General features: G+C 39.5%; 1 protein-coding gene across 2 annotated transcripts; it reads left to right on the plus strand.

Moving 5' to 3' along the window:
* The first annotated feature begins 2,588 nt into the window (after nt 1–2,588).
* On the plus strand, nt 2,589–44,551 carry DKK2 (dickkopf WNT signaling pathway inhibitor 2). Of its 2 annotated transcripts, XM_036381480.1 has the most exons (5): nt 2,589–2,797; nt 36,093–36,102; nt 38,529–38,679; nt 39,320–39,469; nt 39,996–44,551. In XM_036381480.1, the coding sequence occupies exons 1-5, from the start codon at nt 2,589–2,591 to the stop codon at nt 40,244–40,246; spliced, it is 771 nt and encodes a 256-aa protein (XP_036237373.1). In that variant the 3' UTR covers nt 40,247–44,551. The 2 variants fall into 2 exon arrangements, with proteins under 2 accessions (XP_036237373.1, XP_036237372.1); XM_036381479.1 differs by lacking the exon at nt 36,093–36,102 and having other exon boundaries at nt 2,589–2,846.
* The last annotated feature ends 27,538 nt before the right edge of the window (nt 44,552–72,089 follow it).

The raw sequence follows: 72,089 nt of genomic DNA on the forward strand, positions 1-72,089 counted from the left end.
GACTGGCTTACATCTCTTTCCTGTGAAGTAGCAAATTCCTTTCTGATTTTTCAGAAACATTTCCTTAAAAATGTCTCCAAGCATTACCAAGGATTAAGTCAGAAAGGTAATTTTAGTTTATTTGAAGCTGCACAAAGATAGAAAAAAAGGAAATGCTACAAAGAAGACAAAGTTGAGGGCTTTTTTTTTCATTCTTTGCTCTTTGCCAAGCTGAGTACAAAAAAAAAATCAATTTTAATTTTGAACCTAAGTTTTTGAAATCAAGTCAAATAAAATTTCTTTCAGTTTCAAATCCAGTAAACACAAACTCATCTGAAGCCCGAGTCAGAGCAAGTGCCATACTCTGTAGAAGAGTTTAAAACTCAGTCTTGACACTGACATGTCATTTCAGTTGTTCCTTAAAAACAAAAAAATTAGTAATTCCCTAAAGAGATCCTTAGATAAAGAAGATAAAATATCCAAAAACTGCCCCAGGAGATGGATTTAAATTATCTCAAACAATTCTAAGGTTCTGAGCTCTGGATAAAGACGGAAATTACTCCATTCTTCACAAGGTGCTCTGTTTAATATAATACAGCCCATGAGGTTAGGACACATTGCTACCAGTCACATGACGCTCGCTAGACAACATTTGACAGACCTTATCCAAGGTGGTGTGGTTCCTGGGACGTTCCTGCAGAGAGCTCCCAAGTTCCCAGGAGGGCTTCTGCTCACTGCGAGGGAGCAGCAGCACTGGAGGCTACAGACGGTGCCTGGGTCCTTTCTGGTTTTTCTTGACTTGGCAACTGCTGTTTGCACAGCAGTTAATTTACAATAAATGAAATTTCGAAGTGCACATTTCTTGTTCCCCCCCTTCTGCTATGTAAAGGGCTAGAGTAAGAGGAAATGATTGGTTAGAGGAGGGACCCTCCAGAAGAGGGGAAAAGCATGAAAATTCTCTCCACTGTTCCCAGACAAGGTAATGTTCATACAAGAACATGTGGGACAGCAAGAACGCTGTTCCTCTCACCATCTTTTGTTCCCTCTACCCCCTTTCACAAGCCCAGGGGAAGGACAAGGGCTTGGCTGCTCCATGGCAGTAACTGAGTGCCTCGCAGTGATGTTCTTGATGTTCTCTGCTTTGTTCTAGAGCTTTTGCAGGGAAAAGTTAAGAGTTGTACTGTTCTGCTAATTTTATACTCTGTGTCCCTGTATACCTTCTGTTTCTGAAACTCGCTGTTTTGGTGCTGCAGCGGGGTGATGTCTTGGATGGTGCGAGTGTACTTTGTAGCACTGGGGATTTTACAATTGGATGTGTGCTCAGGCCAAGGAAATGGAGAAGGTGGATACGAAGAAAGTGTCTTGGGTTGATGTTGGCACTGTGGTGTGAGAAGGGGCAGGTGGGGAAGAGCGCAGCACAGCCTTCTCGGCTGGACGTGCCCTGAGCTTGGACATCGCTGGCTGGGGCAGCAGGTTCGGCAGGGTTCGATTGCCGCTCCCGCCCTCCCAGCTCTGCGGGTGTGACGAGCTCTGCGCGTCCGAGCGTTTCGGGCTTTGCCGGGGCACCTGGACACTTGTCCCGGTGCGGCAGCCCGGTGTCGGGGAGGGGGCACGGGGGGCTGAGCCCCGAGCGGCGCCGGGGCAGGGCAGGAGCCGGGGCCGGGAGCGGGGCGCGCCCGGCCCGGGCTGACCCCGCGGCAGAGAGGGGGAACCCGCCGGGCTGGGGGAAAGGGGTCGGGAGGCGCTGAGCGGCGTGTCCCCCCCGGGGATGGGATTGCGGGCTGCGGAGGGGCCAGCGAGAGACTCCGAGACCACCGAGTGCGAGGGGCAGCGGCGCAGGAAGCCCGGCGGGGGCTCTGCCTCCCCTGCCGGGTCCCGGCGGGCCGGTGCCGGGGCTGCCCCGCCGCCGGATGCCCAGAGCCCCTCGCCCCGCACCGACCGGGCTGCAGGAGGAGGAGGAGAGGAGGAGGAGGAGGAAGAGTAGGAGGAGACCGGGCGCTTTCACTCCTGCTGACTGCTGAGGCAAAAGGCAGAAAAAGGAGGAGGGGAATAAAAAGTAAAGAGGGGGGAGAGAGAGTGAAAGAAAACTAAGCCCAGCTTTTGCCGGTGCTGCTTGGATTGGATCTGGTTTGAGTTTCCTCTCTGCTGGCTTGAGCAGCAAGAGAAGGAGGAGTGGGGGGAAGTCGCTCACTCTTCCTCTGAAGCTGTAGCAAACGTGCTGGTTGGTGCCTGTGCTGCCGGGGAGCTGCCCGGGTGCAGTTCCTTCGCAGCATATTGCTCTCACTGCCTGGACTTCTCGAGGACCTGGAGGAAAAAGACATCACAGACCTGCCAGTTGCTCACTGCCTATAGACTTGTCACATTTTTTTTTGTTTTTTGGGGTTTTTTTTGTTTTTTTCCTAGGGGAATCTTTTTTAAAAGTATTTTTCTCCCGTGTCTCAGAACAGCAGTTCCTTGAGTGGCTTTGAAGTCCATTGCTTCCTTATCAACTTCGGGAGATATTTAGAAAAACTTTTACCCCCTCTCTTCTGTTCTCATAGCCAAAAAAAAAACAAAAACCAAACAACAAAAAAGGACAAAAAAAGATAATCCTTTTTGGGGGAGGGGAGATGATCGTGCTGATGTGGAATAAGTGCTCCTGCTGTCTCCTCTTACTAGCCGCGGTCCTGATCGTGGAGAGCTCCCAGCTAGACAGCTCCAGCTCCAAGGTGAACTCCATCAAGTCCACCCTGATGGGGGAGGCTCCAACTCAGGCAACCAACAGATCTGCAGGCATCCACCAGGGACTGATGCTTTCTAGCAGTAAGAAGGGCAAAATGCTAGAGCAGATGGGAAAACCTCCCAAGCACTATCACCGGCAAGGAGAGGTAGGACATGGCTTCATTGCTTGAGTGTCTGTCCGTGTGCTGTATGTAAATAATTGCTGGTCTTCCCCTTCATATTATTTTCAGAGCTTTAATATCCTAAATTAATTAATTTACTTCATTGGGCTTGCCTGGGACAATATAATGTCATAATAGATGTTAAGAACTGTGCAAGTGGGAGGTTTAAACCATTGATTTTTCTCTGTAGGGTTAATGACTAGTGGAAGAAAGAGCAATCTAAAAAACTATCATCTTTTCTTTTTTCGACTCCTTCAAAAGGCTGCCAGAAGCAAAGGAAGAAGTTTCTTGGTAACTGTCAAGACAGTAAATGAGTTGAATTTGAATAGGTGAGGAAAATTTGAACGTGAAATAAAAAATTCACAGCAGTGTAACAAACTTGGTTTTAGAAATCACACCTGGCAAGTTGATCTCTGGTATCTTTATCCTTGGTAAGAATAAAAAAGCATGCTATCCCTGTGGTATACTTTAAGGTACAGTCCTTTGTTTAATAAGACAGAAGACTAATTCTATGCTCCTTGTCCAGAATATGCTCCAATGATTGTGGAACTTTTGTTTGGTTATGAGAGTTGGAATGTAAAGAAGGTAGAAAAGGTTATAGAAAAAGAAAAAGAAGGTTAAGGGGAAAAAAACCCAACACTCTAACTTGCTGTGCAGTCTTCTTTCCTCCTTACCCTGTCTGGAAACTTGCAAGTCTGGTAGAAAATAATCTTCATTCAACTGTCTTTGCACTAAACTATAAAGCAGCATTTTAAATCATCAGTCCTGTTCTTCCCTCTCAAGTCTTAACTTGGATGGTACGAATGTTTGTGTTGTGATGTTGAAAGAGGTAGACTTCTTCAGAAAATGTAGATTTTATTGGGTATTATTAGTATCTCTAAATACAGCTGCTTTTCATAAGCAACATTGTAGCAGCAAGAGAGTGTGCCAACATTCAGCACTAAAAAGGCAAAATACTCAATGCCTGAAGGGTCTGTACTTGCTTAAACTTTCCTTTATTGCAGCAGAGAAGCTGAAAATTCAAGTAATCCACTGAATTTGCTAAAGTGTTTCACATCAGCTTCCTAATAATTGAATGTTATAATTTGGTTTTGTGTGCAAGCATAGTAACAGTAGTGGTAGTTTTGGTTTTTTTGTCTGAGAAATTTCCAAGCTTTCTTTCCCTAGCCACTCAAATGTTTTATAATTTGCGCAGAATTTGGTTGCCTCTCCTTACCTCTAAGCAAAGTTTAGCAAGAGATGCTGTGATGAAGTTTCATATTACTAAAGTACTGTGCTCTTCTCTAGTTCACATTTTACTAATTACAATTACATTGCTATGTTGAATCACCTTCAGGAGATAGAGGTGCCCAATGCATCTTCTTATACATTCTCCTTGGATTTTCTTTTGTTTTCAACGTATTCACAAAATGTCCAAATACAGGTCCTATTTTCCACCTGAGTGTTAGCAGTCTCATGAGTTTTGTGAGTCTCTGCTGCCCAGCTTTTGCCTATGGAGAAGTCTTGCCACCTTCCCCCATGTACAGCATCCTCAGCACTTCACTGTGTATTCAGCGCAATGTTGAGAATATTTGATTATAATTCACCCAGTTCCTGAAAAACAATTTGTGCTACCCCAGGTTGTATTTGCAAGATTTGCCCCTAACTTGCCAGCCTGGACTGGGATTTCTGGGTGCTTCTAGTTACTGGCATGAACTCACAAGGCACACTTCAAGGGAGAGACAGCTCTGTAAGTATCTGTAGTGGTAGAGGAGATGTCATGCCTATTAAGATTTCATGTTTGTAGCATAAGCAAAGACCCCCAGAGAACTGGTGGCTGTGACTCCCAGGGAGTGAAGGCTGACCTCCCATCAAGGGCTGTCAGCACTGAATTTACCCTGAGATTCTGTCCCCAGATCCGGCATGGCCTCACACAGATGCATGTGAAAATGACACAGATTTGCTCCCTATAATTCTAGATGCTACTTTTGGCCATCTGCCTGAAGCAACACAGTTAATGCAGAATTGCAATGGAAAGAAGAAAAAAAGGGAAAAGACAAGGAAAAGAAAATGAAAGAGAGGAAAGAAAAAAAGGAAAATAAAAAAGTAAAGAAAAGAAAAAATAAAAAAGAGAAGAAAAGAGAAAAAGAGTATCTTTTCTGAAAAAGGTTTTCTCTTTGGTGATACTTCCAGCTGTAGGGCTGGTAAGCCGCTGCATTTTTAACAGCGGGGTCACGCATATCAACCAATTAAGACATGATATTTTCATAATCTTTTTTGAAGTACTCTCATATTAGGTTAGTATTTAATTTGTTTAGATTATGGGACTTTGCACTGAAGTTTACCATGCCACTTGCAAAAGAGCAGGCCTATGCATTTCTTTCTGAAACAATCTGTTGAATTAGTGGAATTTGTAATGTCTCAAAAGTAAGAGTATCTTGTATATCTTGGCAACATTAGATGGTGAGTTGAGAGTCTTGTTTACATCTTGGAAATAGTTTTAATAAGGACCAAGGATATGCATGTTAAAGATAAATTAATAGAATTTTGCTGTTGTAAAATCTCTGAGCTGTGCTTTCAGGTCTGGATTTACATGTGGTGGAAATCACCAAAACTGATGAAAGGACCATCAACCTACAACCTATTTACTTTTCAATTATGTTAATTCTCAGGACTTAGGAGCAACTTGGGAGTGTTTAATCAGTGATAAATCAACCGATACAATAGCTGATGGCTTATCTGGAGTGTTGATGTTTTTCAGCTGGTAGTTACAGTGCTTCTGCCCAGAAAGGGAAGATCCAGTGCTCTTTTGTCAGGCAAAGTTCCAGTTTAAATTAATGAAAATACTCACATGAGCAAAGCAAGTTGATCCAGCTTGCAGAGAGACTGGCGGGGCAAATGTGGATTTTAGTAAGACTTAACGTTTTTATGTCTTTCTGAGGAATATTATTTATTTTCTGGTCTTATTCCCTTTACTGCCTTGGATCAGCAGGGAATGAGAAGCACTGATGTGCTAAATCAGTGAGATTTCATTCTCTTCACTGTTCTTTACTGTCACTGCTGCTTTTCCTTTTCTACAAGCTGTTAATGTTTCCCCAATTTCACAGAGAATCAGAAAGCGTCCACAGCATTTGCACAAGGGAAATTTTTGCTCAAAGCCAGTATTGTACAGTGCATGCTAATCTAGGTTACTTTGGGGGGGTTGGGATTATATCCTGTCAGCTATTTATTTCCTTTCAAAACTTGATTTAGAGAAATGCTTCTAGGGATATCCAACACCTCAGTTCCATGACCTGTCTGTGAAAGTGTTCTGGACATATCCCCTCCCTAGGAAAATATGATACAGTGAACAGAGTCATAATTGACAGTGAAGATAGATTAATTTTTCTGTGTGTTAGCTATAGCTTCCACTGTGTTTGGGCAAGGTCTCCCACGTGAGTGATCTAGCTCAGCTATAGAGATGCAACCTGAAAAGAAAAATAGAACATACTGTACGATGCTTGAAAGGCATAGCCATTCCACAGATTCCTGGTTGATGACTTCGTAGCCTCTTTAATTTGCTTCACCATCTTTTAGACTTCTTGCCTCTGGGTTTTAGTCCCCTCTCTCCTCTGAGACGCGTGCCCTCTGTCACTGCTGGGGTTTTCGTGCCTTCACACTCAATTGCCTTTAATGATCTGGCAGGTTGTGACCTACCAAGCATTATTTCAAGCTATTGTCTCTCCTTAATCTATGGGTGCTATTATCTTCTTCCCTGCCCACCTCCTGGCCACAAGCTGTCGCTTCAGTTCATTCCCCAGCTAGATGTGTCTCTCATTCCCTTTGTCCCTTTGCTGCTGCATATCTGTTTGGGTTTGTGCTTCCCCTTGAGACTTTCCCTTCCCCACGGACATGATGGGAGCAGTAGCAATGAAGGGAAGAACTGGGACATCCAGTGGGGGGAACTGACACATCTGTGGGGCTGAGGGATAATGAGGTCTGGAACAGGGAGAGAGGAGTGAAAAGCTGGGACAAGTTTTAGTGTTGCCGAGGCACTACAGACAGCTATCAGATAAGCCTTAGTATTCCAAATGCACTCGGTTTAATGCTAAGATGTGTTTTTTTTTAAATTCTATTGCAGCTTGAGCTAAGATGTTTGAGACCACAGAAGCCAAACCAAAGAGGCATTTATTCAAATTACTAATTTGATACTGATCTCATACCTATTAACGCATGGACATACATGTGTTTCTTGGACAGGACATAGCTACCCACAAGGACTTGCTAGAAAATGTTTGGATGATGCTTTGTAGCGAGTAAAACAGCATGAGATGTAGTAATTGAATGCAGTGCCCTGACAATGTTACAATAAAATGTACCAAAGACACCAAAAATGTAACCACAATATCTTAAATAGCTAGCAACCAAGACAGTAAAAATTATTTCTTCATGGGATTAAAAATAAATTAATTAAAATAGCTAGAAATTACATCCAGCAATAGCTGCCTTTAATTTTTTTTATTTAATTGAAAAAATTGAGAATTGCTAAATCTGCAGAGGCCACCAGAGGATTAATTCTTTGCTCTTGCAGTTTGGTGTTAGAAATCTGGGTGATATACTGGTTTACTGGCAGCAGTCTTGCTAAATAACCTACTGGCTTCCCTCTTAACTGCAAAAAATGGGGTGCAGAGTATTATGTCCTTCCTGGGTCATGCTTGGTGTCTCCTTCAAATTGCTATTATTAACTGATGTAATAATATAGAGCAAAAGCTCCTATAAAGTAGCTTTACTACCAGTATTTCCTATTAGCTTTGCAACAATGCCTAGAAAATTTCTAGGACTCTGATGTGCGGCTGGGTGTGCAAGTACTTAGGAAGAGTCAGTTTCTGTATGGAAAGTCTGTCAGTGCTTAATGACAACACAGATGATGATGAAGCATGATTACATTTTCCCCTCAGAAAAGTGAGTATGATTAACTCATTATGTTTGATTAACTGATGCTTTGCAGATGCAAATATAGCGCAAGTTTAATTTTGATCTTAATTATCTCAACACCGGATGTATCTTGCAAGCACTTTGTATCTCATGGCTTGTCGGTAGAGCCTTTGGTCCTTTTACACTTGTTCGTACAAATGCCTCACCCTGGAAATGTTGTTCAGGAGGAATTTAGCTCTGCAAAGGAGGAGCCCCATGAAGCTTCTGCTTCTGTTTGGTTTTCCAGCATGGCTTTCCTCTCCAGGTTTTGTATATCTGCTTATTTTTTTAAGTATATCCAAACAAGTTTTAGATATATGTAAAAATGTTAATTTGGAGAACACTTTAAAAACACAGAGCTTCCCCTCCTGCATGTGCTTGCCAAGGTCCCTACCAAGTTCATGCTACCACCTGCATGCACACACAAGCTGTGTCTGGCAGGAATTAGGGTGTGGTGGGACACACCTAGAGCCAGCAGCCCCTGCTTGGCCCATCGTTGCCATGGGGCTTGTCACCATGTCCTGTCGAGCTTTGTGTTGGTTTTGGCACCGCAGTCATGAAATGTTTAAGATGGATTTAAGGAGCTGGAGTTTGTGTGACACCATAGACATGGTGGAGAAAGCTAGAAGCCATCATTCTGCTCTTCCTGCACTGGTAAAATTCCAAGTGTATTAAGAATTTTATATTTATTTTTTTCTTTTAGTGAACTGAAGAGAATCCTTTTGAAATCTTTGTGTTTTACTGCTGTGTTCTAGGTGGTGTTTCTGGTACTTTTAGGTTGAAACCTATAGGAAGCTTCTATGAGCTTCATATCCATGGATATGAAAAGCCAATACAAAAGTCAAGAAGATCAGAAGATTTGCTTTGCTCCTCTTTTAAAATGATTTTTGCCTGCAAAAGATTTTATTTTCATTAGAGACCATGAACTTCGTCTCATCTTTTTTTCACCAAGTGTAGGATGTGCATTGGCAGTGTGTGTCCCCAAACCATCACTTTTCTTCAGTGTAACTTTTCCCCTTTTTGGTTGAAGGTCAAATTTATTCTAATGGAAATTGTAATGAACATTAAGCAATTTTCAAATTGTAATGAAATATGGAAATAGATTATTTATGGTATTTCCAAGCTAATTGCAGAATCCTTTGCTCCAGAATGGGCTCCAGAATGTAGTGCTAGAGAGCGAGCGAGATGGCTTAAAAGGATACATATGTTCATACTAAAGGACAGCATAATACTAAATCACAGCAATCTTCAAATAAAATAATGAGTTTTGTTCATCTTGGTTACAGGTTTTTGGGGATAGGCCTTAAGCACATCTATGATTTATACATTTTTGTTCACACAAACAGAACCTGAGTTATGAAAATAAATGGAATACAAACATGCAGTGGGAACATGGAGTTCACTCATTCAGCAGCTATTTTGTTCTTACTAACGGAAAGAGCAGAGCAATGCTACAAAAAAGGAAAAAAAACTTAAAAGTTGTTGGGTTTCCCCCCCTCAAAGCACATAAGCACACGGTTCAGCCCCTTGGGACTTTCTTAAAGCTAAGCTTTGATATGATTGAATTTTCATATGCATAGTAATGAATCTTTGAGACATGCATGTTGCACATGTGTAGTGCAAATGGCACTGGTTTAGCATTTTTAGCAGTAAGCAAAGGCAGACTGCTCTGCACATGCTTGGGAATGAGGTGTTGCTTCACTCTGCAAGCCCTCTGCCTCATTCTCTGTGCATCATGTAAGTGTGAACCAGGCTGTGCATGCTTTTAAAAGCATATTTATCGGTCCAGTGAATGAGAGGACAGGGTTCAGTTCTACGTGTTTTGGCAGCTTGCCTTGAGTGAAGCAGTGACTTGCTGTCAGCATGATCTCCTCTCTGCAATCCGAAATGACTACAGTGGAGATCTCTTAAAGGAACTGCGAACACAATGCGTTGATGTTGCAGCAGGAAACTTTTATTCTTGGAATCTCATTCTTAACTGGAACAGCATCAGGGAAAGTAGTGCATCTGGCGGGGGAACATCTCCTTTACTTTTCCTTTTGCACAGAGCAAGGTAGCTTCCCAAACTGTGTTAGTTTTTGGGATTTTTTTTTGCTTTATGTCCCTACAGAAAATGGTGCACCTCTTCTTGGCAGTCTGAAAAGATACTAAACAGGACATTCTGCTGTGGCCTGACCAGTCAGGATCAGTACATACTGCAGTGTACTTGCCATTCTTCTTTGTTTCTTTTCTTCTGGCTTGAAAATGAGAGCAGAAAGTCCTCCCACCCAGGTTGTTGTGGACTCAGGATGCTGTTTTCTACCTCAAAAACTAAAATTTTGTGTTTCTTTCTATCTTCTGGGGTTTTAGGTTGCTCACACAGAGACTGAGCTGTGAGTCTTTTACTCTCCCTCTGTTAGGAGTACTGGGTGCGTACTTCCTTTCTTTCTTTTTCAAACATCATCTCCCTCTCATTCTTCAGGAGGGAGGGAAGACAGGACATAGCAAATGGTCATGTTTTACCAGACCTGCCATTCTTAAATTTCAGTTTTCATCCACTGAGGTAGCAATAATGACACCATCTGGCTCACATAACCAACCACTCTGTGTGAACTGAACGCTATGGGGCTGCCCAGTGAGACTGAAAGTTGTTCTTTCAGACCTGTTCCGTTGCTGTTACTCCCAACAAAGCTAAATTTCCATTTGTATATTATTCATAACCAATTCCTGTGGTAGGGTGAGAGAGTGTGGGTGTAGGTCAGAATTCAGGAATGGAAATTTTGGGAACCAAGGAAGAACCATGAAAATAGGAGGTTGCCATCTTCTCTCCACACTTTCTCCATATGGAGGATATGTTGATGTTGCTTCATGTCATCTTACAGGTAAAGAGAAAAACTGCCTAGGCTTGGAAGTCTACTTTATAGTTTGGTGGTTAGTACTAAACTGCTTAGCTGCATACAATGTTTTTGTAATTGTTTAAATAAATACTGAGTTCTTAAAATGCTCTTTAGGAATGCTTGTAAACTTCTGTGCTTGGATTTGTCCCCATTGCTATCTTCCAGACATCCCACTTCTCGCCAGGAAAATGGCTTTTTAACAAGAAGAATACTCTGGAGATTACTTCTGAGAGGGTCCTGGCCACAGCAGCTGCAACAAATTGCCACTGAACTTCAGTCCCAATTGATTTTTATTGCTAAAAGGATAAGTGACCAAGTGAATTCTTGCATTATAGCTTCATGACAGTTTATTAAGTATCAAACTGTAGTGTGTGATCTTGTCTAATCAGAAGATTAAGGTTTTCTCTGCGGAGAAAAATTTCCCTCAGACTTTGTGCTGATGCTTAAGCTGCAGGAGGGTGTGAAAGTCCTTCCAGTCCCAAACTGTTCTGTGGTTAGGCTGGCTTAGGGTTTTCCTCTGCTGGGGCTGGTCGGTGATGTCGGTACGAGCAGAGCTATAACAGCATGAGGCAGCTGAGAAGTCAAAGCACCGCAATCCATTGCATGTTGGTCCACCTCCTGCTGAGGAAACAAGTCCATGGGGGGCGTTTCCTGAGCAAGAGGGTTTTGAGTGGCAGCACAGCTTCAGCATAGCTCAGATTATGCTAACTGTGAAGCATTTTTTGGCATGATTTTCCAAATAAGCAATACAGAGCCCAGGAAGGTAAATAAAGGATGAAGCAAAATCTTGAGATGGTACAGGAGGCATGCTTGTGCCCTTGAGCAGGATTTGCCACCTAGAAAGGAGTGCAGGTGTGCTTGCCCTCCTCGCTGCCTCTCTGCTCTAACTTTGAGGATCCCTCCTTCCTCAGACACGCCTGGCCTCGCTGTCACTGCTGCAGCTTTGGGGCTTGGGTTTGGTTTTGTCCAATGCATTTAAAAGGACGATGCCTTTTCTTAAGCACTATCCTCTCAAGTTATCAGTGAAGAATAGATAAGAGAATCTTTATTTCAGGCATACATGTGCACTCCAGGTGCGAAGGGAACTCTTAAACTGTTTATGAGCGCACAAAGCCCCACGAACAAAGAGGGCAGAAAAGAACGTTGTCATTTTAAGGAAAAATATGTTTTAAGGCCCTGTTAAGAAATAAAGCTAAAACAGAGCTGCAAATGGGCTGCAGATTGTCTGTGTAAGAGAGATTAGCACCCTGAAAATCTCTGATAGGCTTGTGCCACAGATAGTCCCAGTTAGCCAAGATGCCATTTGAGTGGTTATCCACTGTCAGGCTCTTGTCTTGGAGAGTTACCCACAAAAGCCTCTTCCAATAGGCATACACAGATAAGCAGCATGTCACTGCCTTGACTCTGTTTTAAAGGTTTTAGATGACTAGAAGTCAATGGAGACATTGTATGAAAGGTGTGATAGTGGAGTGTGAGTTCCAGATCTGGGTGCCCTTGTCACTTTTAAGTTTGGTGGGGTTGAAGTCTATATTTCTGTTAAAGGGTCAGAAGGGTCAAGGATGGTTAAAATGAGAGAAAAAGCATTGCTTTAACAGCCAGGTGAGGATATCTTAATTTGTTTCTAACAGCTTTGAGGTACATTGAGGGTAGCATCCATAGTGATGGTGACAATTCACTACTCAAACAAAAGTGATGTAACTTGCTCCCCTCCTGCATTGTTTTTCAGCAGATGGCACCCAAAAATTTGGCCATAGACACAAGTTCATGCTGCCAGAAATGCTACACTTCAGTTCTTTGCTCTGCAAAATATGCTGCTTTATTGCCCTTCTTATCCAAGAAGTGCCACACACTTCTGCGCAGAAAGCCATCTCAAAGGTTTGGCCCTGTTTACTGACAGGATGAGTCTGAAATGTATTTATGTACCTAACTCCCTGAATGTTTTCAGTGGGCATTAGGTTCTTCCTGCATTTAGGGAGTGTAGTCATGGTCTTTTCCATGCACAAGAGGAATTCAGAGGAAGTCGTCTGTCTGAGACTTGGTGCAAGGCATGCTCAGGGACAAGGACCTTTCTTCTCCTTCATCACCTATCATCTATGTTTGGTCATCAGAATAATTTGTTATTATTACAGAAAGTTTAATCAGAATAATTTATGCTGTTCCCTCAATGATGAAATAATTATCTAAAAAATCAGTTATAGGTCATATCTACTGTAGCAGACACGGTTACACCGGCCCTTCTCTCTGGGTTACAATCTTCATCCAGAGTAACTTTCTTCTTAAACCAGCATATCTTTTTCAATTTTTTTTTTTCCTGTAAAACTGGACATGGATGCAGAGATGTTGCAAGGAGAGCTGTAGTGCTTGTCTTTAATGAGCCTCTTCCTGACCCACCCTGTGTAAAGCAGTTGACACATCATGTGTTGTGCAGCTGGGACGGCTACCCTGGCACATATCTCTGATATGTGAACGTTTTGACTTTGGCCTTTTGGAAGCCCTGGTCCCATGCTGTTCTCCAGAGTCGTGTTTAAGTCATTTCCCAGATACTGTGGATATAGGGCCGGTAGGAGCAAAAGCTGCAGTGGAATTCACGAGTACAGATTTAGCTGATTCTGTGAAAACAGATTGCACAACATAGACTGACAGTTTCTGGATTTGATTTTCTCTCTTTCCTTGGTTTGACCTCCAGTGCTCCTTCTGTCAGCTGGTCAGTATTTGGTTCTGTAGTTGTAGAGTTTGTGCGATGTGTGTGTATGTGTGAATGTTTTTTTTTTGTTTGTTTCAGTTTTTTTGTGGGGTTGTTGTTTTAATTTTGCAATGTAGCCCTTTCAATTTGAATTTTACCCCTTGATCAAAAGGCAGGCCAGTTTCTGTGAGGCAGCAGCTGGAGGGCTTGAAGGGTGCTGAGGTTGCACAGGGGTGAAATTCAGGCAGGGTGATCCACGCTGCTGAGCAGTCTGAGCAGACAAGAGCAGCCATGGACAAAGTTCATATCCTGTCAGTGGAAAAATGCACATCTCTGTCCCTGTGGTACAGGGAGCTCAGCTGCTCCTGATGCTTTTGACTCTACTGGAAGTGTTGGTTTTTGTTTCCTTTGACCATTTGTTAGTAAAATGGCCACTGCTTTTACTTTTGATCCCCTTCTGCCCTAAATGAGCCTATTGTCAGGAAATCAATTTAAAGAGTAGCTACTAGAGAACATTTTGTGAACATTTGATCAAAATCAAATTGCTCCGTCTTTGGTCTTCAAATACTTATGCCAATGGAGCTATAGCTCAAGTACAAAAACTTTAAAGAACCAGAATTGCCAAGGTATAACCCATTTTATAACTGATTAGAATAACTGATAATTGATCAAAAATAAGCAGGATTAAACAGCCATATTTCACTATACAGGGAGGTTATGAGCAAAGCTTCACATAAACATTTCAGGACTGATGCTGTTCAACTTACTGGCAAATTTTCTGGAAAATGGGAACAGAAATTTTGACAAAAATTTATTCACAACAGTAAAAGCTTAAGTAAACCACAGAGTTGCAGTAAATGCCAGTATACTACCATCCGAGAGACAAATCCCATGGGTAAAATTCTAATAGTGTAAAGCAATATAATATGGCACCATGTGATGGGAATTTGGCACATAAGTGATAACCTGTAATTTAGAGTAAATTTAGCTATCTTTAAAGGTGAAGGCACACCAGAGAGACAAAAATTAAATACTAAGAACATATTAAAAAAATAATCCAAGTGGAATATCAGGAAGTGAAAAAAAAACAGAGGACATTTTTAAACTGGTTCTAATCTCATGGTGCTGAGTAACTGTTAAAAGATATAAAGTAATCAGGATTAAATGGAGAAGGGATGATCCTAACACCAGAACTGCTTAAACACAGGAGAAAGTAAATAGAATGCAAAGACCCAGTTTGGAAAAGGGATGCCCACAGGTGAACAGAATAGAGAGAAATAAAGTACTGAAGAGTCAGAAGAAGGTGAGTGGGGAACAAGTGCTCAGTGTTTGCTGTAGAAGAAGAGCCAAGAGCAGACAGTGTGAAATTATCAGACAGCCAGGAACTACTTTTTCATGGTGTGGATCTCATTGCCACATGAAGCTGTGAGAGCCATGTGTGGGAACTGCTTACATGGAGAGGAGACAGGCACAGAGATGAGAGATGGCACTGGTAGGTACTAAACTTCCAGCCTTGGATGTGCATAAGGGCCTGATGGCTGAAACTGAGAGAATGCAACTGGGAGAGATCCTTCTGTATTTGCCTATAATCTTATTCCTCTGAGTATTTGCATCTAGCTGGATGCTGGCCTGGCCACTTTTCTCTGATAGGTTATAGCAACTTTTATGTACTTATGCAGTTAATAATTTTCATCAACATAAAATATTTTTTTTTTTTAATCAGTATCATAAGTATCCCAGCTTGTTGCCTTAATTTATCAGGAAATTTAAGCATATCTGGTTCAAAGTAAGCATTTGTGTTTTGTGTTCTTCTGTTAGGATGTGCATATACAAATATGATGCAAAAACATAACTTCTGAGCTGAACCCAGTCCTTGGGTCTATGACAGTGGGCACTGATTTTCTTATCCTCTCCAATACCCATGGACATCAGTGTTAACACTCCCACGACTGCCAGTGTGGCTTTGTTATCCATATTTTTAGTCAAAATGTTAAATAGTCCAAAGAGATTGCTGCAGCAAATGGAAAACATGACTGCAATGAAAAGGAAATGGAAAGAAGAAGAAAGAGGCAAAGAGGCTTAGAACAGATTTACAAAGTATGTAGGATACACAAGTCAGGGGAGTCTTTTCAAAGATTTTTGCTAAAATTTAATCAGCTACAGAAGTAAATGCTTTCCAAAAAGGGTAAGATTTTCAAGTCATTCATTACTCAGAACAAAGATTTTTGGGATTTGGGGGGGTTGGGGGTGGGGTGTGTGTCTTTTTGCTTTTCTAATTTCCTCAAGAATTTTGCTAACGAATAAATTCTTCCCTTGCAAATTATCATTATACAGAGGGCTGAGTATCTTTAAATTTTTGAAAAGTCCAATGTTTCCAAAGTTGTTACAGTTTTGATGGAAACTACTCTGATGCCGGGGAAGTACAGGGTTGGTTGGCTCTGTCTACAAATAGATTAAAAAAACTGTGGACAAAGACCAACTCAGAATTACAGTCAAACTCCAATAATCACCTGTTTTATCTTTGAAGTAAATTTGACCAGAGATTTTAGGAGCCTAAGTAGAATTCACAGTGTTTTAAGTCCTGGTATGTGTATGTTTGTGTGCATGTCTTTCCCTGCTTTCACCAGATCCTTCTCTGCATCAGGCAAAAGTTGGAGTTCACAAAATATTGTGTTCCCTCTATTGTTTTCCCCTTGCAGCAGTCTGTGTTCACCATCTCTGACTTAATGAGTATTGATAGTATTAAAAAAATAAGTTTTAAACCCTCATTTGATCTTCTCTTCCACCTGCAAACTCCAAAAGAGTTAAAAGCCATGGTTAACACACATGTTTAAATACTTTGGCATTCAAACTTGAGTTCCAACCATGCAGGTTCAGTAAGAAACTTGGCAGGACTGCTGCCTCTCCACTGTGCTTGACAGCAAGGTGTGACATCTTGTCACCAGTTGATTGATGTGAAGATACTTGGTGCATTAAGGCTAATGCATACATGAATTTTGGTAGATGAGACCAAGTCCAGTCTGCTCCTTTCTCTAAAGAACACGTGGAAAGGAACTTGCTATCCTGAATTTGTCTGCTTGTTAAAATCTCTGACACCTTTTTTGCTGGTAAAAAAAAATCCCAGCTAATGGTGTGTTATTTGTTCATTCTGCTGGTTCTGTGCATATGGTGTATTAGCTATCTGAGCAGAGTATTTTCAATGGCTCTGTGAAATATATTTACAAAGGCCACAAATGCTTTGTTGGTTGGACTTGATACTATTAAGTCCATAATATAATACCTGGTTGGCTCAGTCATCAGTTATGCTAAATTTCTATGGCATTGATTCAAAAAAATCTGTCAGTGTATGCTATCTGAATTTCCCCATCAGAAAAATGCTCCTCTTTGAAACAACTATATGATATTTCAAGGAACTAAAAGCACTTGGAAGATGATAACATAGATAACCAATCCAAACATTTACACAATAGGGAGTATTTTTAGAGAAGAGAAACACAGAAGAAATTAAATGTCATAAAGTTTAATAGGAAGTGCACAGGTTGAATATGGCCCTGCTTAAGTCAATATGCTTTTAAACAGTAGTTTTTCTAAACATGCCTTGGAATATTTTTATTTTTAAAAATCCATACCTAACAAAAAAAAAATCTTGGAATAAAAGATTTTTTGTTTAGTTGTTCAATGTAAAAAAAAAAAAAGGAGCCATTTTCACAATTGGTACAGATTCTAAGCAGAAAAAGATCATAATTTATTGCTGAAAGGAAGAATATTTGTTTTGAGAACCTGCATTTGCTCTTGAATCAGCAGGTTATGCTGCATTCATTTCATATCCTTCTCAGCTTTCATACTCTCTCATCCATCTCTTTCTGATATTATATTAAACTCTTGAGTGTATAGAAACTTAGGTTCCCAGGACTCTGAGTTAGACTGGAACTCAATTCATCTGACAGACTTTGGAAACTGGGACTGTAATTCCCAGTTCATTTAGATTCTTAATGATCATTCAATCTTCTGTCTGTGTTTCTACTTGCTCACTCACTTTTTACACGGTAGGAGTCGTTCAGTCTTCAGATCAGAAGCATATGGTACCCCTCCAGCAGACAAACATTTTCCACCAACATTTTTAAGAGAATGAAAATCTAAATAAATAACCCCCAAGGCTGAAAGCAGCCTATTCACCAAACAGCAATTCCACAGGAAAAATAAATGTTCAGCAAAGTGATCTTTCATTTGAAAATTGGATCCAGACTCTACAAACCGAGAAGGGTGAGCGACTGTGTCATATGTGGTGCAATGCAGTTTGTCTGCAAAGTGTGCTGCCACAAGGTACTGATGTTCTGCTTATGGAGAAAAGCAAATTGGGCAAAAGTTAAACAGTTTGTTTGTCAGCAAACTGTTGAAATCATGATACCATGGATATTATCCCTTATGAATTATAAATGGTTAATGCGTACGGACCATCCACCAGCTAGTTCAGAATGATGCAATTCAGAACAGATTCATCTTTCAACACTTTGTTTTGAAAAGTGTAGATTTTTGTTCTTTGAAGAAAGATGGTAAAATCTGAAAGGCAAACAAAAATTAGTCTTTTGGATGGTCAGACACATAGTTCCATGTTTATCTTTTGCTCTAATGTTGTAGTTTCTTGGTAAATTAATCACTGTTGCCTTGGCTTTTTTGCAAGGAATTCGCTTCTTCCACGGAGCTAACTTCAGTAGTAGTAGTATCTTATTGAGGATGGAGGGAGGAAAAGTAGTGTAAGAACTTAAGGGCCAGTTATCCTGTCAAAATGCAGTGTTATAACTCGGCTGCCTTTTCAAGTACCCATGTGAATTTGAAATCAAACGGATCTTTTCTGAAAAGAAAAATCACTGTAAGTATTATAACTTAGAAAATACCATTTTTCTTCAGTTGCACTGATTTTTTTTCCACCTGTGCAAGTCATCTGAATTGAAAGGAAATTTCAACAATATATAAGAGCTAAATCCCATATCTTTGGGCTTCAGGCTAAGGTGAATTTGTGCTTAAATTGATTTAGCAAGTGATCAGTCAGAAAAAGATTTTAAGAAGGTAACTAAAGCATTTCTACCTTTAAAATACTTACAAAGTTTTAGCCAAGGACATAATTTTAGGGATGGTATAGTAAAGACAATATCTATTATTTTCCCTCTGTAATAGCATATGCTAATATGATATTTTTATATTATATATGACTTACATATCTGTACATATGTGCCTATATACTAAGACCATTTATCATATGTGGATTAAGCAGGAAGTTTAAAATTTACTTTCTGGGGGGTTTTGCTGATACTGTGTTGTTATTAGAACTGCTTTGGCAATCTCTAGTAAAAAGAAAAGGGAAAACACCATAAAAGAAGTTCAAGAAGTATTGGTAGAAACACAAAACCTTCTGTTCTTGTAAGTGGAAAAAAACCCTTAAAGAAATTTGGTCTTTTGAAAACTAAATTATTCATGATTTTAAAATTAATTTTTCAGTCTTACTAAATGCTCAAAGCATAGCAAATTTCCTTTTCTAAATAGTTTTGAAGGTAAGGTTGGAGTCTGGAAATAAAGTAAAAGTATTATAAAACAGGTTGTTTTAAAAAATGGCATAATGTGCTTTCATGTGTATTGTTTTCCAAAGTTTAAGTTTAGTCAGTTCACAAACGGGATGAAAATTATTCTAGCTCTTGGAGATTAAATCTTTCCTGAGATCAGGCTGTGCACTTTTTCTGGATCACTCATTAACAATAGTCATAATTTTGTGATTGCTTTTTGTTCAAGAACCTTGCTGTTCATGCACATGCTAGAGAATATTACTGTCTGGAGTCAGGTTAATAGGTGTGATAAACGAGGGGAAATATTTACTGTGTTAAGGAAATTCAGAAAACAACTGATTTTAGATAGATCTGATGGCACAATTTAACATTATTCCTTACTTCAGCAACCTGATTTCAGATGGAAAGACTAATTAGGACATTTGTAGTACAAAGCTAGTGTTTCTTTGGCTGAAGAACCTTTGTTGAAGCATAAAATAATTTCTACTTGAAGGGAGGGACTGCTTTGACTAGGGTCTCCCTCCAAAAGTAACCACAGTAATAGTAAGTGTAAGATTGGTCTCATATAGATGTGCAGAAATGTGAATTGTTAACTACAATCTGATTCCTTGGTACTACTTGTCATATTCCTGTGGAAATTAGTGGGAGATTACAAATTTCTACCAACAGCAAATCTGGCTCTGCAAATAATTTTATATTCTTTTAATTCCTGTCATTTTAAACCACAATGGCACAAAAAAAGCCTGCATTAATTCTTTCCTCTTATAAGTGTGCATCTTGGCATATCTGACATCTAGCAGTAGTTAGGACTGCCAGCCAGCCTCCCATGTCTGTTTTTACAAAGTTGTATGCCAGTAGAAACTGCCCTACAAATATGTGTTTTCTTTGTACTACCCCTCAGCTTCAGAGCCACATTTTAAAACATGGTTATAATACTTTTTTGCTTGTATAGATAGATCTGTTAGCTGGTGTTTCTGTGTTGTGTTTATCATGAAAACTCATTGGAAAACTCGGTTATATAAAATTATTTCTAAACCACTTCCTACTTGGTAAGGTAAGGATGAGATTGATAAAACAAAGAAGTGTTCATTTGATGTGTGGTTTTGTGACTCACTGGGTAAAACTATTTATGCTGTGTGACTCCAGTAGGTTTTAAAACAACATCAAGGAGATATTTATTGGCAGTGCTGGTTTTGTGGCACTGAGAAAAGAATAAGTGTAAAGGAACAGCTGTTTGAAGTTCTTCTAGGAGAATTTAAATCCCATATTTTCCAACAATGTGAATGAGTCTGCATTTGAATGCTAAACCAGAAAGGTTTATGGTGCATATGGTACCTATTTGAATTTTTTAAATGTCTAATTTCTGCCGTGGAAATGGAGGCCAGCTTGAGTTATTTATTGTGGGATGCAGAAGGAAATCACGACCCTTTGCAGGGACACGTTAGAATCCCTGCACCATTCGGCCAGTTTTCTCCTGTCACACCTACTTAAATTTTCAAAAAGAAGCTTTAATGTATTGAGTGTGCTCTGGATCTTACTAGTTCCGAGCACTTATGACAGCTTTCAGAGATTGCTGGTGGCTCCCAGTAGATTGTAATTCTAGAAACAGGAGCCTGATGCTAAGCATCACCACCTGTTCCCCATTATTTTCCTTCAGAAGAAAACAATGCAAGTATAAGATTACATACTAATGGAACTCATTTTCACTAAATAGGTACATTTGGTCACATGTTATTTGGTGGCCCATAAAAGAAAAAGAGGAAAATAGTATGCTGTTTTCAAAAGGGAGAGGCAAATAAAACTTAAATTCAGAGTTTCCTAACTGGGATAGCTAAACCAAATTCTTCCATGGCAGGTATACCAATATGCACTATGTAAGTACATACAGATTGCTTGTTGGAATAGCTGTGTTTTCAATTTGATTTGTTGTCCTATCCTAAAAGGCTTTGGACTTCATTAATCTCTTTGTAAATTCCCTTTAGAGCTAGATTTGAACCTTTTTGGCATTTGCCCTGAATTCCTATTTCTGCTTTGCTTAAAACAATGCAGATCTCATCTCTAACCAAGGTTTCTCTACTGCCCCTCAGTAGAAAAAATTATAAGCAGATATAGCACGGTTATAATGACACTTGCAAGTTAAGTAGTTCTCTGTTATATTCTGTTATTATTTGCCATACACCAGCATGGTCCCATGTTGTATCTCTGCTATAAAGTCATGTGACATATATCTAGGTAATGAAGGAATGTTTAAAATGAACTCATCACTGCTTTTCTTATTAGGTGAGAAAAGGGTTTAGTATGGTGTATGCACATGTAGGTAGTACATTTTTCAAGCATGGGAGCATGTGTATGTCTCCCTCCCTGGAATCCTGAACACATCAGCTTTCGTGTAGAAGTTGTGATAGCCTGGCCTGCTCAGAGTACTCACCAGTCCTGCTTTTGGGTGCAGACCAGCCTCTAAAGTTGTATCTATATATCTGCTTCTTGGCAATTCTTGTTGCTGTTTTCCCTTTTCCTAATATCTTATTCCCAAGACCACTCTAAAAAAAACAGCTTTTTTTTTTTTTTTTTAAGAAGGTTTTCCCTGCTTGTGTTGCTTGGTGATTCTTCTCTGAAAATCCATGTCAGACTGTTGGTAGCCTTTCTTCTTAGTCTTGTTTTTATTCTCCTTTCTAGCCTTAGTCTTGCTTCTTGCAAACTCTTCAGTAAGAAGTGGTGGGTTTTTTGAGATAGCATACTTTTTGAGGTGTGCTATTTCCTGATTTTTACAAGCAAGGTTCAGCAGTTCATTGGATGGCAGCAAATTAAGGGTGACTTTACCCACTTCTTGCACCTTTGTGGAGATGAGGTATTATTAGCTGTGTTTCTTTGCTGTGTTCGTGCTCGGGGGACAAACCCTTCAGTCATTATTCCCATCAAAATTATTGGGGTCATGTCTGTGGGATGCTTTGTAGGTACTTAAATCAATTTTCTGGAGTAGGTTTGGTGGCTGTATGAGGCAGCCGAAATGGAAGTACTGTCTCAGCCATAATTACCAATAGAAAAGACTTAGGATCAGGCCTTTTATCTGGTTTATTCTCTCAGATGTGTTTGCTCTGTAGTATTGGACTGGATTCTTAACTCTGAAGCTGGGGTTTTGCACAGAGGAAGCAGAAATAGATTTATGGAGTGCTCTATAGCTGCTTTTTCTGAATGAAGTACTGCTCTAATGACATTTATTCAGGGACTAGGTTTGTCTGCAAATCAGATTATTTAAGTTTTTAAGAGTTCCATTTCAGATGTACCAAATGGATTTTGGTGGACATTGTCAGACCATGACATTACTCAGTACATAGATAAATGGATGTGGTGTTTCTGAAAAATTGACAGACATGGTCTTAGCTTTTCAGTGATTAGAACAAAGCATTTCTATGCCTCTTTTCAAAAGACACAAAACTTGTGTCCAAGTTGCTTTAAAATAACTGAAAGTGAATGCTTCCAAACAGCAGAAAATTTACATTTAATAATTTTTCTTCTGCCATGTATTGATGACCGGCTCTTCAAATCTTTGATCATGAGGTAAGTCTGTAATGAGTAAATCTATTTTGAAGCTCAATGAAACCATGGTATCACTGTGAGGACTGCTCACATTAGGGAGAGATTACAAGATCATGTCTTTTTAGCCTTTTGATTTATCAAATAACTTTAAAACTTCGTTCTGATTTTGGCTGGGAAAGCCCCTTTGTTGGCCAAACACAAAATTTCCATTTGTTTACATGAGTTTTTTTCTTCCAGAGCAGATAGCAGCAGTGCCGGATTCAACATCTAAAAGCTCTCTGGCAGGATGGGTGCTTGCACCCAGCCTGCTAAGCACTGTAGCTTTACTGTTATTCGTGTAGCTTGCTAATAAAAACAGTGATCTGGGAGAGTCATGAGCAGAGTTCTGCTTAATGGAGTCTCATTTAGACTTGTGGCTTGCTGCTTTTCTTTTGAACGTCTCAAAAGTCTTTCTTGAGTTACACTTGATAGGAATGATAAGGGTACTGCTGCACGTTCCTCAGCAAATCTGTAACACACAGGGTGTTTTTCCACTTAGATAGATGTGTATTTACATGGAAGTTGGGCCTAAGACACAGTCTTGTTTCCAGACCAGATGTGCTTTGACTTGAAGACTCTAAGATCATTAATTTTGATTTTTGGTGCATTGTAAATGACTGTGGCTTAGGCATTGGTAAAAAGCAGCTGATGCTGAAAAGAAATGAGGAAAGAAAGTCAGCAAACGTTTGTATAAATAGCTGAAAGAGGTGCTGGGGAGGATCCAGGCATTTGTATTTTGCTCTTAGCATGCACTCTCTACTGGCCATCACTCTACAAATGGCTGGGTCTTAGTGGTGTGACAAATTGTTTCACTGCTGCAAATGCTGATATTGTCAGTGCCTCCCATCTTGCTTCATTGAGTTTTATAATGAAGACTAAAACTACAGCAGAGGAATAGGTCAGTGATTGCAAGGGGGTGTGTGTAGACCTACTTTGTCCTCTGTTTAAAGAAAAATGGACTAACTGCACTAGGATGTGCTTCTTCCTGTTTTTTTTTTTTTTTAGGTCTCATGATCAAGCATGGTAAGTCTTGTTAAGACCATCTAAGGAAAAATAAGAAAATATTTGGAAAGGGATGTTTTGCAGCAGAATGATTATGTTCTCTCAGAATGTGTTAGAAAAACATCAAAATACCAATGTATCTGTATTTTATGTTCAAGAAATATTCTGAAGCATACACAGGCCTAACTGATAGACACTACACTTACGACAAGTTTTACTGAAGGACTGCTCAGTATCCATGCTCATGCTCTTTCACTCAGTCTACATGTGGGCTTCAGCCTGATTGCATTGGTTTAACTGAGGAAAAAAATCTCTTTTATTGAATAAACCTGAAAAATACACTTACATTAGATTAAGTCTTTGAAAATACACTATGTGCTAAAGCTTGAGCTAAGTATTGAGTAATTAATACATCCTATTGTTGCAGGTGAAGATAGCCTGACACTCTCAAACCAAGAATTTTGACTGATAGTTTATTTATACTGACAAAGTTTACCTCTCTAAAATAAATTATCTCTTGGCTGTTAACCCTTTAAAATAAGCACTGACTTGCCTTTGGGCCAAGACCTGAAGTGACATGCCTAATTGAGGAGCTTTTGATTAAAATGAGAATAGTGCACCAAAATGACCAATTATGGGCTTTCAGGCAGAACGTAGCACAAGGCCATGCCCCGGTGCCTCAGTTTAGAGAGATCCTCTGAGTAGGCAAAGTGCGGAATGCTCTTATCTCATATGAACCTTTGAGTTGGTTTCAAGGAAAATCCACCAAATTTAAGAAAAAACTCTAATTTTTAAACAGTTGTACTTACTTAATTTATGGGCTGATTTTCCTACTTGGGAGAAAATTCTTAGGACAATAGGAATTGTACCTGTTTTGAGAATGAGTGGTCTGTGGAAAAGGGGTCATTTTCTGTTTTGGTTTGGGGTTTTTTTTCCCCTGTGAGTTTTCACAAAATATGCAAACTCTCCGGGGAATTTAGTCACTTGGCTATGCCAAGAACTGCCTAGTGGGTTTTGCAGCTCTTCCAACAAGAGCAGGTGTGTAACCACCACTATGTAAGAGTTGGTTTAGTGCAGGTGGAGGGAGATCCTCAGGGCCAATTGCTCATCAGAGCTAAAGACATGGCCCAAAGGAAATTGTGCTGTCTTCTTGTTTTAGTTCTAATATATTCTGAGCAATCCTATCTCCTGGAGATTTAGAAGAGCAGGAAACTGAAAGGGAATTGCTTGACTTGGGAAATACCCTTCTCATGACTAAGGAAAACCACCTAGTGTTCATTACTTTTCTGTGATGAAGTACTTTTAATTCATGTCAGCCTGGTCTGTTTTTCTGCCTCGTTGTCATGTAGGAAAATAATCTGTTGCCCAATAGGTGAATCACACTTTGTGTGCAGTAAACTATTACAAATGTACGTATATTTTCAGAAATATAAATATGCAAATAACATCAAGGATCTGAATAACATCACTACTGCTAGTTGAACTACCCAAGACTTAGTTATAAATAGTTTTATCTGTCTAACTGAAATTATTTTTTTTCCCTGGAGTGTCATATGAAGTATAGGGAAACAGTAAGTCATATCTCCATATCTTCCAGCAAACAATGTAGCAAAAGTAAGGAAGGAAATCTTCTCTTGTCATGATTACATAGCCATGGTCAGTGTTTGATTTAAACATGAAATTTAAGGAGAACTCTGCGCATAGTCATGTTATGAAAGATTTTTCCAGTTCTGAGTTTGTCTGTAAAATATGCTTTTAAAAATCAAGCTGTTTCTCTAAAATATGCTTCCATGGGTATCACTCAAAAGTACGACACATTTTTTTCCCACTTGGCTGGTAAATATGGTCATCTTAATTTGTGTTTCTGTCTCTCTGTAAAGGAGATAATTATTGCAGTTATTATCACTTATATTTAGCACATCTGAAAAGAAGGGTACAAATTCAGAAAAAAAGAGAAATAATTATACAGTTAAATGAATTATTTCTGTTCTGTGTACTTCTTATGTGGCCTTGGCACAGCAAGCCATTTATACCCCACTACCTTGGGGGGTATAAAGGAAATAAGAAAGAAAAAAATAAAGGTAGACAAAACCAATGAAGTAAAACACTTGAAATCTTTTCTGCCCTTGTTGGTTTTGCTGTGTAGGCTATCTAGCAGGTAAAGAACTGATCATGTACAATTTTAAGAAAGCACAGTACCTAGACAGCACAGCACCTAGAGGCTGCCTCTGAGTGAGGTTACAATGCCAGCAAGAGGAGGCCAGATACAGGATGACTCTGTGTTTGCAATCCAGGGCATATAAATGTGAAAAATGCCTGCTAACAAAGCGTGCAGTACCCTGGGGAATGCAGCCCATGCAGAATAGAAGTTGTCAAGAAGGTGGTGCAATATTACCATGGTTCCTGCTTCTTTGCCTTTCCTAACAAGAATCAGATATACATGGAAGTTTTCACTACAATAAAGTTGCAAGAACTAAAAAGTAGTATCAGGTTGCTGCATCTGGCTTAGCTTTAGAAGTGGAAATATAGTAATGGGATAAATGAAAGGGCCACCCACTATAAAGTATGGGTGACCAGTATAAGGAAAAAGCACCCCTGCTTTAATGCTTATTTATTCCAAAGGCTGTTACAAAGAAATTGCTCTCAGTCTGATGTAGTGCCAAACACAGGGGATTAAACTTTTTAATGCCTTTTGTTGACCAACATCCAAGACATCGAGGAACAAAAGAAATTCTGTAACTCCACATAAAGAATATTATTTTCAGACAAGAAGAGAGTGCTTGAAAACATAAGTTCAGAAGATAGGATAAAAGGTAGCAGGGAAGAGGATAAATGCATGTCTCAGCAGCAGAACAGTTCATTTTGAGGGTGGAGAACAGATTTAGAGCTAATTCCATGTTAAATGCCAGAATTCAAGGTAATTTCTTGCTAACGATGACTAGAATAGGACAATGTCCATTTTGGCTGGATTCAGAAATTGTATAGGATTATTTTTCTTTCTTTCTTTCCCCTCTCTTTTTTCTTTCATTTCCTTGGATTTGGTGGAGTTTTTTTCCCTACAAATCAGATATTTTCTGAAATCCTACTGTTCTGCCTCTTTTGTGTTATGGTCCCTAGCATAAAGGAAGCCTTGCTTGAAAATGGAAAGGGGCCCATAAGATTGAGAAGAGGGTGTAGTCGGAGTACAGTGTCTGGAATGAAAGATGGTCCCCCAGTGACTATTGCAGACTGAAACTAAGAGCAGTCTCTACTAACTCAGGGACTGCAGACATAAATGTAGTCTGAAGCCACCCTGTTCTTGCCTCCTGGACTGCATGTGCTCTCTCTCTCTTCTGAGAATTGGCGTCTGGGTTTGTTTGAATTAATAGTGAAGTCATTACACTATGTAAATATGTTAGTCTTCATCTGGTTTTACTCACAAGCTATTCTTGCCTTGCTGTGCTGTTCCTGTTTTCTTGTTTGTGCAAAATTAACCAGGAGCATTTTAAAAGAAAAGGGGGTAAAAGGGTGAATAGTGTTGAAACCTTGATTGCTACGTTATTTACCGCAGGCTGAAGTTTGGTAGGCAGTTCCAACTTAATCATATAATAAGAGTACAATGGCATTTTTAATGGAGCTTTTAGGAATCCTTTCCCCTTGTCATCTTTGGCCTTCTTTGAGTAAACTGTGATAATTTGCCTTAATAGCCTAGAATTACAATTTTTCATTTTTCTCTTACTGAGGAGTCAGCTGAGCAGCAGGATGAGTCTAAGCACTTCACAGAGGTTGCCTGTGCCCTCAGGGGGCTGTAACCAAGTGTTTTCCCAGGACAGCTGGTTTTCTGCAGGTTCTCCCACTGCCTAACTACTGCTGGCTCCTCATCCAAGCACAACTGCTCCTAGAATGAGTCAGGATGAGAAGCTACACTCTCATACTGTAATTCTTCTTGGTGCTTTGAAAAGGAAAGCCCCAAGCTGCATTATTGACTTGTCCTGTTTGTCAGTCTCATTTGTGCAGACCAATTGTAAAAACTGAAGAAATAATAACTTTTTTTGTTTCTTTCTTTTTCCTTAAAACTCATGGACTTCTGTGGCAATGCCTCTGAATCACCTGTGGTACAAGAGATTGGAAAGTGGGAGCTGGTGCAGGTACCTCAGAGTTGGTTGGTTGTTCTGACATTAAAGCCGGACTGATGGAATTTCATGTCTGATTTCAATTCTCTGTAGGTGCTTTGGCATTCTCAGCTCCCCTTGCAATGGAGCAGTCACAGCCATCATGTTGCAGAGGGACTCATGTAGAACAGGAAAAGAAGGAAGGTGTTTGGAATATCAGATGTCAGTGGTGGTTTCTGACGCATAGAGAAAGAACTGGGGGCTGGAAGAGGCATATGAGTCAGGTGTTCCCACACAGACGACCATCAGGGAAGGAGACTAATGCTGACATTCAGTACTGATGTTAGATTGTGGTCAGCAGTCTGCCGAGGTGGAGACTGCAGTTCATCCTTCTCAGACATAAGGCATCTGGCTGTCTCTCCATCTGCCACAAACTCATGTTTTCAGGGCTGTCCTTCTAAATATGAGAAGCAGAGAAAGCGCATTTTGAAAAATGGTGTCTTAAATGCTTTGTATTCTGCAATGCAAAGTGTATTCTGTAAGGAATAGCAAAGAGTCATTTCCAGGGTGAGGATTGCAGATGCTGCACAAATGTTTATAACCTGAAAGCATTCTCTCTCCAGGTGGTGTAGCAGACAAAGAAGAGTTTTTGCACTGACTTCAGTAAGACAGGTTTTCCCCCTCATTTTTCTAGAATTTGTGAATGTTTGAAAGCAAAGGCAGTTTACTTGCTTAGTAGGAATACTACAGAAGGTAAAGCTGTCATCTCATTTTTCTTGCTCTGTATACATGCTTGCAGAGATAGCTCCCAATAAAAGCTCCACCTTGACAGTGTGCCATGATTTGTAGATGTTCAAACCCAGGTGTTGAGCAGTAATTCGCTGCCAGTTTCCAGGAATGTTATTCTACACCCAACCACATCATCTGAGTATTTCCCTCTGTTTTAATGCCTGGTACTTTAGGAGCCATAGGGTCTGCTAGCTGTTTTCATCTGGATTCTTAGTATTCCAACTGCTCATTCATTGCAGTAAACATGTTGATCAGGAAGCCAGAAGACTCTCATGCTGAAATAGGTGATAAATAGCCAATTAGAGACAAAACTAAAAAGAAAAACCTTCAGAAAAAGAGTGGGGAAAAGGCAGAGATAAAAGGGCAAGAACAGTCTGCTGAAAAGACTGGACATAGAACAAAATATGTGTTAACAAACCTTCATTCTTTGAGCAGCCTTTGGTGATGCATTCGAAAATGACATAAAATCAAGACTTGGAGGCTTCCTGTCATATTGATTTAGAGCTACACTGTTGACTTTAAAGATTACCTAACATTGTTTTGATGCTCTGTTGTGATGCTGCTGCTGGTAGTTCACCAAACAACATGAATCAGACACATTGAGACAGACCCTGTAAGATTTGAGGTCAAACTGAATGTTCCCCAAATTTTTGTACCTTCTTTAATCATCTCTTCTGTAAGGTCCCAGTTCTACAGAGCAGGAAGCCACCTTCAAGATCAAGCAGAGTAGGTGTCTCGTGATCTCTCCAAATGCTGAGGAGGGAACACTGCTATGAAATATCATGGTCACAATACCAGGTAGACAGGGAAAAGCTGAGCACCTCTGTATGTACACTGTGCATGGGGCAGGAAACATAGTTTGCTTCCTTTGAGAAAAGAGGATTCTGCAGAGTGATGCCAATATGGACCTAAGGGTGATAATTTGTCTTAAAGAGGGGATAGAATTGGAAAACTCATAGCTGTGCTCCCTCAGGGACAACAATGTATTTGCTGTATTCTGGAGCAAGTTTGATGCTGTTCTGTGATAAGCAATGTGCATCTGTGCATATTTTGGGCATACTGTGCTGCCCTTTAAGTTACTTGGAAATGTAACTCATTTCTGGTTTTACCTGGTTTTACCGAGGTCAGCTTCCACCTCCTTCACAGTCATTATTTTAAAATTTATAGAAGTATGGTGAGGAATTGAAGGTGAATTAAGTTCAATAAAATTTTAAGGTGGATTATTCTAAAAGTGTTAAACATTTGTGTTTATACTTTCGTGCCACATGTAAAATGCACTAAATTAAGGCAGGTTTAACTGAGATAGTGTCCTCCAGGAAATTTTGCTGATCCACTTGCATTCTTTCAGATTACCTTCCTCCATATGTCTTTCTGAAGCCAAGGCCAGCTTTAAACAGACACTACCTTCTCCCAGTAGGACACTGTCATAATTTGAGAGGAAGTAGGTTTTCTAAGATGCGGTGGTCACACCAATGGGTGTTCAGATTTAAATATTAGCACCTAGTGTGGCCACTGAGGACATTGGATACGCCTCTGAGAACACAGGGGTTAAAAACAGAGCACTCCCGTGGGAAGCCCTCTTGAATTTCCACGAGGGAAGCAGGTCAGACCTCCCCCGGCCCATCTGCTGGCTGGGCAGGGGAGGGGAAAAGCCGTGCAGCCGGAAGAGGTAGGCCTGACCCCAAGGGTGGAAGGGTGGAAGAGAGAGAAGCACCAGGAGGCATTGAGTAGCCCCCCCAGGAGACAGAGAGAGAGAGAGAGAGAGAGAGAGCCTGTGCCACCTTGAAATTCGGTATCATGTCCTGGCAGCACAGCCCAGCTTGCAGAGAAGGGGGGGGTGCAGTGAGAAGGTGTCTGGCCGCTTGTGGGAGTCTCCGGGTGGGCAGAGCCCAAGTTTTTAACCCCTTTTTAGACAATAAAAACTTTACAGAACATTAACCTTTCCTAGAAGAGAGAGAGAGTAGAAGATGAAGAAAGAAATGAGCAAGTGTGATGAAGGTCTGAGCAAGGGAAAGATATTGGGAGAGAAGAATCTTAAGGGAGAAGAGATGATGGAGTGGCTTTAGCTGGACTCTCCTTGTTATAGCCATGGACAGAACCATGTTTCCTGTGACACAGAGACTGCATCCGGGGGGAGGCAATGGCTCAGAGCCAAGAGGGTTCAGTGTTGGTACTCCTCGGCCCCAGGGGGTGAAATCTGGGGCAGACAGGTGTCCCAAAAGTGAGACTGTGCTCTTTTTGGAACGGGACAAAGCATCCTTAAAAGACAACCCTAGAAGCAGCTCTAGTCCATGTTCAGTGGTGAGAGCACTAGACATGAAAAGAAGAAGTCATGATAGCAGATGTTCTCCAAGCAGTGCCACAAGTAACATAAAAACACACGAAGTTTCAACAGTGTTTCCAGGAGAAGCCTATAGCACAAGAAAGACTCCTCTTGATGAACTGAGAATTAATTGTCTAAAAAGTAGTGCTAGACCAAGAGTTGAAATTTGGGAGATAGACATATTAGAAATTTAGTGGGGACAAGAGGAAATGTAAGGTTTTCATTTTTCCTGTGTGTTCCTTTTTACATATAGTTGTAGTGTAGTTAATAAAGTCTTTATTTCTAAGTGGGGGCCTACTTTGCTTATTCCTGGTCACATCTCATCTCACAGCAGAAACCGGAGAGAGTGTATTTTCATGAAGGCACTGGCATTGCGCCAGCGTCAAACTATGACAGACACAAAATGTAGGTAGTTCTGTAAGAGAAGGTGTATATTTATAAGCTGTAGAATAGGTTGGAGTGATCTAGATAGTCTAGACCTAAAATGCTTGTTGAAATTCATTATGTGGGCTGAGAGTCACATTGAGTGAGATATCATTCAGGAAAATCTTTGGAGGTTTTTTCCTGTCTGCACTGGGAGAGTCACTGCTAACACTGACCAGTGCTGTGTGAAATAGGGCAGCACAGCTCCCCTGTTTATTTGGAGGTGTCTGAACTCTCTTTCCACCAGATGCAGCTACACACTCCCCCTGAGCACAGCTCCCTTCACAACTGCCTAGTGCTTGCAGAACAGGATGTTGTTTTCCATGGCATTATTGTTTGGACAAGGAAAACTTATGAGAGGACCCCTGTGAGTCTTGCCTCAGTTGGTTCAGAGGGACCTCAGTGAGGTTTGTTTTCTGGTTGTTAAGATCTGAGTTTTCTTTGGCTCTAGCAAATCATGAGAGCTGGACTACTGCAGATCATAGAAATGTTCTTTCCCTGGTGGTCTAGCAGTGGATTGAGAATTCCTTTGAAAAATGAATATTTATTGTTTAATAATGTAGGCTTTTGGGACCATTATCCACACAGTTTGAAGGAATGATCTTTGGAAGCTGCAATATATGTATCCATGATGTAGCACTCTGTGAATCAGACCTCATGTAACAGCAGTGTTGTGTTAAATTGAAGAGTTAAAAATAAATTATCTCTAGAAGAAAGTGCTTGTACTGAATCTAGAGGCTGAATATGGCACTTTTCTCTTTAGGTCTGAGAGAGAAATGGGTCAGAGTTATATTAACAAAAACAAGGTTTGGTGAGAAAAATGGAATCATTAAACTTGCTATGGCAACTGAAAGAAGTAAAACTGTTTCATTGCAACTACTGTTAAGTTTTTCTTTTAGGAAGGATCTGTGCCACAGCAGTCACTGAGAGTTGAGAGTTTCTGGTTTCTCAGTCTGAGACAGGATCCATGTCTGGAGCTGTCTGAGAGCACAGCATGATTTCCTCTGTGGGATAAATTAACCATGGCTTTGTGCTTGCACACAGTGAGATCTCTCGCTATCATCTATGCCTCTGCTGAGCTAAGAATAGAAAAAAGCAACATCAGCAGTGCTGTGGGAAAAATACATCACTCCAGATGGCTGCTGATAAAGGCTTTTCTTGTTTGGGATTAATAATAAAATAGTAAATAATGGTAATTTCTCATCCACATCTTACATGTCTGCTTAGCAGCTAGGAGAAAGTTAGGCTGGAGTCTGTCAAAGGTGGATTTTTCTGGATACACCTGAGAAGCTCTCAGTAAGTAGTTTAGTTGCCTTACAGGAAAAAAGACAACCCACAAAGAGCTGGGAGTTTGCTTTGTTTGTTGGTTATTAAAAGGCTTTGAATTCCCCTCTTAGCCCCTCCATTCTGCTTTATCACATTGTATCCTGTGAGATCATGTTAGGATTTCTCTCAGACTTCTGAGAGAATCTTTACACTGTCTCCAAAGAGGCGAGTAGGACGAATCCCACATGTGATGTATTCATTTAGCTCTACAGGCCACATGTTGCATACAACTGTCCCACCAATGTTGATCTGTTAAAAGCCAAAACAAATTTGAGACCCAACTCAGAATCAGGCCCAACTGGGGAGCCAAACAATGACTTGCATTCTTTGTAGTTAGTCTTGACAGCAGGCTACTTGGTTAAAGCATATGTTTGCATTTCCTAATTTATTGGCATGCTTTTAATTTGGATTACTAATTCTTCAGAGAAAGAGAAAAGAAAAGGAAAACATGGCACCCCTGTGGCTATTTCATATGTTTGCTCCATGGGGATCAAGTCCTTTCTCTGAAAGATAGTTCTGTCCTGTCCAAAGCAGGATGGTAAGGAGAGATTCTCACCATGATTGAGCCAGTTGGTTGCTTCATTGTGCCTGATGGCTTTGGAATATTAAGCAATATGCCCAAGACTAAAGGCAAACAAGCTCTTTTGTTCATCTCTCAAGTGGAGGTTGGAAACTCTGTCCTCTTGCCTATAGTTCAAGACAGTTTTGATCATCTAGCCAGCATATTGGCTACAGAGAGTTCAGCTTCCATCTCCTTCAGTCATTATTTTAAAATGTACGGAAGCATGATTAATTGAAATGGAGAAAATAACTTTTTTTTCCTTAAGTAACAAGTGAGTAATAAACTGAGTTGCAGTACCAATTCATTTGTGGCAACCAGTCTCACAGACATTGTATAAATATAAAAGATTGTGTAGATGTGATATAGAAGAGATTTTGACAGCAGATGTCTGTAGTATGTGGTAGCACAGCCTAGTGGCACAGGCATTTGCACAGGATATTAATAAATAGGGATAATATGTACAAAACTGAGTGAACGCCTAAATTAGTTTTCTGACATATGGGTACCAGCAATTCCTGGGTTAATATATGTGTCCATTTCCTTGAGTCCCTTGTCTCACCTTTGCAATATAGCTACTGCCTCATTGCCAAGTGAGAGAGGATGATGAAGGACTGACCTGGGAGCTCTGGAGAGCTCTCACTTCCTGGCTGTACAACTGGTTGTAGCTTTTCTCCTCTTCTTCCACTCAGTCCCCACTATAATCAGGGAATGATAGTATGGACCAAATCTGGCAGAGTATGCAGAACAATACATACAGTGGTACTGTCATTTCAGTGGTACGTGAGATTCATCTGTCTCACTGAGTGCTGCTTGGCATCCACAGTGAAAGGCTAATGGACAACCTCCATGCTGTTTCTTCTGCTGGGAGGGGTAGTAGCCATGATTTTCTGCCAGGACTGACTCTACACTTGGATTTTATGATGTGTTTTTTAAGAAAAGTTAATTGCTTCTGGGGGAATCACTACTGATATCTTTTCCATCAAAACACCTATTTGGGCACGGCTCCTGTCAGCGTTGAAGGTGGGTCTGAAGCCAGCAGTGTCTCAACTGCTTGTGCTGGATAAGTGATGACACAGTCCAGGTGAAAATGCCAGTGGCTCTTCTGCGTTTCACTGACTCGTGATTATCTAATACGGTGTGGAGTACTTCAGCATAAAAACAAATGAAACATCCTAATACGAGCAGATGAGAGCCTGGTGATTAAGACACTGGCTGGGAATATGGTCTTCAAATATTTGCTGGAGGCCATGTTGAAATTCAAGACCTTATCTCCCAAAGCTCAATAAAGTATTTTTGCCATCAGTCTTCTCACCCTTCAGCACATTACAGCGTCTGTCTTACTCTTCCCCCTGGAGTACTTCTCCATTACGTTTTATAGTGCCAGACAGAGAGACTCAAACTGTTTGACTTAGCACAACAATCTCACCACTTAATATTGCTACAGCTTGCAGTGAAACTCTGTGGTACCTATAAAATATGTGTGATAGCAAATGACTCCAGCAAAAATATCAAGAAAGTGTCATTGCACTGAGAAAAGGGGCTAAGAGCTCCTCTGTCAGAAGGAGAAAGACAAAGGTAAGCATAAACCTCACTGCTGCATGATTCTCAAATCATAGGAATGACATTACCCACTTAGCCACAGAAGGTAGACAATCAGTTCCTTACCCAGCCTTCCTGGGAAGTTAATATAAAAAGGAAGATTTTAGCGCTTGGAATGACTTGTTCAACTATAAAAATCCCCAACTTTTGTCTTCTATCCTCTGCATAATTTTCCTTGAGTATTTCTATTGTGCATTCATGAAATTTTGAATATAAATTCAGAAGGGAAGGAATATTCTCTCTCCCCAAGAGAAAAATTTAAAATCTCAGTATTGTTGTGACCTGGCAGGTGAGGGTTAGTCTTGGTGGACTGATGCAGGTGACACTTTGGCACAGCACAAGCAACACCCATTTCAACATCTAGTCTGAATCCTCCAACATTGCAAAAATGCCTTTGCTGTACGGTTTTGGACAAGTAATCAACAGTATCTTTTATACAAGGATACAAAACTAATTGGAATGGCTTAGGAAAAACCATGTCAGTAAACAATGCTCTTAATCAGAAAACACATTCTGAAAACGTGACTCATTATCACAGGCACATCTAGTTCATGTCATGCTACGGGTGACTTGTTTGCCTGCAAGCAGGATAAAAAAATAAGATTGTTTAAATGCAGCTTCAGAGAGGGCTATGTATTTTATCTCAGTTTCATCTGGTTTCCCATGCTATCAAAGCTGTGTTTAGTGGATGGAGATTACAACCAGAAAATGATACGTGTAGCTGAAGAATGTGAAGGGATGATGTGCCTTATAGAATTAGTTATCATTGCTGGGGAAGTAGAGCTGGTTTACAGCTTGCTTCTTCCCTCTCCATATGGGACTGATCTGTGTCTTTGTGTTGTATATAGGAAATGTTCTCTACAATTCTCTGAACGTAAAGACTCTGTTCCAGGCACTGTGGTGCAGGAGATTTTGGAAACCTTGACTTATATATAGATAATAGTTAACATGCACGTTTTTACAAGTATGTTTTATCTACCCTGTATTTTAAAGAAGTGTACCTAGATTGACTCAACTGACAATAAAGGAATAATTATGGAGGCATTACCCTCCTGCTAGCCAAGGCTAAGTACACAATATGTTATTTTATTTTTCTGTTTCTATAATGAATGCTACACAGCAATAGGAATTACTCTGCTGAGAGCAGGAATTATGTCTATTCTAATGAATGTCTAGTGACTAGGAAATAGACTCGAGGCTATATAGGCATTTTTGTTTCAAGGTCCTGTGATTGATAGCCAGGCTATAAAGGGATTGTGACTTTGGCAGATCAAAATAGTTGGTGGCAGCAGGCATTTGCAGGAGGGTTTCTTGTATGGCTGGCTGGTAGCTGGTCGTTTGAGTGGATCTTTTAGTTATTATCTAAGCTACATGTAACAGACTTATTTTTTGATGTGCTGCAGTCATTTGCCTTAGGTAGGTCAGTTTTGGATTATCGTAATTCAGAAGTATCATTTTTATTTAGGAACGGCCTCTAGATTGGGAAGAAAGGCTGGGTTCTGTTGATTTTCCTAGCAATTTTTGAAGTTGTCTTTTGTTACTTTCACCATTCTCAAGGACAGAGCGTAGAGCTGACAATTAGATGCATATCTTAAAATGTCTTTTTCATGTCACTCAGCTTAAAAGCCAAAAGTAAAACAATCACTAGATATGGTATGTGAGAGCATTCATTAGCACCATTCAGGATCAGGGAACTCTTTTTTTTAGGAAGCTATTTGAGGAACCAAAATAAAACTGCAAGTAGGCTTCTTGCTGACAAGTTGCAGGTGTATGCCACATGCCCATATTGGAAAAAAGATGCTGTTATGAAGGTCTTGATGACAGACAGGGGTCTAAAATGCCTTCATCTCCAGGTTTTAACCAGTCCATCTGTTTCTTATTTGCATTTCCTCCAGCTAGCAGAGTTAGTATTTTCCAAACTCAGTATAACCATGCACAAATCTATATAAAATCGCTCTATTTTTGCATTGTAAGATCCATAGGTTAGTAAGGTACAATTTAAATAAGGAAAGTCTTCCTTTTATGGTAACTATATAATAAATTTTAAGTCAGTTTTCTTTATTTGTTTTGGAAAAATGAGGGACAGGAGTGATGAGATTGAGGAAAGAGCACTTTAGCTCCACTTTGCTAGAATAAGTAGAATCTGCTTATGCCTTAAGAGTACCAAAAAGGTATTTCTATTTATCTCTTATTGGTACTTCTAGCTTAAAAGATCTGGCCTTTGATTTCATCCTCTTGAGGAAATGTCCATTTTTAAGGCTAAAAGACTTCCACATAGTTCAGATTACTCTGAACAGCTGCACCCTGGAAAAATTCTCAAAGGCACATATTCAGAGGGCAGAAGTAATGAGGCAACAGCACTTGGGAAATACCCAGCCAGCACTTTTGGTACTGTAAAGTAAATTTTGACAAACAACTCATGAAGTCACATGAGAAATGGCATAGTTTCCCCTCCCACTACTGACATGAGAGAAATTAGGTTTTCTTTGAAGACCTCTTGTTTCTTATGTGATTCTCAACAGAATTGCATGAAGATAGATAAACAAGAGTTTCTCCACCTAAAGAAGCAACTTTCAAAGTGGATTCCTAAAGACCTTGAAGTTTTTCTTTTCTGAGAGAAATATATGTCTTGTTTTCAAAAATGATTACAGTTAAGTAATCATTCTACACTGGAAATTAGTCAGTTGAGCTTTTTTGTGGGAGGATGCGCAATTAATTGCAAAATCATTTTGAAAAACAATAGTTTTATTTATTTGAAATACTGGAGAAAATAAGTTGAGGAAATGTAAACATAATTTTCCAGGAAGTGCACAAAATTTATTGTCATCTTTTTTTTATTTAAACAAATTCTTCAAGAATAATTTTGAGGAATGGGAAAAAAAAATCTATAATTAATTTTACAGGCAGTAAAATTAGATTGAAACAGATAGCATAGTTGTAGCTGTGTGGGAGTCAGCAGAAAGCATCCTGGAATATGGCAGTGTGTATTATTGTGTCTCTTTCAAGAATGTTCTCTTTTCCTTTTGTAGGAACAAAGTTTTCTTTATTTTTATGGGAGAATGCAGCGCTTTTGCTTTTGCTTTTTCCTTTTTAAAGTCTGTTTTCCTGTGAGGTAATGCTGGTTTTGATGAATAGAGAAGAATTGTATACCCATGTATCTGCTTGTAGGGAATTATATGTGCAAGATATTTTGTGCTCTGTAATACATTCCATGCTGCATGCCACAGGGTGTGGTTTAGCAGGTGGCAAGTATAAGGAGTATACTGAGACCAGAAGGGAATGAAAGGTTATCAAAGTGAAATGCTGACCAGTGATGTTTGGTCACTTCCAAGGAGTCCCACTGGTGTGGGCCAGAGATGAGTGGTGCAGTTACAGACATTTCAATGAGTGTGATGCAGATACTCATGGTGACAACACTGAGCTTATTGGTAATAAACCAGTGGGTTTGACAACTGCCAAAGGAAGAATGCCTCCTCAGAGTTTAAAATTAAATGTTACCTTTTTGAGGGTGTGTTTCAGTATTGTAACTGGCTTTCATGGCTGTATTGATTGTTCATTGTGGAGTTTTAAGCTCTTGCCTATGAATCAGATCCCTGAATCCACAAAAATATGAATTCTCTTGTGCCCATATATGTTTGAAGTAAGGAAAGATGAAACCATGAGCAAGCATCTCTTATTCTTTATGGAATGACCAGCAATTGTGTGAGCTTAAAGATTGCTTTGTTGCTGCAGTGGAGCACCCCTAGTTGCATCTCCTAGCCCCGTGAATTATTACCTCAGCTACTGTTTTATTTTGGAGGTTTCAGTGGCAGTTTGTTTTCTTGTTTTTTGTTTGTTTGCTTGTTTTGTTTTTTGTTTTTCTAACAGGCTGCATCCATTCCTTGTGCAAAGGCGTGCCTCACTGTAGACCTTTCTGTTCCCCTCCAGGCCTATCCCTGCAGTAACGACAAGGAGTGCGAGGTGGGGCGGTACTGCCACAGCCCTCACCAAGCCACGTCCGCATGCATGGTGTGCCGCAGGAAGAAGAAGCGCTGCCACCGGGACGGGATGTGCTGCCCCGGGAACCGCTGCAACAACGGTACGGCTGCCAGCCCTGGCCTTTCCTGCAGAAAATCAACCTTCTTGACATCGTCTGTTGCTATGAGTGCTCCCAGCAACAGTATTTTTTCCTGGGCAGTAGCTCTTCTTTTTCTAAGCCAAGAAAACTTAATAGTCTACTTTGATCCACTCTGCCTAATTTTCTTTAATAGTATTTCTATGTTTAGGGCTCAGGTATTACCAGTCTTTTCTTATATTTTGTGGTAGAGGAACACAAAAATGCTGCCTAAAATCACAGCTCTAAATTCAGTGTGCTTTGATTCACTGGAAGACTGCACAGAAGTCATATTGTAAGAAGCAAAGGAGACTTAATGAATCCTGAATCTACTCTCCCTGGGGAGGGTTATAACCATACTGTTTGCATTTCCATGGAGACGTCTGTAAGGAGCTCTCCAGGGGCTCAGGCCATAAAGGCAGCGGGACAGAGAGACTGTCTGACAGTGAGTGAAGCAGAGCTGTGGTAAGGCTAAGTGCAGCAACCAGAGGTGAACGTGTGATTAGAGCTGAGCTTCACTGAGGCCAAACCCCCGGTGCTTTCATTATCCTGACCTGGTCAGTACATGTCTCTCAGCTGCTTTTCCTCTTATTCAAATCTTTGAGTGGCTGTCTTTTCCTTGCAGGTATTTGCATACCAGTGACTGAAAGCATCCTTACTCCTCACATCCCTGCTCTAGAAGGGCCACGCAACAAGAAGAATGGTCACTATGCGAGCAAGGACTTGGGATGGCACAACCTGGGGAGGCCCCGATCCAAGCTGTCACACATAAAGGGTAGGATCACATTTGGACTGGACTGCTCTGTTCCTTCATGTCATGAATCTACTGCTGTTAAGATACAGCAGTAGAAACCAGAAATAGGCAGTAATTTCACAGGGAGTGAATGTCTATTGTGAGAGATCACAGCATGACTCAGAAAGTGATGTAATGTCAACCGACAGTTTCTGTGATTGAAACAGCATCTGCTTTCTTCTCTGTATCAGATGTGGACTGACAATCATGTTATCAGTTGTGCAAGACTGCAGACATCCTCCTCTTGTAGCAGCCATGTAATTGAACACTTGTAATTCTGCTTACAATCCTGCAGCTGAATTTCTCCTTACTAAGTCATATGGCAGGTCTCATGAATTACACCCTTGAACCTTCCTAATTAGTATTTTCTCATGTGTTTTCATCCTTCAAATAGCCACAGGTGGAAATATCACCTCTCCTTTTGCTCAGTTTCATTTGCATAAGTCTGCACGGAATCTGTAGTTTCACATTTTTCCATGAGATAAAGTAATTTGGTTGCTCTTTTTAGGACATGAAGGTGATCCCTGCCTACGGTCATCAGACTGCATTGAGGGACACTGCTGTGCTCGCCACTTCTGGACCAAAATTTGCAAGCCTGTGTTGCATCAGGGGGAGGTGTGCACCAAACAGCGCAAGAAAGGCTCCCATGGACTGGAGATTTTCCAACGATGTGACTGTGCCAAGGGTTTGTCTTGTAAAGTATGGAAAGATGCGACCTCCTCTTCTAAATCAAGACTTCATGTGTGCCAGAAGATCTGAATGAGGATTGGGAAGATAGTATTGAGTGACTGTGGCTTTATGTGTTTAATGCATTATGGCATGGTGGAAAAGGGGGACTGCAAATGAAACTGGAGTGGCTAAAGTAACAGTTAGAGTATGAGTAGAAGTCCCACCAAATGCATTTCTTTTTGAGCTGGTGGCAAACACAAGCGTAGCTGGAGTTCACCTACCGCGCGGTTCTCCTGTAAATAATTCTCCAGTTTGTGGGAAATGCTAGTATGCAAACAAGTAGAGTGGAAAATGAATGTCACTTACCTCTCTGTGTTGTCCCACGATGTTTCAGGGGTTCAGTGTTAGTGCTACAGTGGGTCTACAGCGTGGTAAGGATTTTCTACAGAAATTGTATACATTGTACTCCTATAGGAAGCAGTGCATGCTAGGGAGACTCATCTGTCAACACATTATTGGCCACATTGCAGGTGTGAGGAATGGAAATAAAGTTACTGTGAATGTCCACATGCCCTCGTTATTCAGGGCTGACATTTAGCAAGGAAGCACTCCTGCAGGACAAGAGTGCTATGTTTTCCAGGCCCTTATGAAGAAGGTGAAAACTGGCCATCTCAAAATTTCAAGAGAGCAGCAGTTTACCTAAGAGGAGGCATTTAAACAGGGTTTTGCTTCCTATACATGGGTAAATTGAAATGCTTTATGTAGTTCAATGTCATAATAAGGCACTTAATTGCTTGTATTTTTCTCAGTTTACTGCTAATATGCGTTGGGTTGAACAGATGAAGCAAATATGTGTGCATGCTGAATCCAGAATTATATACAGGCAGTTCCTCATTAGTCCTAAATATACTTTCCTTGCCTAAGCATTCTTGCATTATAGACAATTCCAAAAGAAATAGCAGTGTTGAAATACTGAACACGAAGAGCTTTGAAGTTGTTTCTCTGTTGCTGTTATAATATAATATATTCAACACCTCAGCATTTGTTGAGGTGTTTCAAGCATAGTGCTACAAACTCAGATTTTTACATCTTATGGCACTCTGCAGCAGTATAATGGATTTGTTCTCGAGACAGCAGAGAAAAAGGAGTTGGATCTTGTGAGCATCTCCTCTCCTCCAGAAGAGGATGTAAGAAGATGGCATGACCACAAATGACTTGTTAAACATCATGTGATGTCACAGCATACCAGCCTCCAGCATGTATTCAGCCTGAAAATGATGTCCTCTCACTCCGGAGTGTTCTGCCAGGAATGACAGAAGTATGTAGACTGTGGAAACAGCTGCCAACCCTACGTCATTTGTGTACTGGTTAAAAAAGGACAGCCTGTCTCCTGTGACTTGTCTCCCAGGTCTTTTCAAACTTTTAAAATTTTACTTATTTTCAAACTTTTAAAATTTTACTTATTTTCAAATATTACTTTGTATAAACTTTGGTAAAGAGACTGATATTACTTTAAAGAAGTCTGATTCTATAATTGACCTACTGCTAAGTTGTAATTACCCATTTTTAATTACCCATTTTCATGTTCTATGATACAAAGATAAAAAGATACTTTTCTGTTTATTCAGTTCTGCACAACATGGGTAGGCCAGTATGTAGTTTAACTTTGAAGACCACATTACCATTATCTGATACATTTTTCCACCAGTGGGATGCCTTAAAGCTTTAGCTTAGCTACACTACTTGACTCAGCCTTCCTAATTAGGACACAGACCTCAGCTTCATTGCCCTTATCTTTCATAAGAGTCAAAAGCACAAGAGTATTTCACACACCTCCTTCCCTACTGGAAACAACTCTTACTCCAGCATTTTCCAACATCACTGAAACAGGAATAAGGCTCAGAAATTGCAAAATACTAAAAAAGTCCAGGAACCAATTTTACAAGTTTTATTTACACTGACACAGAACATACTCAGAAGAGGAACTCAAGCACTCTCATTGCTTCAAGTGCTCACTACCCATAAAAGAAAATTAGCAGGGGAGTTGCAGAAATGGGGTCCCAGCATTTTTAGCTCTTCTTATTGGCCTACCCACCATTTTGCTCTTGCAAAACACAGTTATTTGGGATAATTTATTTACAGGAAATGTTTAATGAGATGTATTTTCTTATAGAGATATTTCTTACACAAAGCTTTGTAGCAAATATATTTGCAGCCTGTTGAATTTAATGTAGAAAAATGTATAATAAGATTAAATATATTAAATTTCTTTTCACATTCCTCCCCAAGTATCTTACCCATATTCTTTTCCTTACCTGCTGCTTAAGAAGAATAGTTCTTTACAGAAAGACATGCAAATCAATTGAAAAAAAACAATCATGTATCTTAGCTATGGAAGTAAAAACATCTGATTGTACTTATGTCTGTGTGTAGGCTGAGTTCTGGTAAAGAACATGAAGGTCATCTTAAAATCCCCATACATCTTTTCTACAAAACTGGTTTAAGTGACAGCTACCTGTATCCTTCTCTTGGGTTGGTTTAACCCTAAACAATCAAGAATGCATTTTGAAAATAATGCATCTGGTTGTGTCATGTAAAATCAACCAGGTTAAGTGGGAAAGGTATCCAGACACATTTCCTGGATAGGGATACATACCAGAGGGACTCATGCTGGATAAAGGTGGTATTCAAATTACATAGTTGGAGGCTACAGCATGCAAATGCGCTCCTGCAAAATCTATAACTTGCAGTTCTGAAATAGCAACTCACAGCATTCAGCTCTAATAACATGAAACAATCCATGTGACATAACTGCGGATACCGTTAATAAAACCAGTCAAGTTTTGATCCCAGGAAAACTCCTGCAGAGCACAATAAATATTGCAAAATAATGCCTGTGGTTATTGAGCAATGGTCTTGATATCCCTGTTAGATGTTTCTGGTATCCCTTTGCTCCAACAGATGTACATTTGGGGGATGGAATGGTCTCCAAATCACACAAGTGACCGTATAAAATGAAAAAGTTTAGCTACTGTCATTTGCAATATTTGGTTGGTAGGCCTTTGAAAATTCCAACACTTAACATCAACATAATGAAATTGTGAGCATTTTCAGAGCCCAATGACTTCAGGAAAGACTGCCAAAGCCTTCAGAGATTTAATCTGCGAACAAAAACAAGAGGCACAGGCAGTTCCTTGCACACCAGAAATGCTGAGCCACACAGCTGAATGGAGTAGCATGCAAGCAGTTTCGAAAGACTGAATTTTGGTTTTTTAGAAGACAGTCAATGTTTTGTGGAAATATACATCAGTTTGAGAATAAAAAAACAGCTACATTTTGGGATAATTGGGATAATTTGCTGTCACTCACTGTGTCACTCATCACGGTAATTAAGAATGAGTTTGGTTCAGTAACGTTTCAGAAATCTGCTGTCATGACACAAGTACACAAGATGTTATTGCTGAACAATTCAAATAATTTTCCTATTAGCCTAGAATAGCCTCAGCAATGCAACATCTCTTTGGAAATGCTTACTAACTTTCCTAAAAATAATGGATTTCTACTTTGTAACTACATATATTTGATTTACAGTATAAATGTGGGTGTGTATCTATTACTGTACTATTTGCTTTGTCTCATTTTGTTTGCAACCTATAGTATTTATGATTTTAAACATTTTTTAATGAAAACAATTAAAATTATTTATCTGCTTCTATAACAACACTTTCAACAGCATACATCCAGCATCTGCTACCTAAACCAAAATTCACTGAAATTTAAGCCATCTTCTGCATATTCTGACTTTCCAGCTCATTGTCTCAGCAACAGCAAAAAAAAGTCCTCACCAAACACCCAAAAATATCTTGGGCAGAGGCTGAGAAGAGACATTCCTAAACTATTGCTTCCCTCTCTGCTTTTACTTTGGAGCTCTGCATCATCACCCCCACTAGCAAAAGTAAGTGCTATCAAAGAAAATTTGTATTTTTCATTCCTTCCAGTTTGCTTTCCTTCTAGGAAAGCCTATTAAGAAAGGGATCCTGAAGGTCAAACCCAGCAGAAACTCATATAATAGAGGCTCTAAGCTCAGGATTTTAAGAGTTTTGAGACCTATCCTCTAACTTTCAAAAATGTAATTGCTAGGAGAATTATGTAATATCAAGACCACGTTTATAAAAAATAAAGAAACTTTGTTCTTTGGGTTGTCAGTCACATGTTCTGAAAATAACTGCCCATAGTGTTGGAGTAAAAACAACCACTTCTTCCTCACCCAAGCAAGCTTACCTGTAGTCCTGACAAAGAGAAAGCAGTTGTTTTGGATTTCTTTTGCTTTGGGCACAGTGTACACAAAGGAATCATTAATTTTGTTTTATAATAAAGTTATGGTTTCTTACCTTGCTTACCAGTCTGAGGTATGATATCTCTCTTTTGCTGCATGAGACAGGAGTGGAGAAACAGAGTTAGCTTCAAGGTCTGTGCTGCCTCATTTAAATCCTAGTGTTTCACTGAGGTAAACAAAGACTTTCAGCTCAAGTACCTTATCAGCTAATACAGTTTTTCACATGCTCACCACTACCAAAGAATGCTTACAGTACAACACACACCCTGTATCCATTCTTACCATTTGTTCAACTTTACCTGGCTTCTCTGAGTTACTGAGAAGCCCCAGATGTTTGCTGCAGCCCCCTCTCACTGCTCTGACAGCTTTCCACAGCCCTGTTTGTGGCAGAAAGGCAGGAGGTGAGGGGAAAGCATCGAAAAAGCTGAAGGTGGCAAGGGTGGGAGCCAGCCCAAAGCTTGAAACGGTGGGGACAGGGGGCAAGCTACTTCAAAAAGTGGTTAGATCCTATTGCAGACACTGTGAACATTAATGGTATCCCACACAATAATTAAGAGCGGGGAAAGGCAAATGCCCTCTCTTTGTTCCTGAGCCATGACCCCACAGTACTGACCCAAAGAAAGGAGGCATGTTTTAGTGACTCAGGTCCCTCAAAAGCTGAAGTGTTGAGCCTATTTCCCCTGGAAGTAGTATGCCTCTCACCTTGGTTCTGTGTCCAAATCCCAGTAATTCCAGAGGCTTTGGATTCAGGCGCATTGTTTGGATAACATTGCTATAGCTCAGAGCCTACCTGTGCAGAGGGATCCCACTGAAAGTCTTTGCAGAAGGAAGGAAGAGGCAAAAGCAGGAGACAACTGCTCTTTACAGAGCTCCAGCTGGTCCTGGATCTGTTATTTTGACCACCACTGATGGGATTGACCCGGATGGATATATAGCATTGGATAGAGCTCGTTGCAAATTGTTTGTTCTGGCAGCTCCCTGAGTTTTTTTTGGAATTGCTTATTGTTATAGCATGAGTGTCAATTACTTATTTACAGATGTCTGGTACCAATAAACTCTGCTTTTTGCAGTACCAGCTTGCAGCTTGATTTAGAAGTGGTTTGCTGCCTGCCAACTTCCTGAAGCAGAGGAAATAATTTTTTAGAGGAAACTAAGATTTGAATAAGCCCAGGGTTGATTTTGTTTAAGTTTTTTTCTTTTGTTGTTAGGAAAAAAATATTTAGAAAAAAAAGAAGAAAACACCATTAACACACAAAGATTTCTTGACACAAATAGTAGTTTTGGAGTCTTTGGCAAAGCTTGTACTGTAATTCTCCACTGCTGTTATCAAAGTTGGCTGAAGAGTAGTTAACAAATCAGAAATATATACCAGTGTGGTTGCTATGGGATGGTTGTTCCAGTTTTCTATTCCTCGTAAGCTATTTATTTCTGAGAGTACCTTATTCAGCAATATTCACTCAAACTTACAAACTTTTTTTTAAAATCAAGTATTAAACATTCAATTATTCAGTACAATTTTAATTGCAGGGCTCACAAGTATTGTTTCTTTCCTTAGTGAAGGTAATTTTCAATGGAGCCATCAAAGTATATAGATACATTGAAAGTACTGAATGACGCAGTGAGTTCTGGAAGAAATTTGCCAGGAATTTTGGAATGCAGCACTCTAATGAATCCAATGACTACCCAAAGCTTTAGAAAAATCCACCTCAAAGTTATTTGGGCAATGTCTTTTTCTCAATATCTGAGCCGTTTTGGATATTGCAACAGTGCTTAAAGGAAAATCTTAATGTATGTGCTCTCAAATGAGAGTTAACTCTTCTGTTTCAAGAAACATTTAACTCTTCTGTGAAGTTCAGAGGAGGGTGATAACTGTGCTTGCCAATGCAGCACACAGATAGGTGGTAATACTGTACATTTGGAGACCTATTGGATTAAGTTATAAAGAATTTTTGATTACTTGAAAGCCAGTGCTCTTTATCCTGGAGCTTCCTTCCAACCTGTGTGGAGATCAATGGTTACGGAGGGAACATTCTGCAGGTCATAGATGAATTTAATTAGATGAATAGGAATAGAAATTTCATTAGAAATTTTTCAGGATGGCTGTAAATAACTCTGGAGCTAGAGGCCTTCCTTCTGCTACCACAGCTTCCAGTGAGAAGTCAAAATGTATCAAAACCTATTCATTCATCAGATTAATTTTGATTTCTCTGCATCTCTGGATTTTGCCTTTTGGCAGAGTCAGATGTGAAAATGCCAAAATACAATTCTCATACTATCTCCAGCATTTAGAATCTCACAAAATCACGGCATTTATAATCTCACAATAAGTGCCATTGCAGAACTTGTTTCCATGAGATTTGCAGCTCAAAACATTGATCCAAAATGTTCAGAAGCTTTGAAACAGAATACAGAATTCCTTATGTTTATTATTACCAACTCTGAAACATGTGGAGATTCCCATGTTAGAAGCTCTTGTAGAAATGTATCCTAATGTGATTGCAATTGAATGCCATATTGTGCAATGCACAATGTACATATTCAAAAAGCAGAAAAGACCAAATTAAGAAATTTTCTTTCCACATCTGATGCTGAAAACTAAAAGTCACCCACGACAGAGTGTGAATATTCAGCACTCGTATTGTACAGGGACTATATTAATGATTCAAACCAAAAATACAGAAGTGTGTTAGCACAACTCACCTGAATGCTAGAGTGACACCAAGACTGCAATATTAAATGCAATATAATAAATAAATAAATATAGCAATATTAATATAAAAATATATATGTAATAACTAATTTCATGCCCTCCTCACTAACTAATTGTTGCACTACTGTATACCTGTCAGCATTTGCAGCAACAGGATTTCACCCATATGAAAACTACTTGTTGAAAATATTTGGTTGTAAACAGGCAATTCCCATCATGGTGCCATAAACCTGTCCATACAATCTGCTTGTTGACAGTCATTACTATAATTAGTAACAATCCCTATAATTAGGCAATCAGGAAGACACTCACATGGAGGAATGTTGCTTTGCATGCATTCATTTTAACAAAAGCTGAAATCACTTACCTATAATAAGAGTCAACTTCCCTGGTGTTGCCTTTCCCATCTGGACAAAGAGATTCATTTTTATATGATCAAACATATTTAATGAGCTTCTCAGCTGTGTTATCAGAGCAATTGTCCTAAAAACAACACAGGAAATTAGTTTTCATTTGTGAGCTCAAATCTAGTTCTATTTTTGATTATACGTTCACATATCTGCATTTTTCTAAAAAGATAAACTGTCCTAGTTTTCAGACTGTTTCAGGTTTATTCCACCTCTAACCCAGTTTCAGAATTTAAATCAAAGTAATTGCATGGAATGTAGAAGTAAACAGAACTGAATGATCATTTCTAGTTTCTATTGAGCACTAAAAAAATCTAGTAGACAAACTGTCAGGGAAATGTGAGATGAAGCCTGCAACAGCTTGAAATAAATGCTAGAATTCCTGTTTATTTCAATACATTCTGAGTGTTTCCTTAAATACATCTCTGATATACAAACACTTAGAGTATATAGAGACTGACCTAGTTATGATCCCCTCACTTCAGTGATCAGGAGTAACAACATTACAGGAACAGAAAATAGTTGCAGGAGAAGATTCATGGAGGGGAATAAGGAGGTTTGGTTCGAGGGTTGAAGGTTTATTGACTTTTTAGAAAGAGAATTACTGTGAAGATGATGATGAAGTGCTATAAAGTCATGAGAGATTGAAAGAAGGTGACCTGATGCAGTAATTAAAAATTCTTCATGTTAGAAAGAGGCAGTAGGTCATCATAATGCTCATGTGCATAATGAGATACTTTATTTTACCTACTTAGCCCATTTAAACAGTCAAGAATACTGTCCTGAAGCACAGCTCACACATGATACCAAATAATATTTCCCTCAAAGTCATTTCACTTTGAAATCACTAAGATAGAAGGTGGCTTGTTTCATGTTTAAAAACATCTGGTTTAGCCCCATTTGGTTTAAATTGGATTTTTTTTTTCTGTCTGGATGAAGAAGACACATCTAGCCACTCACATTTCAATTCATCTAGGGAAATTGGTGAGACATGCATGTTTGAACATGCACAGAAACTGCTAAAGTGATCAACAGCTCAAATCAGCTTCATTGACACTTAAATTAGTAACTGTGGAGAAAGTCAAATACGGTAGTTTAAAGCTCATCAGAACTAGAACTTGTGGCAAAATCTATGGAAATTTTTTTACTCTTTTACTGCTTCTATTTGAGGCTAGTAAGTGGTGTTTTTATCAGTGATTTTTATTTTTGGATAGCTCTAGATAAAAATTCCTTTTGAGTACTCCTTCCAGCTTTGGGGCCTCAACATAAGACACACATGGACCTGTTGGAGTGAGTCCAGTGGAGGCCATGGAGATGCTCAGAGGGCTGGAGCACCTCTCCTCTGCAGACAGGTTGAGAGAGCTGGAATTGTTTAGTCTGGAAAAGAGAAGGTTCTGGGGAGACTTTACAGCACCTCCCAGTGCCTAAAGGGGGCCTACAGGAAAGCTGGAGAGGGACTTTTTACAAAGGCAAGTAGTGACAGGATAAGGGAGAATGGCTTTAAACTGACAGAGGGCAGGTTTAGTTTAGCTGTTAGGAAGAAATCCCTTCTTATGAGGCTGGTGAAGCACTGGGATGGGTTGCCCAGGGAAGTTGTGGATGCCCCATCCCTGGAAGTGTTCAATACCAGGTTGGATGGGGCTTTGAGCAACCAGAATTCATGGAAGTGTCCTTGCCTGTGGCAGGGGAGTTGGAACTAGATGATCTTTAAAGTCCCTTCCAAGCCAAAAAAAATTTTTATTTATCCTTAACCAAGTGTTAAATAATGGTGTTGCATCTTTTTTTTGCCACAAACAAACAACCCACTACAACACTGACATTTAGAAAGTTTCCTTACATGATAGCAAGAAATGTAATCTCCATGCCTCCCTAAGTCACAGGAATGGTTTCCAGTTCTTAACAGGGAAACATTAGCAATGAGAAATTAATTGTAACTTCCCTTCTGTTTGATATAAGGATTGAAAATACATTGTCTTTAGAAAAAGTAGTTTGGATTATTCCTAGAAACTTTAGTGAAAAAGTTTTGTAGAAGACTTTTTGTATTAATAATAAAAATAATAACAACAACAACATAATAACAGTAATAATAATATTTTTCTAGTTTGCTAGAAAATTTTACTATATTTTAAAATATGTTATTTTTAAGGCTTAAAAATGTACAGGACTTAATAAAGGATTTAGCCAAAGAGAAGACCTGGCACAGGATTCCTTTCAGCAAATTTTAACTGTCTGAAGGTAAAGTGTCATGACAATATTATCCAGACAAGAGACACTGAAAAAATCATTCACCTGCCCCATGTCAGAGCCTGCTTCTGTGGAAGACTGCCTGGTGCTTGGTGCTTGCCTTTGTTTCTCCACTGAGTAGAGGGAGAGCTTCAACACTGAGCTCATACCATAGCTGCTGCTTTCAGATGGGTAAGGAACAGAGAATATGAATTGTACCCTTTGTGCATAGAGGGGAAGGTTTAAGCAGTGTGTGCCCAGCAGGAAGAGTGGGTCAAATACTGCATGAGATCAATATTTGAAGATATATAACTGTCTATATTTTAACCTCCCCATATCTCACGCTAGCATGGTGCAGTTTTTGCACCCACCTAATGAATGTTTTATAAACTTCCTTTCGTTGCATCTGGTTCTAGATCTGTTCTTCAAACCTCTAACAGAGTAGAGTGCTGCCCTGACCCTTGAGGGACATCTATCATGTATCATGGCCTCTGAACATCCCTCCCTCCTGGCTCTGCCTGATGATGCCCCCTCACTAACTGATCATTAAATCTTCAGCCAGAGTTTTGACTCTCATTAACCCTTTGTTTCCGGAAGACACTCCTTGAAGACACCAGGACATCCACAGGTGTCTTTGACATCAGCTGAACCACCAGCATGGCCCTGTTGTTTTGTTTTTGCTTATTCCCCCACCAGTCTGCAGCCATCTCTCTGAAGTCTAAACCCTTTGGTGCTGGGGCTGAATTTTTCTTCTGTATTTGTGCACCACTTAGCACAAGAGCATACAAATTCACAGACAAAGGTCTATTACTATCCCTATTTTTACTACTATATCTTTATATTTACTACAAATTTCGGATGGGATTATTCTGTTTACAATTCCTAGAGGCAAATGAATACAGCGCATTGTCCTGCCTCCCACTACAACAGTTTTCAAGTTGTTTCATGACCCTCCCATGTTCAGAGACCTTAAACGAGGAAGTATGCCTGTTGTCAGTAAGTTGGAAAATAATTAGGAATTTTCAAACCAAAAAAGGCAATAAAAGTATTGTAAAAAAAACAAAAACAAAAACAAAGAAAGGAAAACCTCATACTCTGCACAAAGGTGATCCTAATACAGGCTCTGGGAAGCTGCTCTGCCTTTTCAGTGAGAATGTGGATCAAGCTGTGGGTATCCTGGAAGACAAGCTGCAAACACAAGCAAGCTGATGGCAGCTTGGCTCAGTGTCTTCTCACAGGGAGGTAGAATTGCTGGTTCTGCTTCTCAACATTTCCATCTACAGCCAAAACATTTTAAAGTGTCTTGCCATCACACTCGATATCATGCTAACTGCAGAAACTCTTACTATCTGCTGTTCCCATCCCATGAAAAGCATGACTTCACAATAGTGGGATTACAAACTGCTCCTCAAGCAATCTGGTAATTTAAATTCCATTTCCCATACGGACAAGGCAAACAAGCTGTAGATGGACCTTCCAGCTATTCTTTCTTTTTAATAACTGATGCATGATGGTCATATGCTAAACTCATTCGTCAATCTTATTTTTTTATCTATTGCCTGGAAAATACAGCAACTTAACCCTGGATGGATGGATGGAAGGGAGACTTCAGGGCTGTGAATTAAAACCAGCCTGCTTGGAGAAGTGAGGACAGGTGCTGGCTTTAGCCAGCTGAGCAGGTGGAGCTGATTGTGAGCAGGAAGGGTCCAGACAGACCCACTAATTAGGAGGGTGATGAGAGCAGGGCACCTTGTGTAGCCATTTTCAAACCCTGTAACCTTTCACCTGAAGCACCCTGGCTGAGCCCAGCCATGCCCAAGGAGCTCCACCTTGCCCTGATGATGTGCTGGTGAGGGCTCTGCACACCCGGTGGTCGCTGCTCTTGGAGCTGTTCCCAGAGACGTCGAGCTCTCAGCTTCAGTCCAACTGGCAGCCTCAGTTCGCTCTAATGAGACCCAAGGTGGAAATAAGCTGGAGAGGTGCATTCCTGCTTTCCTCCTGACCAGTGCCTCTCAAGGGAGCTGCTTGCATGCTGCTGTGGCCATATGAGCTGAGCCATCAGCTCACGCCACCCTGGGACGAGAAAAGTGACACAACCCAGTCTTCACACATGGGGAGGGGTCTCCTCAGGAAAGGAAGAAGCCATGTGCACCTGTGGCTTTATTAGGAAAAAGAAAAAAGCCTTAAGGACCACATTTCTATATAATTAAAAAAAAATTCCACCTCTTTTAAATGTTTTCAAGCACTGACATCATGTTTCTAACAAAAAATAGTGTAGCTCTACTTGTATTAGTTTTGTCCCTCAGAGACCTTTTCGTTGTACTTCAAACACATCTGAGCTAGGAAAACCAAGGACAAATTTAAAAAATCTGTATTTGGAGACACAAATTGGGAAACAGTATTTTGGAAATGGATTTGACTGATGAAAGGAAAGACAGCCACTTTAACACAATACGTAAACATGTTTTTGGAATATATTAGACAATAAACAGGGTGAAGAAAGATATTTACACTACTTAGCTGTTCTAAAGCAAGGCATGCTCTTAGCCAGAGTTTAAAAACACAGATCCAATCTAATTTACATATTTTGAGCTTAATAAAAAAGGCTTAAGCTTCTAAATTACTTTAATCTTATAGAAAAAATTTCAAGGGCTAGATTTCTACTGTGTTTTTTCCTGTATATGCAGTAAGTTGAACCAATCTTGTCTTTGAATGAGTTCACATTTAAAATGGTAATAATGATTTAATTGAATTTACAATTCTAGGAAAACAAACAAACTTTCCAGTACTTGTTTCTACAAGGTAAGTGTTTTTCAGAGACAAAACACTTAATAAGTTCTAAGATACCAGTCCTGAGATGGGGGGTGCTTTTAATTTGTCTAAGATATCTGAAGATGTTGAATTGAGACTTTCAGAAATATTTACCTTTTAGTCATTCTCCTAGCTTTTAAGTTGAATTCTTCAATAATTTACATTAAATATTTGTTTCTTATGACTGCTCTTGCAACCCCTGCACCTGCTGTATCATTAGCAGACATACCTTCAGAATTGCAACTTAGATTTATATCCTATTGATAAACTTCTAATATCCTGGGTATAAAAAGAGTCCATTTACTCTTGTAACACTTATAAACCCTGCATATCACGCCACACTTCTTACTCAAGAGCAAGATACACTCTGCATGTTTAAAAGCCTGGCTCAGGTTGGGAGAGCAGCTTCTCAGGGGTTCGGTGTGGAAGAGAGGAGAGGAGGGAGTCCTGGTGCCACAGCTCATTTTCCCCCTTCAGCATGCTGTGCCAGGGGCTGGAACACCCTCTGTCAAGGGCAGTGTCCTGTCCCCTCAGACAGGATTTCCTCTGACTCAAGCCACAGAAGCTTTGCAAAAGGAACTTTGTGGAGTCAACAACCAGACACTGACACCGGCAGAGAAGATGTAGAAAAAGCAAAGCAGGAACTGAAAATATTCTCTCTCTTCAGACTGGGCTTAAGCCATTCTTGATGCTCGATCCAAGCTTGTTCCAATCTCATCTCAGTCCCTCCACCTCCGTAGTGCTCCACAGCCCTTATCTTCTCTTTCCCTATTCTTTACTAAAAATTTCCCCTATTCCTTGTCTTTCTAATCCCTAAACAATATTCTTCTGCCAAAAAGGGAGAATTAACATGCCATTTATCATCACAACATTAATAGCTATGTATTGCTGCTCTCCCCTTTTTGTCTATTCCTATACTACTCTCCAAGGCAGGAAGATTACCTCTTACCCTACCCTTTGTATCATGCCCAGCAAAATGTGTCTGGTTTTGGTCGGTCCCTCGTAAATAACACAATCAGTAAAACCTCTGCAAGAAGAAAAGCAAGGAAACTTCCTCACCAGGATTTTTGCTGGTGATGAGATATTTTCTCAAGCTGTACTCTGACAGAAAATACCATGTTCCCACTAAGTAGAAAATTCTATTTTAGTCATTTGACTTAAATGGGTGAGTTGTTTATACTCACAGCACAGGCTATAATTCTTTGCTCATGGCCTAATAAAATGCTTCAATTTCTGAAGTTTACCACCTTTTCTTTCTCAATTTCTCTTCAGTATTCAGATAGCATAGCTACAATACTTTGTTTCTTGAAAACCTAAAAACCGAAGCAACGCAGACTTCCATTTGTCCCAAGCTCCTGCATGTCAGTTTTCTATGACATTTTTAAACAGAATAATTGCACCAAGACCCAGATAATCTATGTAACATCATGAGAAATCAGACAGTATGAGAAGCATTCTGGAAACCTGTGAAACTTGTTCCAATGAAGCTATAAAAACAAACTGCAAGCAGTGCTTGCCAGTTTTCCTAATGTTCTTACCCATTGTCTTTCTCAACAGGCACTTGAGGCTCTTCAGAGCTTCCATTTGCCCGGCCCTTGTTCCTGTGCGCGGTCGGTCCTGCCCCCGTGGGCACGTCTCGCTGCAGATCCATCGCTGTGCCTTCCCTAAGCCATGGTGAAACGTGCAGCACACACCATCTGGGCTCCTCAGCCTTCTGCCTTCTTGGCTTGCCCTTCCCTGAACCGTCTCTCTTACCCTCCTATGGACACTGTCCCTTTGTTATTACCTGCAATAGCCACAAGCCCTGTGGGTTTTATGCTCCTGGCCAGGCTTCAAGTTCCAGCGCTTCCCTTGTTTCTCACCCTCCGCACACTAATCAGGGTTTCCCTGGTGGGGTCTGGGATGTAGATGCCTGTTTAACTTCTGTCCTCAGCATTTCAAAACCATTAGTCAGGGCCTGGACTGTGGCCATCAGAATACTAGTACTGTAAGGTAAACAGTAACTCCCATATTTTCGTCACCCCCTGCATCTGGAAGACAAATAATGAGTCCCACAGTGTATTGTTTATTCTCATCCCATATTAATTTTAGTTATAATGGTCAGCTAATAGCCATTTCCTGGACATTAGGTGGAGCACAGCAAGGTACCACAAAGCATGGAGATGGGTACCATGAGATGGGAGCATGGCTGGCTCCTGCCTTCACACACTTCACCATATTCTGAACTTTATCTCCAACTAGCAATCCTGGTCATTGTCACTCTAATGAGCTACCTGTGACAGTCTGTATTACCTGCAAAACAAATGCTTGATCCAGACCAACCTTTGGTCAGAGCAAGCTTCTCTGAGTTAAACCCCATGAAATCCCCAGGTGATCATGCCTCTACCTGCATTGCTATAAATAACATCCAGCCCAACTGTTAAACTCATCTGCAAGCACTGAGCCTTCAGCCCATCGCTGTTAATTCATTCAGGCTCCCCTCTTCTTCATTTTAGGTAATGTCAGGTTGCTTCTCCCTTGGGTGAGATAATACTGTGCTTACTAATTCCCAGCTTGTGGGAAGGACGGAAGACAATAGGAGCTTGTAGAAGGCAGACACAGTCAGAGAAAACTTGAAGACAATCTGCAGTTCCCCTGTCAGTCTCAGGCTTGAGAATATTGGGGTCTATTGGTTTGCTTAAATTTTTTTTTGGTAGCAGCCCTTTCCTAAAATGGCCTTAATTTCTCTCATCATTTACCAAATCACTTCACTTCTATATGTGCGAGTTGCAATGCTTTTCTTCATTTTAACTTGTCCCTTTGCTTACCAGTATCAACTGTTATTGAAGATCAGCTTCTAAAATGTGCTTACATTTATATTGCATAACTTGCATAAAATATACTATAATTTAACAAACTATGTTAAAATACAGACTTGTCAAATTACATAAATCCTAATAAATATCCAAACCAAAGCTTTAGGGTCTCTTGTACTCACATCTGTTCACCTAACAGACCCACCCCCTGTCTTTATCATAATAATAAATCCGGGTCCTCAACAAGTGTCAGTGAGACGTGCATGCAAATTGATTTGTTTTCATCAATGCAATACCTAATCAAATTCTGGTACACATTAATGGTGACCTTCATCATAAAAAAAACAAAAAACAAAACAGTGAACATGTGAAAATGGAAACAGATGTTTTCCTAAATACCATAATCAAGAAGACCAATTTACAGAGTAGAAATAGTTATTTGCATGGTCAACAATGATGTAACAGATCATGTATCTTCTGCTACATGGTATAACAAATACCTCATTTTTTTGCCTTAGGATGAAGGATAAGGCTCTTACCCAAATAGACTGAGGAAAGACAAGTGAAGGAATTGTACAAAAGCATATTTTTTTTTCAGTTTTATGCTTCTGTTGTTTTCAATATTGCAATCTTCATTATTTACTGGTAAAGAAAAAAAAAAGAAAAATGTTATAAAGGATGAAATGGTATTTTTGACACAATCTATTGCTATTAAAATGGTTATAAATCACAAAAGCACTGGATCTTGATTTGTGCCCATACTACATGCAAAAAATTGGCTTTGAATGCAATGGAAACCAATCCCTTCTTGGAATAATATTTTTTATAGACTATGTGTTCATTTGAATCATGATTTGATACTTGAGGGCACCAAATTTTTATGAAAAATCAAAGAAAAAAGAATTAAAAGGAGAAGTGTAACTGTATCTAATATTTCAACAGGAGGCAAGATAAAGACTTATGCCTCAAGACTCCAAGGTCCAAACTACTGTCACATCTCACTCATTAGATAAAACATGAAATCTCTCCCTGTTCCCAAAGAAGTAGGAACATAAGACCACGGACAAAGGCAGTTTTACTAGGAGAGGTCTGCACAGAGAAAAGTTGTTCCAAAGAGAGGCTTGAATGACACAAAGAGAGATCCTTGGTGCTTGACAGATGGAGAGTGGGACGGCATCATAAAGATGTTAAGCTATGACAGAGAGAAAATAATAAAATCAGAAAGGAGTTACTGGTGGTCAGCAGGGTAAGTGCTCTCTGGGGATGTGCACCCCAAGCTCCTAGAAGTTAACAGGAGATTAAATATATCTTTGTGTAACTGGAATATAGACTGAAGCCAAAAAATTTTGCCCTTAGCTTCAGCACTGTCAGGACTTCCACTTACTTCAATGCATCATCAGTATAAGAATACATTTAGCCTTGGTGCTAAACTGCAGTCACACGAGGAAATATCGTCCAAAATCAAACTTGATACTGAGCTACGCTGATTTATGACATGTGTAGATCCAAAATTTTCAGAAAGAAACCTTCAGCTCAGAAATAATAAAGGAACGTGTAACTCCTGCAAAGCATCAAAATCAAGCACTTACAGGAGGAAGCTGGGATCCTGACAGCCCTGGGGGGAAGCTAAGTTCCTTAATTCAGGTGGCCTGAATCATCACCTGGCAGGTCCCCTCCACTCTGCAGGAAGCACCAGCCCTGGGGCTTGGCAGCCCCTCTGCCATGTCCTCGGAATGCTCTTTGTCCAGGTAAAGAGGAAGCAGAGCATTGCACAGATCCTCAGGTCCTACTGAATGCTTTGCTTTTCCTCTGAAGATTACTTTCTCATTCTCCCACAATAAAGTTTAAAAATGTTAATGAAGAAACCTACATAAGTTAATATGAACAGAACACCAGTCACCTCAGTTACACAGTTGGAGTGTTACATAGTTTGTGCACAGAGCACAGAACAGCTCTGGCACAAGCACTTCACTGGATTTGCTTCCCTAAGGAGCAGATTCACTCTCTCTCTCTACTCCCCACAAACGGATGTAGTAATGAAATAAACTATCCCAGGCCAGAAAATGCAGATGTGCTGCTCTGCGTGCTATTGACACCCAACGCTGCGTCCAGCAAGAGTGAAGCCAGAAATGTCCACCACACCCAAACCGTCTCTGAAGAATCAGACACATATACCCTTCCTCCACCAGATAAAAAAACCTAAGAATTATAGGTTTTATTAACTGCTTTCTCCATTTTTTCCTTCTTGCCTGTCAGCCCATTTATCTGAATGAAGGCTCCTCTGAACACTGTTTCTCACAAAAAAATGTCTTCTGAGAGATACTTTACATTTTTTCCAAGAATCGCACTTCGGCTACTGCATGGTACACCTTCTGTTTCACACACTGCTCATCTTAGGATACAGCAAAAAGCAATAATGATTGTGGGGAAAGGAATGCTAGAAGAATGATAGGAGAAGGAATTTTCAAAAAGTAAAATAAACAATTTCTTGAAGTCTCCTGCTGCTCCTCTTCACTCCTTCTCCCTCCCTACCTGCTTCTATCTCATGCACAAACATTGTACTTTGGATAAGTTACAAAGTTTTGCACAGAATGAAGAGCAGTTATTCTTACTGACAGTACTATATGAAGCCAGTAACTAGGAGTAACTGGGACCAGGTCCTTTGGGAAAAAGGTCAGCAGAATTCCAAGGTATTTTTTCTGTCAGCACTAAGCAATCCGCAGGGAGTCAAAATTTATCATTATACCGGACTCATGCTTGAGTCTATCAACTTTTTCTTCCAGGAACTTTGGTCCATATATAAATATAGACTAAATATATTCTTACATGCTGAAATGCTTGGCTTTTGTTTTTGCCACAGGCATTCAAATACAGTTATAAAACAATGAACATGAGGAAGGATATATGCACAAATCAGAAAGAGTGCTTAAGACATAAATCTATGTCTAAGGAAAATAAGTTTTTCTTTAACCATGTGTAACAGATTATGAACTTGATTTTACTGAGAAATTGTATTTACTCATTTGACATTTGCGTGCAGTATTAGAAAATTAATCTAAGTTTCTTTATAAAATAAATATAATTTTTCTATCATATAATTCTGTGAAAACAGATTTGATGGATACACATGGAACAAAAAACCAAAAAAAAAAAAAAATTCTGTGTAGAACTGCACATGGTCAAAAACCTACAAAATGCATACAGGGCTTCATTGCTAATAAAATGATGCAATAATTATTATGAAGCCTGTGCTTCCCTTCCCTCAAAAGAGCAGAAGAAAAGGCAAACCTGAACTTTTGCAGAAACACCCAGAAAACCACCTCAATAACCCTGTGCTGGGTTAGAGTTAATTTTCTTCACAGTGGCTGGTGTTTTGGATTTGTGCTGAGCACAGAGTTGATAACATAAAGATGTTTTTGTCATTGCTGACTAAAGAGCCAAGGCCTTTTTGTACGGCCATGCTGGCAAGGGGACTGGGGATGCGTGGGACTGGGAGGAGACGCAGCCAGCACAGGTGACCCAAACAGACCAAAGGGATATTCCAGACCACATGACATCACGCTCAGTGTGTAATGTGGGAGGAAGAAATAGAAAGGGAGGGGCATTTGGAATGATGGCGTTTGTCTTCCCAAGTAACCGCTGCACGGGATGGGGCCCTGGTCTCCTGGAGGTGGCTGAACACCTGCCCGCCCATGGGAAGCACTGAATTCTTTCCTTATTTTGCTTTGCTCCTGCGTGCATCTTTTGCTTTCCCTATAAAAACTGTCTTTTTCTCAACCCACGAGGTTTTGACCTTTTACCCTTCCAATTCTCACCCCAGTCCCACTGGTGGGGGAGTGAGCAAGAGGCTATGCAGGGCTTGGCTGCTGGCTGGGGTTAAACCATGACACATCCATACATTCCCTTGGCATAAGGTAACCAGTTCCCCTGTGTACAACTTCCCCTCAAATTCACTCCATAATTCTTTTTTCCCTAAAAATTATAAAAACTTCAGCCTTGAGAAGAGGAGACTGAGAAGAGACCTTAGTTTGGTTTTTAATGTCCTCACAAGGGGAGACAGGCACTGATATCTTCACTCTTGTGACCAGTGACAGAACCTGATAGAATGGCATGAAGCAGAGTCCCAGGAGGTTTAGGTTGGAAACCAGGAGAAGGTTCTTCATCCAGAGGGTGTTTGGGCACTGGAACAGGCTCCCCAGGGAAGTGGTCACAGCACCAAACCTATCTGAGCTCAAGAAGTTCAGACAATGCTCTCAGGCACAGGGTGTGATTCTTGAGGTGTCCTGTGCAGGTCCAGGAACTGCACTCGATGATCCTGATGTGCCCCTTCCAACTCAGCTTATTCTGTGATTCTATGACAGAGGAGCTAAAAACACAGACGCTCAAGGATGGTTAGTACATCCTCTTCCATTTTAAAACCAAATCAAGAGCCACAAACTTTCTCAGGTCCTCAAGCACTTGCTCTGAGCCATGGGCCATCATACACTTTTAGTTCGGCATCAGTCCAGCAAAGCACTTACACATGCACTTAACTTTGAGCACTTGAGCAGTCCCATGGATTTCAGTGGGACTTCCCACAAGTTTGATGTTAAGTGAGGGCAAAAGTGACTTACCTGGACCAGTGCCATAAACTGGAAAGCCCGTACTGCTGAGACTGAATATTTTCATGCATGAAGTGCCTGTCCTATTTTGTGGGAATGGATACTTAGAGATAATGCTAATAATAACAAGAACCTCTGTTATTCCAGGTACAGGAGGGAATGGAAGATTTTTTTGGACAGAAAAGAAAACAAACATCCATCCAAACTGGTATAAGAACCACCGTCAGGTGTTGCGTCTGTGTTTCCTAGGACAACGAAAATAATATTATTGTGTTTCCAGAGCAACACAGATGTATATGCCATGATGCAGAATACATTCACAGTATGCAAAGGAAAAAAATGTCATATATATAGTAGCATAACAGATGAAAGATCCCAATCCAGCTCAAGGACAGTTTTTCTTCCCAGTAACGCACACAGAATAAAATCAATCTAGCATTTACATTTTTCTGTTTCTATGCTATGCACTGACACTGACACAGATCTACTGTGGATCCGTGAAGTAACACTTTTTTTTTTTGGGTTTTGAGCCCAATAGGTGCTTTAATTTGTGTGGTTAATGAAGGACATCAGCCAGGAACTGTTTTCTTCCTCTGTTTCCAAATGTAGATTGGAAATGCTTTTCTGACCCTTTCATTATTTTAATTTGATAAGTCAGGAACACTATAAAATGGACAAATAAATAGCACCATGGGCAAAAAATGAAGCTTGAAACTATAGGCACAGTAAGGATTGGCTGGGTCTTGGCTGTCAGACTGGGCCCTAGAGGACTCAGCAGTGCTCAGGTGCAGACCAGCACTGTGATTCACAGGCATGCAGCCAGCAGGGTGTGAGGGGAGCAGCACACACCAGGCTTTCCAAGAATCACCCCTGTGGTGTGAAACAGAATGAGTTATTTGTTGGTTGGACTTGTTGGTTTCATTAGAACAGCCTTACAGGGAAGATTTACCTGCACAAAGTCTATGCCATGCACATGCAATAACTCCTAAACACATCATGTACACAGAGGTTGCTACTCATATCTCATGGACCACATTTTTCTCCAGGATGACTCTGGCAGACAAAGAAAATCTTTATCCATCACCTATGAAAAACCACAACCAAAATGGTCACTCAATCCTTAGCAGAGGTGCCAGTAACTGAAAGGTATGGAGATGAAAGAAGTGATTTTCCCTACAAAACCATCTTTCTGATGGTGCATGCTGACTTACTGTTGCTCTAAAATCTGTGGAGAAAACGAGAAATTGTTTTCATTACTACCAGACTACCCCCAGTTGAACCTGTGCACCAACAGGATCTTATCAACTGTGAGTGGGATATAGCTGAACCAAATTTATTTCTGCTTTGTAAAAGTCATAGCCAGCATCTTCTAGGAGTCAGTTCCTCATAGCTCTGTTCCTGATTTTACCATGAAATGTCAGCCTCAGGTTACAGCAAAACTGAAACAGAACTGTGGGACAACTCAGGAAAGGTTGGCTGGCTGAACTATTTGTGAAATATAATTATTTCATTTTTGATGAGAAAAGAGTGATCAGGGTCACAGATACAAGTATTTACAAGTGCAAGCTATTATCCTAAGAACTCTAGGATTTAGCTAGGGAAAAATACATTTACTGGAATGAACACTGACAAGTAAAATATTTAATCCCTAAAGTTTTATTTCCCCCTAACATAAAATAATATTACTTTGAATGGTCCATAAATAACGTTAATGGAGAGATTTTGAATGGTAAATCTCTAATGATATACGAGAGAGGACTTAAATAGGTTTAACTGGGCTCTTTCTCAAACTTGGCAACTGTGTTACAAATGGTTTTAGGGTTTTTTAAGCAGCATTATAATCTGTTATCTTTTTGGATCAAGTCCTAAAAAAGCTTTTTGTTCCAAATTTGCAAACACCATCAGTGCAGAAGCAACTAGAGGAAAAGCATTTTTTAGTGCCCCTACCAAGTTCAGAGAAAACACGAAGAGAAAACACCACTTTAGTGCTCTGTGGTGTGATGGGAGCTCTCTACAGATGCCAATGAGGGGCTGTGCAAAGCCTCAACTGGGCTTCAACACATGGAGTATGTAAAGGGAAGCTTTGTAGCAAACTTCTGCCAACAGAGCTGCTACCTGAGTCCACATCTAGAGCCCAAATGGGTTAAATGCTTCTTTTTATACAGTGTTACTCAAAAATAGTCTGAGATAGTCAAGGGTTATCGATCATATTTTTGTAAGTTAAATAAGAGAAATAGAAAGATGGAGAAGAGTTTGTCCAAATTAGCATAGGAATGCTTTCCTTCCCACCCACTGCTGAGCCCCTTCTAGTCTTCAACTCTGTGCCTCAAGCAAAACTAGTAACACTGGGACATAAACCACAGGTCAGAATTTAAGGTCATGTGAATTGACAATATTCCCCCCACACAATAATTTTAAGCAAAATAAAAATTCCATCAATAGTGAGTCATCAACAGAGGTTCAGTCTAAGATCAGAAACAGGACTAAAACTGTGGCTGGAGGAGGAAACAGCCCAAAGCACTGTCTAAGAAAGCGTGCAATGAATTTGTGTGCAAAAGGCTTCGGCCGCACACACTCGCAGCAAAATTGTGCATTAATCTATAACCTTCTCTGCTTCACATGCTGAACAATTTTAAATGCAATAAAATATGAGTTAAATTTACTGAACTGATGATATATGTATGCCACAGCTTACCCCTCTGAAAATATAAAACTGTATCTTATGTAATTTAGAGAAACAATTCTGAAAAAGCATGTTGCAAATAAATAACAAATTGAAATCCCTCTAACTAGCAACCTCTTAAGCATATAGAAGAAGAGAATTGTTCAAGAGTATAATTATAGAGGGAAGTCTGGTTTTAATTTTTGTTTTGATATTATTTTTATTTTGGTTATGTGTCACAAAAAAAAAAATTAAATTTGTATTTAGCAGGCATTACCTTGGTTAAAATGCCGTACAGAGGATTTTACTAAGCCAACATTAAGATACCTTAATTCCAGCATTAGAAAGAAACACTATCTAAAAATACAATAAATTTTGTACTCTGCTGTAAAATTTCTGAACTACCTAGATGTTATGCTTTATAAATATTTCTACACTGTGAATACAAGTTAAGAAAAAATATCCACAATCAGAAGTTCCACCTCTCACTCTTCTTTTAACATAGACTTCCAGAGTAACTTTCTTCATCTTTATCAGCTGTAGTATCTAAATATTTTTCCAAAGGACTTCCACAGTGTTGGAAGTCTTTTGGAAAAAATATTTAGATACAAATAAATTAGATAAATTTAATAAATTAAATATTTAGATAAATTAAATATTTAGATACAACAACTCTAAATTGTGCATTAATCTCCTACAGATCACAATTTTGACTACTTAAAATTATAGTCAACTGAAGTCCATGGTTTCAACGCTAATAAAGATGAGTATAAGGTTAAGCAAAACTTATGTCTTTCAAAATTCAAAGAAGGAGGTATATATTCAGAATTTAAATTGAACATTTACATGATCAGAATTTGTATACAAATCAAACTCCTGGCCAAGGTATTCTAAAACAACAACAACAATAATAGTCAGCTCAAATGAGATCAACATGTACTTTTACTTTCTCTGCCTCAATCAATATTATTTATTCCTTTTTTATTTCTGTGTAATTAATCATTTAGATAAACTAAACTCTGTCATCAATGAAATCAGCTCTAGCAAAGCCAAAATATTATTCAGTGGAATTTTTTCTCCAATTTTCTTGTACAAAAATTAGGAATTCCTCCACTGAATACACTTACGTGGGTACATAGTCATCAAGAAAAAAGAATTCAAAGCCAGTGCATGAACAGACTTTTTGCATATGGGCTATCGCTGCGGTTCATTTTCTTTCACATCATGAAATGAAATTTTCAAGGCTCGTTTTTCTCTAATGGCCAGTGTAGAATAGAATACCTTCAGCATCATATTTTTTTCCTTATATTTAAGCGCAGTATAGGAGAAAAACAATACTGAGGCTGAATTACATCTGTTAGTGATCATATAATTTCATATTCATGTACAATCTTCGCTACACAAGATTTCATCGGTGGCTGTGTTTCATATAACAAGGACAGCAATTACTAACAGAGTTTTAACACCCCTCCCAAAATCAAAAATCCCTTTAAAAAATCAAATTAGATATATAGGAAATAATGTGTGCTACAAATCGTTTTATCAAAAAGAAAGAGCTTTTAAAATAAGTTTTCCTATAACTTCTCAATCTACTTTTCGCTTTACTTTTCCTTTTGTATTTTCTGTGCTTTCACCGAAATTCTCCCATTGGTCTTGCAGCATGTAATGATTTCTTTGCTTTCAGATAAGGAAGAGAATTCAGTATTTTTAGCAAATTTAGGTGTCTAAACCAAAAATGCAGGTATGTGTCCAATCACTCAAGGAAAAATTATATCCTCAAAGCCACTCAAGTGAAAGGGAGGGAGTCATGTATGATAACCCTGAATGGCGTATTTTGAGAAGGAATTAAAGAGAATGAGACTGTGCAACTTTTAGACAGGGTATGAAGAATGCAGACAGGAAAAGACAGCAGGCAGCACACTATGTTGAATGAAAGACTCATACAGCTACAGAAAAAAAAGTCACTTGCCACATTTCTCCTTCAGTTGAGGAAATGATGCATTCTATATTTAAGATCATCAGTTTTGCTTCAAAGGTCAATCTATTATACAAATATTCTCTCCTATTTTGAAGAACTTGTATTTTTTACGAACTCAAATGAAATGAAGTTGCTAAAATTAATGTGTCCCAATTATATATGCTCATCTTCTGATATTTTCATCTTCAGTCTCTTTGGTGGAAAATAGGGATACTTTGTTCAGCTATTCATGGCAGTGACCTTAAAGCGAAGCACAGAACACTTAATTTTGACAATGTTTCAATTAAAATACTTAAGCAGAAAGAAACTATAAAAAATAGCTATACCCAAATGCTAACATTTTACCTTTTTGAACCCCACAAGTCCCCTGAATTGTTTGCAAGACTCCCTGCAACAATAACTGGTATGATGGAAACAGTTCCAAGCCATTTAGTAGAACAATTAATGTCTTGGATTTAATGCTGAGAAAAAACAAAAAAACGAAACAAAACGCCAAAACCAAAACCAAACAAAACAATAAAACCCACAAACACAAAACAAAACCCAAAAACCTAAACAAATAAAAACAAACAAACTCATTGTTTCATGTGTAATTTTTGATCAAATTTGTAAGACATTTCCATAATCCTGATGTTAATACCTCTACTGAAAGTCTCAATTAAGTAACTTTTCATGGATTAAAGAAAATTGTTTTGCCAGAGGAAAAATATCAGAATATAGCTTTTTTTCTCCCAGTTCAAAGTCACTGTTCAGTGTTTGCTGAAGGTTCAAATCTGCAACACCTTGAGCCTGATTCAGTTGGCGCCAAATTCCATGGAACTGTACCTCTTCCTTCAGTTAACTATTGGATCACATCCCATCACAAGACAAACTATTCCCTATGATTAACACTTGGGAAACACAGCACTCTCGGTGCCACAAAACATTTGTAGAAAGGATTAAAATGCTTTCAAGATGTGAGAAGTAAAATTAAAAATTAAGCTTCAGATAGTACAAGGTTACTTTTAATCAAATACATCATGCAGATAAAACCTTATTTTTATGTAATTGTTTTCTTTAATCAAAAATACTGGTTTGGCATTCCAGAAGATTAAAGTTTCCTTACATCTAACTATGGCAATAAATCATCTGTATTTTTAACACATTTAAAAGTGTTGAGTTCCCTGTGCCTCGGTCACACAAGTTCAGAATTTTCCTACATTTAAATTAAGATCTTTGTCATTTCCAGATTCTTCAGGAATCTTTTCTCATAGGTCAGATTAAGATGTTTCTAGTGTGCCAGAATCATCATCTATTTCTGTTTGTTTGTTTAAATGAGGATTCCTGTAGGAATTCTGTGAAATGTCAGCATAAAAATACCTTTTTTTCTGTCCTTTGACTGGAGTAGGGCAGCTTGAAAATTCCTAAATTCGACCGCAGCTAGCACTTCTCGTCCTGTAGGGATTCCTGCAGTTCCTGTATTCCTGCTTTCACTTCATTTTTAAGCTGTTACAGATACCTTTTTATGAACTGATATATCTTCACAACTACTTTACAGGCATTTTGTGCTTCAGAATATTTTGCAGACTGAGTTTTCATCTTTCACTCAAGCGAAGAAGTTTATCGCATCTCCTTGCATATCTCTTTGTTTAGTTTCCCAAATACATTTTTGAGCTTATATTTAACTGGCAAAAAGCCCTAACACCACACCTCACAATGACCAGAGTGTGACCTAACTCACACCACATAGATCATTGATAGTGATACCAGAAACCTCAATATAAATTCAATTAGGTAAAAATGGACTCTCTTCATACGCTTAGATGTAGTAACTTTGTTCATTTTCCTAAGGCTTGCCTGTTGGCTGATGCTTCAAATCATACATTGCTGCTGCCTTGTCTTTTGAGAAATCCTCCTTTACTTGCTTTCCCCTCCTCTATTTTCATTCCTGCCTATGAAGCACACTGTAATTAATGCTATCTTCTGAGTGTGCTGATGAAGCAGAGCCTGGAGCCCACTCTGTGTGGGAGAAGCAGGGCTGATAATCCCAAACTGAGGGAGCCACATTCAATGAAGTGGTCTGCATCGACCTGCTGATTTTTGGTATTGGTCCCAAATATCAAATATTTCAGCATAAGTGGTGCACTTTACTCCAAATAAGAACTTTTTCTCCCAGCTCAGTTCCGAGGACTTCACATCTGGTTTGAAGGGGTGATAGAAAAGCAACAAGAAAGAAGAAAGGGAAAAATGAAAGAGGAAAAATGTGGAAGCCGGGGAAAGAAAGAAGGAAAGGGGAAAACAAAAAGAATACAAAACAAAGTGGAGGGAGAGGGGGGGAAAGGAGAGGTTTACAGCATCCAGCTCTGTTTCCCATTCTGAAGCAGTTGTGGGTTTGAACTCGGAGTCACAGATGCTCCAGGAACGTTTCTATCCCTGTTTAATCACACACCTCAGATAACCACTTGCATTTAAGGGAATGAATCTCCCTTTGCAAAGTTATAAGAATCTTTCCAATCACACCAACAGGCTCCTGGTCAGGAGCTTTATGAGGATAACTACGAGAATTGCTAAAAATATCCTAAATTCTATCTCTAAATGAAAGTACTCTAAATTAAGGTACTTTTGCTGCCTTGCAAAAGACTTGCTCAAACTTGTGTAAATCAGCACAGTCCTTGGCTCACACAATTTTAATAAGACCCATGTGTATTTAGCCAGATTATATGACACATGTTAAGGTTCATGTTTGATATCAAATTAAGTATATGGATGATTTATGGAAAAGAGTTCACCTCCCTTTCCCCCACGTGAGGTTTAAAGACTAATCTTCAACCAGATCTTCCAACACTTTCTGCATTTAGGCCTTTCCCACTTGAAACCTTCAATGTTGTTTTTATTATCACAAGAGACTGATACCCAGCCTAGCATCTGTTATTATTCCCTTACCTTCTTTCCCTGGGAGAATGCATGAACCCAGCACATATCACTGTGATTACTGGATGCTGCTAAATTCCTAGAAAAAAGAGCAGCATTGCTTTCCTTGTAGAAGGATTTGATTGCACTATTACTCTATGCACTAATGTGCTGCTTGGCTATAAAGGGAATTGTTGAGTGGTTTCTTTTAAAAAATTCCAACATACCAATAAAACAAGTTCCATAAAATAAATGAACACCCACCATTAGCTCTTACCCACAAGGATCAGCACGACAGATGTATTGATAATGACAGATATTTGGCTGGAATAACTTTGGGAGGCAAAAATATGAGCTAACGCCTCTCTCTCCCCAACAAGTTGCTGTGCTCTGGCATCTGCTGTCAAAAGCAGACAGGTGATGCTGTAAGTCATTCACTCCCTCTTGTCATTTCCACTGACAGAGAAGCTTCACAGGTCACCGGGGACATTAACAAAAATTATCTCCTCAGACTGAAACACAAATTCACTGCTTCACCAGATAACCTTGGGTTATCCGTTCTGCTCTTTCCAGGCAATCAGTGCCCTGCTTTGAAGTGCACTTGGTCGTTGCGACCCTAAAAACTCATTTCCGTGTGTTCTTTTTTTTGGATACGACAGGAATCTAATTCCTGGTGCTGGTATTTGGGGCTTCCTATTCACAGCCCTGGCCCCTTTCCCACCCTTAATACTTCTTATTTTTGCAATGTTTTCCCCAGTGCTTTTTTATTCTAAAAAAAAGAAACCTCTCTGTAGGTATTTAGTCAATACTGTAATGAAATCTGATTTTGGTTTCATAACATATGCTTTTTTTTTTCCTACTGCTTACCATCTTTCTTCGGAAGGGAAACTGGCAAGGACCGTGATGCAAAAAACTTCCTTCTTCTTTAGAACATGGGTACATTCAGGTATGTTGCAAACTCCTAGAGAAAAAGTTTCAGAACAGTGAATACTTCTGAATATAATACAGATGTATTCATGCTTATATATGATCTCGCCTGATAAATTTGAATCAATGCATAGATCTGGAATTAATTAACTGTGTGTTGTTACTTTCAGCAGACCCTGTCCTCAGCAACAGACAGCAGTCTCTACCTCTACTTATGGTCTGAGTTATTACAGGCCAAAAAAGATGTCCCTCTAAGATTTACTGCCTGAATAGCCAGGCTGCACTGGTATTTACGTGGGATTTTAGTATATGCATATCACAGGATTCATATCCCTCTTTTACAGATGGCTCTTCCAAAATAATCTGACAAGGGTTAAGTTCCTTGCATGCTGAGACCACTTGCTGTCCTGTAGGCAAATATACTTTTATTACTTTCCTCTACTGTGTACATAGGATTCCTCTGCAAAGATGATATATTCCTAGGGTCACAGACTGTCTTTTTGTGCTGCATTTTGCTGCACTTCAAGCAATGGGAACACACTGAATAACAAGGGTGAACAGACTATCCAAATTGCCAATAAATAGAAAATTCAAATTACTTGACAAAAGACTCATAGGAAAACCTAGTGAAAATGCTGTGACAGCAAAAGACCTTTATCTGTGTATATACACATAAACTGCTTCTTTCCACCATGTACCTCAGAGATTTGTGTCCTCTGTTCATTATCTTAGAATGAATTGATCACAGACTGATTATATAGAATTTTTTTACCGCATAAGATATCAATCTGTGGGACCACTTTATGGAATCCTGAACTTTTAGGTTTATCTACTTTACAAGGTCTATAAATTCATTGGTTTAAGAAAGGTTAGGAACAGCCCAACAACATTTTAGAAACCTTCATTATGTGAGTTTTGCTCACGTATCTCCATTAAAAGCAGATGCACAGTTAAATACCTTTTCTGGTCCTGACTTTCATTTGACAGACAAATCCATTTTAGAACAATGCCCTATTAGTGCTAGCAATTTTATTCTACATGCTTTACTGATAAGACCTTAAATGGAGTATGACAGTGCGTATAACAGGCAATATATCCAAAGAATTACAGACGATGTTTTATCTGTTCACAGAATGCTGCGTACATTTCTTTAAACTATCTCTGAGAATCTAGTCATCATCATACAAGTATTTTTCAAAATCTTATTTTAATGAAACACATTTAGAATCTTGTTTTAATGAAACACATTTTACCTTCTCATACACTGAAATGAAGTAAGAGTTTGCTGTACTGCTTGCTCCTCTTTAAGGAATCAAAGGCACAGAACAATTTCATCACAAAACCAGTAGAACCACCTGCAATTCCAGTTGTCTGTCTCATCCCTCTTTCATTTCCTCTGCCTGACAGCAGGCCACTTGATACACCCCTAGATGAAAAAAAACGGTAAACTGTTTTCATCCTTGATATCCAGACTTGATTTTTCCCTCTACTCCTATGAACTGGACTTTCAAAGCCTGGTCAGCTAGCTGAAGTTTGCCTTTTTCATCACTGCCCTTCTAGCAAACAGAGTAGCTGCAGGAGTTTAAAAATTTTAAATCATAGTCACAGACATGATGAAGTCATCTGTCTCCTTCTGTCATGGTTTAGGAATGGTATTCCCCAATTTAGTGTATCCACTGAAACACTCCAAGCCATGTGCCGCTTGCTCACTTCCTCCTGCAGTGGGCTAAAAAAGGAGAATTGGAGGAACAAAAGGTAAAGAGGACAGGTTGAGATAAGACCAATTGACTGAAAACAACAATGAAATAAGAAGGTGATCAGTGACAGCAGCAGTGTTAATAATAAAGCATATGAGAGAGGGGGGTGATCCACACGCAATTTGTTCTCCACACAGAGCACTACAAGACCTGATTGCTCACTTCCCACTAGGGGACTGGAAGGGCACCCTTTCCCCATCCCCAGAAAATAACTTGAGGTGCTATGGAATAACCTCCATGTCCTTACCATGCCCCCTCCTGACTACTGCAAAAATTAACCCTGTTCTGGCCAGAACCAGGACACTTTCTGAGCCTGTCAGGCATAGAAGAGCTGCTGACCATGTCTCCTCCATGAAAGCCGTGATGAGCAGGAAGGTGGCTGTCCTTCTCATTTGGGGACCTCACACAAACTCTCAGCCCACACACAAAGGCAAGAAAGAAAAGCATGACAGCAAGCTCTAACTCTGCAAACACTTTAGCACTTGTCTAACTAAGCAAAGGCACCTCAAGTTTTTGCAGAGCACTGCAGGTTACAGTAAAGATGTGATCACAACCTAAATACAAGCACCGTGCAGAGGACCAAGCTCACCACAGTGTGAACAATATGCAGCCACTTAATTTCTCCCTGCTCATACCCAAAATACACATATGACTTGGAGGACACATATGGTCCTTTATACAGCCTGATTAATCTGAAATTAAGTAATAATAACATATTTTAAACTTTCTTGTTCTAGTAAAACTCCTTCCTCTTCAATTTCCAATTTATTATACTTGAAGATAAGAAAACTAAACAAAAGTAGCAAGAAGATTTAAAAGATAAAAATAATAAATATTTTTCAAAAAAAGCTCAGTATCAGACATAATTTTTTGTAAACACTCTTCTAAAAAGCTTTTTACAAACACTTTGTAAAATCCCCACTGCCATGGGGACATCATTCAATGTCCACAATGAATAGATGTATTAAAAGATAAAAACTGAAATTTAAAATTAAATAAGATACAAAAATGACAAATAGGAACTTTACAGAATGCAATAAGATATATTTTACATTGGTCAGATAAGACTTGGAAGAAGAGTACACAAGATTATAATCAATTTAAATGAAAATAAAATCAGACACACATGCAGCATTTTTACAGATCCCACCCTCTGCAGAAATTTCCCAGAAAATTATTTCCTTCCGAGGCAGAAAAACAATCTTTGGTAAACTGTATACAGCATGTGTCACTTTGGGACAGTTCTCTTGTATAATCTTTGTCTCCAGGCTATAAACATAAAAGATGGATAGATCTAATTTATGAAGCTCACTCTATTCATTTTACCCATACTTTAAAATATGAACCTATTAATTTTTACAGCAAGAATATTATAGCTACACCCAACCTTCATTATAAAGTCTTCAGTTTCTCTTATTGCAGGTCCAGAGGACCTAATCAAACTCCAGGAAAGAAAGTTATCAAATTATTTCTGCAAAGAATTAAAAAAAAAAACAACCAAACATCCAAAAAGCTCACTGCTGAACACGCCAAATGAACTAAATAATGGGAAACACATTCACAATGTCCTTTAATGGTAAGTCTATCCAATTTGTGATTTAAGAGGTCAAGCTATTGGTTATTTTTGCATTCCTGGTAATTTAAGAAGAAACAGGCTGGGAAATGTGTACTCACAGGCCTTATAAAACTGCCGGCCTTATTTTGAATAATGGACATCCATTGTAAAAAGCTTACTGGTGGAAAAGCCCCCCTCCACGACTGGAGAGCCCGCTGCCCATGAGGCTCACAAGGAAGATTGAGTGCTTAAAGAGACAAAAGAAGTCGGCCACAAAAAATC

This window comes from Molothrus ater, chromosome 4, assembly GCF_012460135.2.
Source record: "Molothrus ater isolate BHLD 08-10-18 breed brown headed cowbird chromosome 4, BPBGC_Mater_1.1, whole genome shotgun sequence".
NCBI classification, from domain to species: Eukaryota; Metazoa; Chordata; class Aves; order Passeriformes; family Icteridae; genus Molothrus; species Molothrus ater.

What these genes read in the sequence shown, in the direction of transcription:
- DKK2 (XM_036381479.1), top strand. Translation starts at nt 2,589, where the DNA reads ATGATCGTGCTGATGTGGAATAAGTGCTCCTGCTGTCTCCTCTTACTA. An exon ending in CGGGAACCGCTGCAACAACG is followed by an intron (nt 38,680 to 39,319) that starts GTACGGCTGCCA and finishes TTTTCCTTGCAG; the next exon opens with GTATTTGCATACCAGTGACT. An exon ending in CAAGCTGTCACACATAAAGG is followed by an intron (nt 39,470 to 39,995) that starts GTAGGATCACAT and finishes TGCTCTTTTTAG; the next exon opens with GACATGAAGGTGATCCCTGC.